Source organism: Coptis chinensis, chromosome 9 (assembly GCF_015680905.1).
Source record: "Coptis chinensis isolate HL-2020 chromosome 9, ASM1568090v1, whole genome shotgun sequence".
NCBI lineage: Eukaryota > Viridiplantae > Streptophyta > Magnoliopsida > Ranunculales > Ranunculaceae > Coptis > Coptis chinensis.
In genome coordinates, this window is record NC_141464.1 from 60419461 (window position 1) to 60491549 (window position 72089).

Consider the following 72089-nt stretch of genomic DNA (forward strand, 5'->3'; position numbering starts at 1 on the left):
ATACATTTTGTAATTTAATACCTCTATCATTCAAATTTCCAATCCATTCATTTCTATTATTATTTTATTTATTTATTTATTTATTTTTCCTTCTAAATAACATATTTAACATTGCAAGTAGTATTTGATATAAAGCCGTATATAGAGGCGCTGCTTAGTTTGTGACTTAGGTTTCACCCTACGATTTTATAGAAATACACTGTGTCACGATCTTCACTTTAGCAGGATTAGTATGTTTTCTAAGGCACCAAGGTAACTTAATTTTCTTTTAATTGCATGTATAGTCTAGAATCAAAGCTTATTGAACCAAAATTTTCTTCTTTAAGTTAATCGCCAAATAAATTTCAATTCATCTGCTATATTTCCTGATAATTTGCAAGTTTTACAGAGTTACACTTTTACTTAACTGTTATTTTTGTTATTTTCTAGATAAAATCAAGATGTGAAATTGTGGATGTGGAATATTTGGGAGAAGAAGAACCATTGCAGCATCAAGGTCTATTGAAGTTTGGAATTTCCGAGGATCTGTTGAAGAACTTCAAGTATGAAAATTATGTTGAAGAATGTAGGGTCATTAGTGAAATTGATTATTTCCTCTTCTAAAATATGGTCAGCCGAAAATGAGGAAAGGATTGGTTTTTTCAGTGATGATCTACAAAAATGTCCTTGAGCCTCTTTAGATGTCAGAATAATATTCAGTCAATGTTCCTTGTGAAGTCAGGGACTCAGGGCTTACTTTGGGGAGCTCATTTGAATCTATGTGTTAATGATTCCACCAAGTTCTTGTCAAGATCTGTATTGATTGTTTTCTAAACGTTTTATTAATTTAGACACTGGGGCTCTGGAGGATGACCGAATTTAAGAAGATTTTTTTTTTCCAGAGCCTATTTTCTAGAGACTAATTTACCTAATAATTACTTGTAGAGCAATTCAAGAAGATTCTTTAAATATCCGCTTGGTAAAATAGACTGCTCAGCATAATTCTTGCTGGTGGGTATGGCGGCGGTATTGGTTGGAAGCTAGAGAGATAGGGGAAGTTTTCAAACACCTTTGAATAGATATTATTTTGATTCATTTCTATTGCAAAGTTTGTTTCGATCATATAAATAATTCTAGCTTGATTTACAAACTATTGTTGTGAATAAATGAAGGATGTCTTGACTTGTGTAATAGTTCATGCTTTCACAAGAAAGACTTCTTGCTCTTGCAGAACCATCAATTCCATAGTACTTCAACATAGCAAAGTTCTATTGCAATTGGTAGACTACTGTTAGTTAAAAGAGTACCTGACAGTTCAAGAGAAATGGGAAATAGGAACTAGTTGAAGAGGCGTTTTTAGGGTGAGACTGAACCCAAAATGTTCTGTCATGTGTGATGTCCAAGAACACCTTTTATCAAATGTTCTAAGATCACACAACCTTATCAATAAACAGTAATGAATGAAGAATGAAGAAGATGACTCGAATCCAAATTTTATTGATTGGCAATAAAAATGTTACAATCTCTCTCTCTGTCTTTCTTTCTCTCTCCTATTTCTAATAAGTTTTTTGACAATGAACTCATGAATCCTATTCTATTGCTCTTCCAGTCTTTATATAGTATCCTGATTTGGCTTTGACCCAGTCAATCTTTGACACGTGTCCCTTGTCTTCCTCTTTTTTTCCGCTCAATACTTACAAATGTTTTAAAACCACCACAAAATATATCGAGACATTGACCCTTATGCCAATGTCTCGAGTTTTTAAAAATCAGTTAGAATATCTTAAGGCACGATATTTGCCCACTACATCGCCCCCTCTTGAAAATTTGAAATTTCACTAAAAAATTTCAATTTTTCAAAAAGCGGTTATATCAGTTTGGGCCCAAATATCAACCCGGTCCATATTGTCAAACAACAAATTTAAAACAAACAGTTTTATCTTTCCCACAACTTCAAGCTTCTCACATACGCTATATCCCCTCCAGAATGCGATTTTCCTTGCTTTGCTTCTTCTATGCTGCATTTTTGCCCTCGAATTCATAGAAATCAATCCCACTCTTGCACCCAACCAGGCATGCTTGTAACTTCTTGCATCTTGTTATTTTTGCTAGAATATACCTCATCATAATCAGTTTATAAAATACGATAGTATACCTATCTCTAGGGTTTGAAAGTCTTCTTAAATTTTGAATGTCATAAGCTTGTCTACTTTCGTGTTTATACTATTGTAAATAGCACTTCTAGTATATTTGATAATGTTTCAAAGTTTACATCTTTAGTGTCTAAAGATGATTTGTTTAGATCTTTCTTTTTGTACTGTTTTGCCCATCGGATATATCAACTTGTTAAAAACGTATATCGAAATTTCCGATATGGTAAATTTATACCGAAATTTCCGATAATAAATAAACAAAAACCATCGATAATATGCTATATATATTAAAATGACAAAACTAAGAATACCTTTGTCCTCCCATATTTGTTTATAATCCTTCCAATGGCGAGTGAAGATACCCTCTTTGATGATAGCATTAATAGTGAAGAGACCCATTCTGACGATAGACTTCGTAGCCATAATCTTGCCTCTACTTCTTCAAGGCCCTATAGACCCCAGACTTCTTGGGATTTGTCTTATGTTGTAGAAGGGATTCCTTGTCATCCTTTTGAAACCACTGCCTCAGAATCTGAGCACGAAACTGTTGAAGATACCAGTTAGTGGAAACATGGAATCAACCCTTTCTTCATCAAAAGACCCAATCTAGCGTTAGTTTAGACTGCTTATCAAATTCCCACATCTCTTTATTTGCAACACTATGCTGGTACTCGAACCTTTACCAAATATCAAAGTGGCACAAGACGAGTGATCATTGTCATTGTTGGCTAACTCGCCGTTGGATTGAGATTTCCTCTGACCAATCTCGATCGCGAAATGCTAAACTATCTGAACATTTCCCCTAGTCAAGGTATGGGGAATTTTTGGATGTTAATGTTTATCTGCAACTATTACAATAGCCACCTCCTCCCAGAAAAGTATGAAACCGATAAAATCAGATTATCCGATATCCTTAAGCACTATAAATTCGGTGAAAAACTTCCTGAATATTTTTACTCTAGAAAACACAACAAATCAACCATCAAGCGTATTATCCGCAAAAATTTAAAAGCGACAAGGAATGGACCAAGTATCCTATCATTGTTTTGGGTGATTGGGAAAGTGCCGATCCTCCAGCGAAACCTCCTCTAAAACATCAAGTCTTCAATTCTTCAGGTATACCCTCCTTTTTATTTAACTTCGATATTTATATATATTGGAATCCCACTCTGATCCAAGCCTTTCTGTATATTTTCAATACTTCTCCCTCATTTTGAAAAAGCTCGTGGGAACTCAAATAGAGTGCTCAAACTCTTAGAAGGAACTGATGAAGAAATCGATGTCAAAACTAGGCTAATAAAGAAGGGAACCCTCGCCTTACTGTTGCTCTTCCTGACATCAAAAATTACCGAGCTCATCTTTATGTTCTTCAGATTCCGGCTCTTCACAAAATGGGCCAGTCGCCAATTCCCACTCAATCTCTTTCAACAAATCCTTTAAACAATCCTTCTTTTCTTGTGTCCTCCTTTATATTGCATGAACTACCTCCTAGTATTCCCAACAGTTTCTTCGATTATTTAGATAACAATCTTACCATGACTCCAAATCTTTTTCCCCAAATTAAAAAAGAAATTCCTGATTTTTATGAATATCCAATTTTACAAAATATATTTGACCAGCATCTTTTATTGTATATAGATATGGCACCTCGATTGTCAGTGAACCCAAATGTTAGTCGCCAATTTCCTGATAAAGGAAAACAGAAAGCTGCTGACACTACATCGGGCAAAGCTCCATAGAAACAACATCCTGCCCCACCCTCAAACATTCGGCCTTCTTCTTCTAAAGACAAGCATTCTGCTCCTCCTACAAACAAATCTCGTACTTCGTCTCAAGATACTCATAGTCACTCTAGCTCCAAAAAATGAAAAACTTGGGGGGAGAGTGGGCTTGCTGAAGGACAAACACTTGAATCTATTCCTTCTTCCGATACCAATGAACTCTTCAAGCCTGTATTTCATCTATGTGATGGAACCTATATTCCCTTAACCGCCTTACTATTCGCCGATGATCCTCCTGAAGACCTAGGTGTGATCTTGTCTTCCAACTGCATTCTTCCAAAGGATAAGATTGTTATGCGTGCTATAACTCCTGCAGAGCACTTAACAACCTTTTGTGATTTCATAGAAAAGGTATTTACATTTTTCTTCCTTGATCAGGTATACGGTGTTTCATATCCCATTTCTATCGGCTTATCGATTTTCGTTATCTTTCTAGGCTAAAGTAGCTAGTCTTGCCCAGTTTGATTCTCACTATCAGCAAGACCATGATATTGGTCACCTTAAGAAAACAAATATGCTCAACAAATTGGAGAATGATAAACCGACTAAGAATTGACTTCGCTTAAAAGCGAGAACACGATAACCGACAAACGATTTGAAACGGAATGCCGAAACTGCTGAACATACTTTACAACAGAAGATTGCATCACATACGGAGATTCTGAAGAAAGAACATGCAAAACACCTGAAGAAAATAACCGAAGACTTTGCTATCACGGAAGCAAAGTATAAAGAAGCTTCAGAAGCTGCCGATAATGAATTTAATGATGTTGTTACATCTTTAAACATTCTTGGTGATTGGTTGGAAGCCTTCAGACCATATGTTCCTCGTTCTGTTCTTGAAGAACATGGACTTCTTGCCAATGATGCCCCTGTAGAGGAACTTCCAACTGCAACTCTATCTATTCCTGATGTCGCAACTACAACAAACTCTTGCATTGTTGCTGATACTTCTCCTCGTATTACTACTGAGTTTGGTGACATAGATGATCTTCTTAATACCCCTTCAGTGTGATCTCTGTATCATTTGTTGAGCATTTTGTAATATCGCTACTATTTTCCTCTATTTTTGCCAAAATTGTCATTGTTCAACAACTTCTGTAACCTTTTTGCTTATAAAATCTTTTATTACCTGTTGGCATAGTACAAAATATCAGGATATGGCAAAATATCGACTTCTGATTTATGGATATGTATCGTGGATATATCCCCCTGTGTGGGGATATATTACATTGGGGCATCTGCAAATATCGTGGATATATCGACAAATATCCACAGACTATGTGTGGGTATTTCTGACTGCAAATATTGTGGATATATCGACAAATATCGACAAATATCTACAAATATCGACAAATATCTATATTTTTTTTTTTGAATGTGGTCATTGTAATGAATTTGATCAGTCCTTACAAGTGTGACTAATGGGGAAGATTGTGATGGGTCGAGTTTTGACTAAGCTCGCTTTGGGACGAGCTGCCTACGTATCAAGTTTTTGTGATGAACTTGAATCAAGTCAGACGTAGTTCCTCTCCTCTGTTTTATAGGTAAGTGCCCAATGCTTCCCTCCTTTCCTTCGTCAGCTCAGGTCCCTGTCTTGATGAGAATAAATGAGCTTTTAGATAGTATATTCATGAGCGCGACTGATGCTACGACTTTAACTAACACAGCTACGTTGAGTGTTACTACCCGTTGCGTGCATGTGCCAAGTTGTCACCTCGTTCTGGACGAGGTGTTATGTTGTAACGATATTCCATGAGTTTTCCTGATTTGTGTTGGACACATGCATAATATATATAAATATATTATTCCCTCATAGTCGTACTTTTAATATAAATTACTCTCTAATGCTAAAAAATACACCTCAGAATTCCTACATATTACATTGACTTTTCATTCTTTAACAATGAATCTTGAATTTTTTTTCTACATATTACAATACTTGTTGCACTTTCACTGAGCGTTCAATCATATAGCGCATATATTAGATCTTCTGTTGTGATTGAATCCATGATGAGAGCAAGAAGGCTTGCAACCCTGATGTCCATAGATGCCTCGCCTATAGAGTCTATCCAACACTCTAACGTCTTCAGGAGACGACCAACACAACTCCAATCCACTTCATCAGTTGTCAATAGAACGTGTTCAATTACATCACTTGCCAAAACCATGCTCCCACTAGTATCCTCACCATCACTGCCATAAACCGCATCCATCATCTTGATCAGGCAATCTACAACATATTGCAGCCCTTTGGTTGAAGCTAGGATTTTACATCCTTCAATGGAGGTTGTTATTTGGGACAATAGGGGAAGCATAAATAAAACATAATAGAATGGTCTTGGTTCACCCTCACCCTTGATGGAAAGAAGGTACTCGAGAAGATCCAAAGCCTTTAGCATACAGGCAAAGGGTGATTCCGCCAAGTACTTCCCAACAAACAACACTGAATCAAGAAGATCCTCTCCTTTTCTATGATCATGATTCTTTGCCTCTTACAAGAACTCTATAACCTTACCCATCGTCTCATTCGGACCATTGACCATCATTATTCCCATGCTTTTATCAATATAACTCTCATTGATTTCAGAGACGTTTTCTGCTGAGACCGATTTCATCATCTTTTCTGCTGAGACTGATTTCATCATCTTTTCTTATGATGATTCCTTCACGTATGAATCTTCAGAACAGATGCGCGCACACAAAAACAACTAGCCCTAGCATTTCCAGAGAGATAAGAGATAAGAGAACGAAGATAACAATCAAAACAATCAAACAATAAAATAGTCACTGAATACCAAAGACACGTGGCATCTACAATTATTACAAAACTCAGGACGTGATACAGACCAACTAAGCAAAACCCAAACTACACAGAGACATAAAAATCCTACAAAAATTTCAGCAGAGTTTCTTCTGTATTTTCGACATTTCATAAACTTAAATCCTGTCATAACTTGGAAATCCAATAAAACTACACCCAACTACTAAAAGACATACTGATTCGTAGAACCGGCTACTTAACCATCTCGACTAGTGCCAGTTAAGTCAAGTAACCAACCCTCAAATCAAATATCAACAAATTCAAGCAAACTAGAGGAAGGAATAGCTTGGTTCAGCTCACCTCAGGGCTCAAAGTAGAGGAATAAAATTTCAAAATTGTTACGACTTTCTACTTATGCTAATTTCCACAATTCCAAACGCATATGAAATGATAAACTAGCTAGATTAAGAATTGAAGAAAGCAAATCAAATAAGTGAATAACATATGTGAGCTGTAAAGGTAATTCTTTCAAGACAAGCTATAGATTTTAAGAAACAAACCTATAGATTTCAAGACAGCTACTCTTAGAAGTTAAAATAAGGTTGATAAGCTAATAGAATCCTTAAGGGATAAGCAAGTAACAGAGGCATCAATCAAGAGCAACAGTACTTGTGCAATACTAAAATTAGGATAACTACAAATTATAAGACCTTTGGTTACAGATTATGAACAGAGTCATAATTACACAACGAGTAAGCATCTTCACACACCTCTTAGCTCGAGAAACATAAGCTAGTATGAACTTGCAGCAGTTTACTTCTCTGTGGCGGAAAAGTTGGTTCATAGTATCAAAAAGTGGAGAGATGCTATGCTGTTGAAAGCGTACAGTGCATCAAGAAATTAAAAAAGATGCAATTGTAACTAAGAAATAAGCAAGCCCAACACTACATTAAGAAGAAAACATATGAAATTGAAGGATATAAATATCAGCTCCAAGAACCAGATCAAATCCCCCTGGATACTGATCTGAAATTTGTCTTATATGATTGCCATCTCCCCATTCTAGCTTCTCTGCTACCAATCCTAAGTACAAGTGCCCATCAAAGAAAAAGCTTTTCAATATAGCTTCTTTTTGTTACTAGACACTCGGCTTAATAAAAACAAATAAAACCCCATAGGAAGATTATTGTTTTCTCCTTACTAGAACAATTACTACGACATTCCGAAGCTGCATGGAGCTATACATTTTTCTTCAAGATCTGAGTGGCTCACCAAAAACATAACAATTACAACTAATCCATAAACATAAAGAACTTACAAAACAGAAAAAATATTTATTGATTGACCTGCCTTCAGTACTTCTTCATTATGGTAAGTTAACAAAACCTCGTGACAAAATTTACTGCAAAGAATCCAAGATTGATGACTGCTGTAATTTGATCGTGATCTCCAGCAACTGCGAGTTGCTTACCAACACCTTTTTCTAGTCATTTCAATTCGTCGTCTGCAATTATTTTGGCAAGCGCGTGGGAGAGGGTAGGAAAATACTGTTCTCGCGTCAGTTTGCAATCAACTCAACCCTTTCTTTCAAATCACAATATACCCACAATATACCCATTGTATCGTCAAAATATCATGATATATCCACAAATATCGTCGATATTTGCACTTGTATTTATCCAATTACATATCTCGATATTTCAATGCCCATCTCTAATTTCTCGATATATATCGCGATATATTGCGATATTTTGTACTATGACTCAAACTTTATTCAAAACCAACAGAGAGGCTGACACTCCAAACCATTAAACATGATAAAAAATCGACATCCAATACAAAAACACTTTAACTTTATTCCAAACCAACAGAGGCTGACACTCCAAACCATTACAAAGAATACTACTGCCAGAATGATTTGCGACCTTCTTGTATGCCTTTGACACCATGTAATGCAGATTCAAAAAGAAAATAATTACAATACTGGTTCCAAGTGAGGGTTTGGCCAAACCAATTCTTAAAGTTTTCCACATACAAGTCATACGCTGACTGATCCAAGTTCTTGCCACACGATTGAAGGTAACCAATAATTGGATACGCAGTTTCCTCAACAATGGGTCGACTCGGAGGTTCCCATATAGTTCCCCATGCAGGTGGAGGCCTATCCACACTATGGTCCGAGAATGGCTGAACATCTTCGATACTTTGGTCCCTTTCATTCCATCCTCCATAAGAATGACGAGGAGGAGCATATTGTTCTGAAGGTAGCACAAATGTAGATTCAGTAGAATACTCACGAGATGGAGCATTCCAATCTCCATAAGACTGAGGGGACGCATATTATTCTGAAGGAGTAGCATAGGTGGAAGCAGTAGAGTATGCTTGAGGATCATTCCAATTCCCATAATATTGAGAACGTGAATATTCTTCTGGAGGATTCGCATATGAAGAGTCTGTAGAATATTCAACCATATTTGAACCAGTAGAAGAATATCCATAAGGCTGATCGTAAGAAAACAATCCTCGAAATTGGCCTGCTAATGAGTCCACAGACATCTCGACCCCAGTAGACGACCTTTGCCCATAAAAACAATTGCTGGAGTCCGTGTTCTGTGTAGGATCTACTCTCCTTTGTTGACCTTTTCTTTGACGAGATCCTCATTGGGCTGAAGCACCATGGTCAGAGTCTTGAGTTGCATGGTCAAACCCATCCTCTTTAGTAAAGTATACTCCTCTATTATCACGGCACTGTGAGGAACCACCAGTTGCTTGTTGATACCCAACAGCAGTGCATCCACCCCTACCACTTGGTGGGCGCTATGAGGACCCACCCCTTGATTGTTGTGAGGATCCACCCCTTGACTGCTGCATTGAGGACCCACCCCTTGACTACTGCATTGAGGACCTACCCCTTGACTGCTGCATTGAGGACCCACCCCTTGACTGCTGTGACCTTGGTGCTGCCACTCGTTGTGACCCAACACCACCACCAATGGAAACTCTAGGTTGTTGTGACTGAACCCCATCATTACCATCAAAACCTGGAAGACCACTACCACCTACTCGACTCGGACCACTGTCATCTCCACGACCACCACCACCTCCTCGACTTTGACCACTAGCATGAACCTGAGCATGATCATTATCAAAACCAGGAGGACCACCACCACCTACTTGACTCGGACCACTACCATCTCCACGACCACCACCACCTCCTCGACTTGGACCACTGACACGAACCTGAGCATGATCATCATCAAAACCAGGAGGACCACCACCACCTACTCGACTCAGACCACTACCATCTTCACGACCACCACCACCTCCTCGACTAGGACCGCTGGCATGAACTTGAGCATGATCATCATCATCGCTATCGTTATCATCATCAACAACATTGTAAGCATTATCGTGCTCCCCATCACTAGGCATTCTCCATGCATCAGGATCATAATATGTTCACCATCAAGTTGAGTTTCATTAAGAGATTGAGCTGCTTCAAAGTTATCCTCAGGATTGGGATTCGGAACAGGTTCCCAATTTCCATCTATTAGCACACCAAATTGCTCTGCAATGTATGAATTAGGACGACCACTTTCATCTAATAATGCCTCAGGGGTTCTCTCTCTGTCATCGATCCAATCAAATATAGGACAGTCTGAGTCATTATCAACTGGGTACAATGATGTGAGATCCAAGATCTTCTTCTCTTTTTCGAATTGGTTCTTTAGTTGGACATGCTTGCTTTTCAGTCGAAGGTTATAGTGGACAAAGACTCGATCCTCCAGTGACTCAATTCTCGAGTTACAACGTTTCGCCGAGTGTATGAATCCAAACGTGCTCTAATTCCTCTCACATCCAGATGATGAGGTAGTTTGTAAGAGGATCCGTATAGCTAACGTTTTCAAGTGGTCGACATAACCGTCTTCAACATTCATCCACCAATCAGCTGCGTCAATGACAAACAATGTAGACCATATTATATAATTGTGTATGGACTAAAACTAAAATAGGTTAGTTACAAGTTCATAGTGGGTTAACAATGAAAATAACTTGGCATGACTTTGGTTCTTCCATATATAAGAATTGGCGCAGAGAATACCCCAGAAGCCTCTCGATAAGCTTTACATTCATTTAAGCAAGCCAATTGATCTGATAGGTTTTGGATAAATTGGTTAATGACTGTCTGCATTGCTGAGAGGAACTCCCCATTGTATGCAACATTTTCACTATCAGGGCCGTAAATTACGGCAGGATTAACGTAGTGTGCTACAAGCAAATTTGTTGCATATTAGCTTACAACAGTTATGGTACAATTAAATAAACCTCGAGTTAACAAAAATATTACCAGCTTTGTGTAATGGGTGTCCCAATTAGTTGTTCCACCTCCTCTTAATGATTCCAACAATCCATTCAGGCGAGCGAATCTTCCTCCGAACTTGCTCAATTGTTATTGCTACCCATCTGTGTAAAAATGACATGGTCGGTTTATCATCCCTATCCACCTTCCGCAATAAAACCACAATGGGTTCTAATACAGCTATAATCCCCTTCACTTTCTTCCAAAATTCTCGGTCATTTATAATATTTTCGACCATCATCATTTGGACCGTAGGATTATCATTCTTGATTTCAAGATATCCTTCGGAAGTAAACATTGACCGGAGCTTGTTCTTTTTCTTCAGTAAACTTTTCAATGCCATGTAATTACTGGCAAATCTAGTTGGACCAGCTCGGACTAAGTCTCCACCACACACTTCCCTCATAAGGGAAACAACTCGGGAGTGGTTATAAATGAAAGACGTGATATCCTTCGCCTGATCAAGGATTGCTTTCGTCAACGGGGTTTGAGAAAATTCTTTCAAGATAAGGTCTATAGAATGAGCCGCGCATGGGGTCCAGAAAAGGTTATACCCTATTGTACATGAAATAGTTTAGTAGATAGGTCATACAAAAAACCTATTTGCAAAAGGAATCTAAAATGGGAGAATAAAACTTATTTGTAAGTATACCATTTTCTCTTGCAAGCATCTCTCCAGCTTTCTTAAATATCGCCCCGTTGTCCGTTACAATCTAAACAACATTCTCCTTGCCAACCTTGTTAACAACACGTCTCATGTGTTTCAGTAAGTGGCGGTGATCTTTCTTGTGTTTCAATAGATCAACAGACGAATCAAAAGTCATGAGCCCATCACAATACACCATGAAGTTGATCAAGCACTATCGCGTTGGACTAGTCCAGGAATCACACATAACAGTGACACCATATGTAGACCATTTTATTTTCATACGGTTAATATACAATTTGCACTTTGCCTTAAGCTTTTGCAACTTTGAATTTAGTAGTTGATAGGCTGAAGGAGGGGTCACTCCAAGACCGGCACGACATGCCTCATCGAACATCAGCTTGTAATACGGGTTGTTGGCCACTGCATTTGGAGACAAGTTTCCCCAAAGTACAAATCTAGCCACAGCTGTTCTAAACACCCCAGCTTTTGACTTACCAGCTAGCGCCATCTGGTGGACAGATGGTTGATTAACATCAGCCTTCTCGGCCAATCAACATCAATAAGCTTGGGATGCCTAGTGCTATTCGAACGGGAGAAGAAAGACATAACACCTTTGCCTTTGCGAGAGCTTGTGCTTGGAACATTGGTGTTCTTTCTGGTTAGACCCCTCCTATCCCACGAGCCCGTCTCGCAGAACCTCTGGTACTCATCTCTAGATTGTTGCCGAGCCATCTCGAACTCGTTGTCATCCTCGTCTGAGTCTTCTCCAGGAGGGTGTGCATGCATGGCAGCTCTATAATGTTCTTGAGCTATGTTTTTTCCATTTCTCTTCTCAATTCCGGACTCAATTATTTGTCGGAACATGTCTCGAATTTCCTTTCCACACTTCAAACATTTCTCAACATTTTTGTTCCCTCCGCCAAGATGTACTTTCAGCCTTGTAATGCCACCTCCAGCTAAAATCTTATCACAGTATTTGCACTGTGCCCCGTTTTTATTTCCAGGGATACGGATAGCGTGGTCCCACCCGATATCAAATCCCTTTGGCATTTCTATCCTCATTTCTCACAAACGAGAATAATTTAATATATACATCAAACCAAAACATAATTAAATTTGATGATTCCTATTTAAAAATACATGGATCAAGTACGTGGTACGGTCCTATAACTCAAATTCCAATGTTGCCTTAACTGTCTGGCGCTTTTTCTACATTTAATTCTAATAGTCAAACATCAAAATATTAACAATATCAAACAATTACAGTCAACTTTGAAACCGACATCCGGGCTTGTGATTGGAATTAACCAATCTTTAAACAAGTAGGAACTCTCAGATCACCCGTAGGTGCACCGTGTTCTGGAACCAAACTGTACTTTGAGTGATATCAATAATATTCCAATGCTAACTATGTACTTTTATTGATATTCTAATGTTGCCTTAACTGTGTCGGGCGTTTTTCCTATATCTAATTCTAATATTCATGCCTCTACCAATGCTAATCATATCTTCCCTGTACTTAAAAATAATGGTATAAATCATTTAGACAATTTTACCATTGCATTATATTTTTAACACTAACTTGCTTGTTTATAAAACAAAAGAGCTAAAAATATTTTGACAGAGTTTCCTTTGTTTATTCAACTTTTTAACCACCTGTATTATGCCTAAAATACTCATATAGTAAAAAAAACAAAAAAACAAAAAAAAAAAAAAAAAAAAAAAAAAAAAAAAAAACAAAACAAAACAAAACAAAAAGACAAACATAAATTCTATAACTATCAGTTCAACCATAGAATCTGAATACCAAGTTAAATTATATTAGCCATTCAAATTAATTTAAAGTCATGCACAAATAAAATATAAAAAACATATAACCTGCACACTTGATAACTAAACCAAGAATAAATCCTAACACTACCTAATATACAAACCAAATGACTTTACCATGGCACACAACCAAAACATATCCCTTATATGCATACAAACACCCACAATTTCAGTTGTTGCAAAAAACAACAAGCAACAAATAAAACTAGTATACGAAATGGGTAGAAGTTTTACCTCAAGAGAATCAGAAGCCAACTCCACTACTACAAATCAAACTCTACTACTACACCAACAATGAACAGGTTATTTGAATTATTCTTACTAATAAATGCTCGACTTTCTTACTCAAAATACTAGAAAATTTGATATTTGCTAGGGGAAAAAAACACGACATACCTAGTGTGCAACAACCAAAAGTGGGAGAAGAACAAACCACTGAGACAACACGACGTACCTAGAGCGCAACAACTAAGTTTTCAGCTGTGCTTATGCTGCAAAATAGAAAAACAAACAACCACTGAGAACATACTTGTACAAAAGACAAGGAAGAGTTCATGGAAGAGATTGCTCTACCCTTAAAGACAAGGACCAAAGAGGGGTACAATCCTCTTCTAGAGATGACTTCAAGAATACAAAATATCTTATGATATACATAACTCAAATATAAAACCACCACTTAACATCACATTCTAAAAAACAATTCGGCAGAGTTTCCTTTGTATTTTCAACATTTCATAAATTTAAAACCTGTCATAACTTGAAAATCAAATAATATACTTCCATAACATATATTAAAACCTCATACCTCATAAACCCAAGTACCCAAGTACCCAACTACTCAAATATATATTGATTAGTAGAAAAAAAACAAACAAAAAGTAGATGATCCTGCTGCTGCATTTCGACATAAAAACATTATATATGGTGGAGTTTGATATCCAGGGTCGTCATGGTGCAAGCTGGCTATGATTGTCCTAGTACGTAGCTTGACTTGACACACTTGAGAAGATTTTTAGTAGAGGATTGCAAGTATTTAAATAAAAAGACAACTTGCAATTTAAAAGAATGAAGGAGACCCAAATCGTAATGTCTTCAAATGCAAATTATCCCTTTCAGTTTAACTCTATACAACTTGCATTTTTTTATGTTACAGTATTGACCAAACACAAAAAATGGAGAAATATTATATAAAGACAAAATTTCTTCCACCACTACGTCTATTTCTAATATTCCATCACTGTCTTTGACAAAACATATTAGGAATGATGAAATCTTCAAATGCACTAAACTGGTACGTACTAGGTATTGGTCCTTAAAAGAAGTTCACTAGACAGACCCGAAACCAGAACTCAATTTAATTCCCACTTGGAATTGAATAGAGAATATTTTAACCTTATTTCTTACCCTTGTCAAATTACTAGATTACACTTGCCGGCAACATATTTTGAAATAGTCTAGTTCCAGTACATTCCCTTGCTACCATCAAAACCCCTTACAAACATCATCAGTGTCATACCTATATTCCATCATAAATGCCCCTACAAAAACTACAGTGAATTGCCGACGGATCCGCTAGTCTATATATATTATAAGAGCAAACTTTTATGCCCAACTGCTTAGGTGCAAAGTGTACTCCTAAGCATCTCAGCATACATGAATTGCCGACGGATCTGCTAGTCTATATATATTATCGTCGCAAGTCACAGAGATTACTACCATGTCTTGCAAAACCAGAAATTGGACTACTATGGTGGCTAGTGGCATAGGAGAAGGTTTGGTATTAAGCACTTAGGGATAAAATCTGAGGAATATTCAAGGAATCGACGAAATGGTAGAAGATATATAAAACATGTTGAAAGTTGAAATAGATGTAAAATAGATAATGTTGAAGCGCATACATACTCCATATCCAGTAACATCACCAATATGCATATATTGTTAGAGTGAATGTATGCATTTTTGTTAACTGTTTTTAGCAAATAGACGCTCTATCCACTGATCTACAAGCACATGTTCTTAAGAGTTCAAAAACTATTTTTCTCAAGGATTTATCACATCAAATGGTGTCTACCAAAAAAGACATACATAACATCTCACTTCAATGAAATGCTATATGGTTTAACAACAATAACACGGTTTAAAACAATACGAAAACATAAATCCAGTCATATTGAAGTAGACTCACTTCCAGGAACCTGTATTTTTGCTTGGATCTGGCCAACAAGAGCTTCTTCAGCGAGGCAGTTCTTTCTCCAGCTTCATATATAAATGAGAAAGACAAAAAATCAAAAAAGATCATGCATCTCTATTTATAGGGACCCCCTACACAAATATACAACAACAATTAAGGCAGATACAAACATGCTGCCTAATACCATTTGACAAACTAGCATACTACTTGGCCATTGATAAGAGCCCAAAACTGTAGTTTTAACCCCTTTAACAATATCGCTTTTGACCAATTATGTGATTAATAAGTAAGAGTTAGTACTGCTATCGTGTTCTTATGTATTTCAGGCATTGGAGTCGAATATGTGCAGAAATGCGCTCCTTTTGCGAGATAAAGGAGCAAGGGTTGGTTGCTAAGAAGTTTTGTGATTAAAGGCCAAGATTCAAGGAGAAAAAGCCTTTTTAAAGCCCGGTCAAAGCTGAAAAGTCAAAGTCAACGCGGGCAGAAATAACGCACAAAAGTCAGTTGAACTTCCGAAGGCCGTATCTTTGGACTCAGACCTCAGAATTGGGCCTACCTTATGTCAAAATGACCGGCTCGGAAAGAGCTTTCCAATGGTCCAAGACATGACCCAATCAGATGAGCAGAAGTGGGCGAAAAGTCCATGGAAGTCAAATCCAGCTGAAAAGGCCTCTGTGGACTAAAGAAATTGGGTTTGGGCTCGATTTTCCAGCCCAAAACATGACTCCTCAGTCCATGCACGAAAACGTGGATCTGGTCTCCTCCATTTGTGTGGAGAAGACTTAACTCTTAAGAATTCCTAGATCTAGATTAGAAAATTAGGTTAGACTCCATTAATTACTTAGAATAGCTTGTTTTAAATCTAGTTTTTACCTTTAATTAATTAGTGTTAGAACAAAGTAGATTATTATTTAGAATCACTATTAGTTTTATAATAAAGTATTAGTTTTAATTTCAATTTAGTTATTGATTAAATTCTTATTTAGTTTTAGTTATTTTAAATTCATAAATTAGGTTGTCTTCATTTTGACTCTTAGACTATTGTTAAAATTAGATTTATAAAGTTTAAATTAGTTATTAAATTATAACTTGTTATTATTGTTCTTGTGTTGGGAATGATAGTATAATGATATTAGGCTGAAACCTCCATTAGAGGAGGTTAAGGAAGCCATGTGAGGATGATTGCTTGTTAGAATAGTTGTTATTTAGAATAGAAACTTCACATCTCATTACTCTCACCATTGTTCCTTATGTTTGATTAGTTGAATTCCATTTCTGTCTTGATAGTTTAAGAGTGGAACGATTCCGTACTCTATATATTGCATGAATATATATGTTTAAGAGTAGGAAATAAATAATTGATACCGTAAGAATGAAGTTAGAGTAATCTAGTTGTGTTTTTACGGGTTATCAGCCATTAAAGGAGTACTACAACAACCGAACCAGTATGCAACATTTTGGTCATTGGCACTACGAAATTTCACCATTTACTAACTCATCCATTCAGTACAAGTGAATCAGTTTTGTACCTAAAAGACCTTCATATATAGTTCTAAGTCATTGAAAACCATTATAGGGTACAAATATGAGAAATAGTATAGGCTACAAACGAAATGATGATTTCATCTAACACACCAAAGCGTATCCCATAACATATATGCTACGTCTAGCTGCTTCTTGCTCTTTCATCACTTTAACAATGCTAGGAACCATGCATAAGCTTTCAAGCAAGCAATTAACATATATATGTCCTAATATATGCCATAATCACGAGTTTCTGAATTGTTGTCTGTCCTAGCTATTAATACATCGACTTTCAAGAAATCAATTTTTCTAAGTCAATAATCAATGACTTATATCAGTCAAATAATAGCATGGATACGCTTCACGTAACAGAATACAAGTGATACTGATCAAATATTCCTGCCTTAACAGTAGAAGAATGCTAATGCATTTGCGGACAGAAAACATTCAATACTGAGATAATCATGCATTAACAATAGGTGAAGCTAATGCATTTGGTGAAAACTCCCAGAAGTCCTGAATCTTTAGAATCCTTGCAAACAAGTTGTATTACAATTAACAAATATGTCCAAGAAGTCAACAAGATGCTAAATTCATGTAGGACTTTCTGGAGACCTCTCTGATTTCAATCAGAAAAGGGTATGGCCAGTGAAAGTTCAAAGGAATAGACACAAATACGCATTTTAATCGACTGACCACTTAGCATGAAAAGGACCTACATCACTATTTATATAAGATTAAAAGGGATTTTATTATAATACAATGTAGAAGATCATGGTTCACACACATTCTCATGGTCTAAACAAAACATATATCTGTCATCAATTTAACTGATTATAGACTGATAGCTTCAATATCAAACTTTATGAAATTGTGTATCCAAAGAATAGAGGAACCACCTTGGTAAAGCCAGAACCTAATTGCTTAACTTACGAAGCAGCATGAGAATATTTGAAATCAAGCACACTGCACACCTACAAGGTAAACAACAGGGCAGCTTGTTTTATGGATAAGACTTATTAATTAAGCAATACCCACTTCAAATAATTCAATAATTTCATCTAAACCATGAAGAGTACTACAACTGTGGAAGCAACAAGATACATATCTACATGTTGGTCATGGTTCAAAAGTTGGAATGATCAATTTACTAATCTATTAATAAAATAAACTTTTAAATGAGTGCTAAAACAGATAACAATATTTAGAGTTGGAAAGTTAGACACGAAACAAATAATCATGGATAGGAGGGACAAGAAAGCTTACCTTATTGAGCTCTGCAATTGAATTTTCAAAAGTGCTAAAATATCTTTGAGTTTGAGAGGTGTGCGAGAGACCGAGAGTGGAGAAGAATGAGCTTTTATAGCCATCAAAATTTCGCGTGGGGTGTCAATGATATTCTTACAACATATTGTGAGCAAAACACATGTAAGGACATATTAAGATACTTACAATATTGAGGGTTGGGATTAAGCACACCTAATTATCAATAAGAAAAGGTTGAAAAATATTAGAAAAGCACTTACTGAGATATTTGCTCAATTTGGCAGAAGACCGGATTGTAAGCCAACCATCAATTGCAAATTGTACTACACGTTCACGATAATGGATAATCCATTTGGTGGTTTGCCAATACTCTGGGATCTTTCCTGGAGCAATCACATTCAAATAGTATAAAAAAAATATTACAATGCTTTATGGCCTGTAGCCAGGGCTTTGTAAGATCCACGGCTAGCCAAAGATGTTAAGTTTTATATGGGATTTTCCTACCAATTTATCAGTTGGGATTTTGTAGGGTTTCATTAGGAAAATCATATAGTAAGATGTATAACTTTTGGAGTGGGTGGTTTGTTTAGAGAACCTAGGATAGCTAGAAATTAAAATCTGACACTTTGTGCGTTCCTCTTTCTATTACCTAGTAGAATCTCTTGCCCCCTAGCCAAACAAGATTCAATAGAAAGTTTTGGTCTGCCATTAGAACAACACCATGACTAAATAAAGTCAATTATCTATATGTTGATCTCAAAATTACACGCCAACTATTTATAGTACCGCCTACTCGGATCTTAACTCTCATCTCCTACATACTTGCAACTAAATGTGGATTTATAAGGATGAGCAACTACATTAATTCTAAATGAAAAATATCCACTGAATCATACTTCATGGTGCTCAAATGGGTTAGAGAAGGGAAAAATGAGTTGAGTAGTACGAATATCCTGAGTCATACAGAGATTGGTAAAGTAAGCGAAGATTCCAATCCAAAAATAAAGGTAGGAAAACCTTATCCATTTCATCTAAAAACATACAAAGAAATTCCCCATATAAACTCAAACAAAATCAAGAAGTAGATGACCAACCTGCCTCTCATTGTTTCAAATATAAGATCCAGTCAAATCTCGAAGCACATCCAACATCTCATTGAAGGTAACTTTCCCATTGCAATTTAGACCATAAACCTTGAAAATAACTATAACAAACAATTGTTAGAAAACAATAAAATCTTTTCAGCTTAAACCAAACACGAGCACTTAAATATAAAGCAATAATACAGTGAAAAAAAAAATGGTAAATGTACTACAGGGAAAAAAGAAATCGAAGAAGAAATTGCAAAAGCTACATAAAATAACTTAGACCATGGCTAACCTCAATTATTGAATTAAAGGCAACTCTGATCGGAAATAGTGACAAACAAAGAGATAGGCAATATGAGAAACATAAGAGATGGGAGAGAAGGGGAAAGAATTGCTTGGTATTCTCTCGTTAGACTTTTCCTTTGCTTTAACATCTTATTAAATAACCCAATAATTGCTAGCTGAATGCCATTTATAGGAATGCGTACAATTAAAATTGGCGTGGAATTGGTTTTTTAATATACTGCCACATGAAAAGGCTGATTGCTCCTATTCAAAGGTGTTAATCAAAAATTTTATTTAAGGACAATATCGGTACTGAAAATTTATTAAGGCATAAAAAAACAAAGTAGTCCTCATTAATAAATATCTAGGCATCTGGTTTTATTATTCATCTAGGGGTATTATGCGTAAGAAAAAGAGACGGATGAAGTTAAGAGGCCACGATCATTATAGGCTATACTACTAGTAGAGATATACACATGTAATACATAAAACATGTACACTCATATTAGTTAACATATACAGCATATTAGCTAATTCATAGTATATGTGTGGACATTGACATTATTATTAACATTTATAATACACATGTTTAATGTAATATTATAAAACATACATTTAATAACACACATTAACTATTATATGTATATGCTATATATATTTGAGTAGACTTTTATATCTAACAAACAAAAACTATATATTACAATGTTTTGATTTGCCTTTTTTTAGTGTAATATAACACTAAACTTTATATATCAAAATCATAATAATCGGTTCTGATTTCGGTTTGGGTACCCATTGGTTTTTTACTATTCGGTTCTAACGGTTCCAGTTCTTTATCGGTTCGGTTCTTGAAGACCCACTTTTAATGAGTGTAACATTTTAAGACCCAGAACCGCTATAAACAATTTCGGTTCCAGTTCGGTTTCGATTAATTGGGTACCCATGCACACCTCTCAAAAGATTGAATATTTATTGTGTAGCATTGCGTAACTAGGGCAGGGAATTGGGTCGGGTAGACCCGAATCCGACCCGATTCGATTACCGAATATATGGGGTTTGGGTCAATTTTCATATCCGTTTATGTATTCGGGTCGGATTCGGGTATGTCGGGTTCGAGTTCGGATTCGAATATAATTTTTAGGCTTTTTTTTTTAATTTTTAGTATTATCCGATCGGGTTAGTTGGGTTCGGATATTAAATTTCAGATATAATTGGGTTCGGATTCAGGTTCGGATACTGTGAAATTATTCATATTCGGATTCAGATATAGCCATAACCGACCCGAACCCGACCCGATTCCCACCCCATGCGTAACATGATAAATAATCCGTGAGCGGAGCGAACATTTTGGGAGAGGGGGGGTTATGCAGACAAAAACCAACTTGGTTGGTTTCGCCCCGTCTTCTCCTCATCTCTTCCCTTCTACGCTTTTTCTCTTTCTCTCTCTCACTCTCCCTTTTCCTCTCCCTCTCCGGGACACTCTAAATCTCCACTCCTCCTTCTCCATCTCCACTCCTCCATCTTTCTCTCCCACCGCTCATCCCCACCGCTTAGCAAGATACTAGTCCGTGAGCCGGAGCGAACATTTTTTGAGAAGGGGGTGTTATCTTGGACAAAACCAACTTGGTTGGTTTCTGTCTGTCTGTCTTCATCTATTCCCTTCTGTTTTTTCTCTTCGTCTCTTTCACTCTTCATTTTCCTCTCCCTCTCCAGACACTTTAAATCTCCACTCCTCCTTCTCCATTTCCACTCCTCCATCTTCCTCTCCCACTCCGCTCACCCCCACTGCTTAGCAGTATACTAGTAGATTTTTAATATAAAAATTAGTTATTGGTGAATGATTTTTACATAGGTGGATTAGAACCTTCTCTACATTCTCCTTATATGATTTCAATTCGATTTTCTATTGATTGATTATTAGTTTAATTTAAATTCATCACTTTTCATTAGTATGTTTAAAAAAAAAATCCAAAATAAAGTTAGAAATTTCGAATGAGAGTGTTTTCGATGAAATCGGATTGGATTGCATTTTCAGTATCGGAATTTCTGATACCGGAACAAAATATCAGTCTACTTTCCCTCAATGAAAAAAACAATGCAAAGCCCAACAGGCCAAAATCATCTTGTAAACGATTGATTTTACCTAAAAAGAAAGGTAATTTTGTTACTTGCTGGGAAATTTTACTTCTGCAGTCAAAGTATAAACTGTCCCCATGTCAGGTATTAATTGACTACCTGGTATTTTACTATTTTTCGTTTACTTGTTAGACATGGAAGCAAGCGAGGAGGATAGATTAAGCTATTTAGATAGTAGCATACTTCATCGCATTTTCTCTTTAGTTGATATGAAGCATGCAGTGCAATGCAGTGCTTTATCTAGTAGATGGAGATATTTTTGGACTACTCTACCCATACTCAATATAAGTTATAGAATATTTTCCGATCTTATAAAGAAGAAAATGGATTGGAAAGAAGGTCCGTTTGTGGAATTTGTAGACCAAGTATTTCTTCTTCATTGCAAGTCTAGTATACAACGATTCCGTCTTTGTTATGATATGGGATTTGTTGAAGCAGAGAATCACTTTTATTCATGGATACGTGCTTTAATACGACGTAATGTGCAAGAGCTTGAGCTTGATATCAAAACTCCGTTTTACTCAACAAAATCAAATCACTTGCCATTCTGCCTATTTACTAGTGAATCTTTGGTGGTGTTGAAGGCGAAGCTTGGTCACTTGAGATATACATTGGCATTACCCAATAAGATTTATTTACCTGCTCTCAAAACTTTATGTCTTCAAGAAGTTTGTTTTAAGGATGACAACTTAACGAGTAATTTCCTCTCAAGTTGTCCTGTTCTGGAATCGTTGATAATAGTGGATAGTGAACTTGCGGAGCTGAATAATCTTGTTATATCTGGTTCTGAACTTAAGCACTTGGTAATCGAGACTTACTCGTATGATGGTGAACGTCGTGAGCCAGTTTATTGTAAGATCAAGATATATGCTCCGAAACTTTTGTCATTCAGGTGTAAAGATTACATGGGAAAAGATTATTCATTTGAAAGCCTTCCTGGCCTTGTCAATGTAGACATTGATATGGAAGTAGAAAGCTTATACAGGTATCACCGTGTAGAGTTTCCTGCAGAAGAGTATGTTAAGCGTATGATAAGATATCTGAGAGAGCTTTGCCATGTGAAATCTCTTACACTTGCTGCTTGGTTCCTTCAGGTATGCTCCCTTTAGTCTAGTACAAATAACACATGAATATGAAGTGATGATTGATACAAACCTGTAACTTTGTTTTTGTTGTAATTTACCACTACACGTCTTATACTGTAAATCTGCAGTCACGCGCCTGCTACCGTAGCACTTTGTTTGACCCATTATTTCTGTCACTGCCTCTTATTTCTGTACTTAAGACACTTATGATATGCAGAAGAAAGATTCAAAAGCAAATTATGATGAATTACTTCATATATTGGCCATTGAGTGGTTTGAGTTGTGGCCAAATCTTTCCAGAAGTGCACTCTATGGCCATCGAATGGAGGCCAAACTCAGTCAAGTAGCTGCAATTCCTGTAGTGGCAGCATAATTTGAATTTTGATTGGATCTGAGACATCTTTAATGGCCAAAGGTCCTGCACCATCATCAAACACATAAATGCTTAATAACGTTTTCACAGATTCCACTTTACCCAACAAAGTTTTCTTAGACTTTCATATATACCGAGCACAAAACCAGATGCAAGTTGGTTCGAATTGAATCTTGATTTTGATTTTCTGTGGGGCAGAGACAAAAGCTTCTGTTATCCCCTGTTGTCAAAGACCCTCCAGTGTACGGTCTGTCCTTCTTTATTATAAATCTAGATTACTAAGAGTTGTGTTATTAGCTGTTTTCAAGGTTTCTTTGGGTTTATCCACGACGTATTGGTCCAATTGATGCATCATCGGAGATGTGCAAGCAAGCTGCATAATTTTGACATAATTTAATCGGAGTTATAATATTTTCTTTTGTTGTGCCAGATTGTGTCTACACCCCCTGCTGCATTGGAAAGCCTATCGATGCAGTTTCTTAACTTGAGGTACATTAAATTGGACACATGGCTCTCCAGAGATTGCATCCATGCAATAATATGCCTGCTCAACATGTCTCCTAATGTGGAAACTCTTGCTGTAGAAGTAAATAAGGTAAAGCCCAAACACTTGTATTAGTATATTATACAATTTTTGGACCTATAGTTTGCAGCTCAGTTGTCTGACCAACATATCTTAACCCGTGCTCATTTTACCTAGAAATGTACCTTTGCGTGGCGTCATATTTACTCACATTACGGAGAGGTAATCATCTAACACTGCAAGTTTTTATGCAATTTGATTTTTTAAATTTATTAAGGCTGCGTTTAAAACAAATTCTGAATAGTTGCATCTCCTTGGTAGTTTTATTTTGTTTATATTCACTTTGCTCTGTCCTAAGGTCCTATCAAAATGTCCTCCAAACTCCATGTTCGTGAAGGTTGAAACTCTCCTTCATTCCATTGAGAAATCTCAACTCTTAAAAACACGTAGTCAAGGGGCGGACTATAGTACGTAGAGGATGCAGACTGGGTGATATTAAATATGTACTAAGATTCTCAAAGTAATATTAACTCTAAGTCATTGGTTGCAAATGTAGCTTAAGAGACTTGGAAGGCATTAGAATTGCGAAGTTATAACTGTTTATTCTTTTTTCCCTTGTTTTTTTGGCTAATATTATCTAGGAAATGCCAATGCTCAATTCGGACAAGATAGAAGAGTACCAGGATACAGGGTTAGCGTTACAGACCATGCATCACCTGAAGGTGATTGAGATTCAAGGTGTCCTTGAAAGCATAAATGGACTAAAACTCTTGGAAATTTTGCTCAAGAATGCTGTAGTCTTGAGGAAAATTCGTGTTTTAACACCCAAGGAAAATTTACCCGGTAGAGAGAGGAGACTGATGAAGCATAGTGACAAAATACTGGAACTTCCCCGAGCGTCATCAAGTATTGCATTCTTGTTTTTCTAGACCAAAGATAGTAGAATCTGCTGACATATTGAATTTATGTGATAATACATGAACCTGAGTTTTATTTTCCTCGTGCTCCCCAGTTATTAATACCACCTTAGTGCGTGTAATTAAATTCATACCGATGTACTGTACTTAAAAAATGCCTTTATATATTTCAATGTTGCACTTCAAATTTTGGGCATAACTACTGTACTCGCATGAATCTGGTTAAAATTGGTTTGATTGTGAGTAAGCAACTAGACACCTACATAAATCTTTTTCTACTGTAATTTAATTTATTGTTGATCAGGTTGTATCGTATGGTAATATGAAACTGCATTGTTTGATCTGGCTGTCCTTCGAAAAAATTCTCTAATGCAGCGATATTCAACACTCCAGCTCTAGTCACCCCTGTGTTCTCCTACATTTCTTCGTTCTCCCGGACATGCTTTTGGTTATGATCATCATATTATTCATTTCGAGAAAATGATGCATCAAACAAAACCTTAACGTAAGTCAAAAACCAGAAATTGAGTTCTGAAACACATTGCTGACGAGCACTTCACTTATTTTTTCTACTCCCTACTTTTGCATATAGATCCGCGCGTGTCTCGATACTAATCAACAATCATCAATAAATGGGTGGCATGGGCAGTTGTGCTCAGAGATGAAAGGGGGAGAGTTACGGCAGTAGCAAAAGGAAAGTCAGAATATAACACTATTGCTTTGGTGGAACTTCAAAGTGTGGAACAAGGTATGAAGTTAGCAATTGCAACATTAAGAAACTCCAGACACAAACAGATTCTCAAAATGTAATAGTTTTTATACATAAATCTGTTTTTCCATGGGAAGCGAACAAGATGATGAGAAGTATTAGAAGAATGGAGACAGAGATGGAGGAGTTTAGTATAGTCTACATTTACAGAAAAGCGTGACCAAACTAGCAAATTCTTTAGCTAGTACTATTCCTAATGAGGCATATGTAGATATTAGTATATACTCTTTTTCTAATGATGTAATGAAAATTATAGATGATGATGTAATAGGAAGAGCGAACAAACTAGCGTATTCTTTTGCTAGTACTATTCCTTATGAGGCATATGTAGATATTAGTATATACTCTTTTTCTAATGATGTAATGAAAATTATAGATGATGATGTAATAGGAAGAGAGTATGAGAGATTGTAGTCCAGTTCAAAAGCTTTTTATTATGAATAAAGGGGTAGGGCTCCGTTAACAACCTCGTTTGCTGATAAAAAATATATATAATAAAAAAAAATAATAATAATCCAATTTTGGCCGAGGGAAATGCAGCAACAATCCTAGTAGATAGGGGTATGTCAAACCCATCTCTCCCACCTTCTAGTCCTCTCCACCTCCTACATCTAATTAAAGAAAAGGTAATGTTTAATTAGACTTCAAAACCCTTGTAGTCTATCTAGTAACAAATAAAAAATAAAAATGGGTGCCATGGGCTTTTGGCCGAGGGAAATGTAGACAACCTAGCCCAGTAGCCCTATTGGAAACATAAATTGTTCCCGTCAGTTTGCTGTTGTTCCCGCTCCATTCATTTTACTTCCCGCCCTCGGCCGAAACCTCTGCACCTTCTAGTCCTCTATAGTTCTATGCAAAACCATCGGTTCCTACATCTAATTAAAGAAAAGGTAATGTTTAATTAGACTTCAAAATCTTAGAGGGTGTTTGGATCCTATTTATTTATTGCCAAAAAGTGTTTATTAGTGAAAAAATATTTTTTGAAAAAATAAATGTGTTTATTGAAAAACATCGAAAAACATAGTGCAAAATCTGTTTTGATAAAATAGCTTTTAAAAAAAATCACAACCAAACATGTTTATTGAAAAACTGTTTTTAGAATAAATACTTTTTCATAAAAATGTTTTTTAAGAAAAAATGAGAACCAAACACCCACTTAGGCTATCATCTAATTAAACCTAGGACGACAAGGGCGTGTTTGGTTTCTCACTGAAAAACTTTTGTTTGACGTTCAACCATAGTGCAAATTAATAAATTAATAAGTGTGTTATTACATTTCTTTTAATGATAAATGTATGGGTTGTTGTGATTGTGCTTTTCTAGTATGTCACTGATAAGTGGTACACTTTAGCATCTTCAGACAAGGAAGCAAGCGATTCTTCTTCAGACGAGGAAACAAGCGGTGAGATGATAATAATTTCAAGAAGGTTTATAGATCCTTACCCAGATTTGAGAGATAAAATAAGCTATATACATAATAGTATTCTTCATCGCATTTTCTCTTTACTTGATTTGAAGCATGCAGTGCAAAATGCAGTGTTTTATCTCATAGATGGAGATATTTTTGGACCACTCTTCCTATTCTCAACATTAATGCTCAAATATTTTGTGATCTTTTAAAGAAGAAAGTGAATTGGAGATGGAAGGAATGTCTATTTGTGGAATACGTGGACCAAGTACTTCTTCTCCATCGCATGTCTAGTATAGAGAGATTCCATCTTTGTTACAATGGGTGTTGTTGTGATGTAGCTACTCTTCGTTTTTATTCATGGATACGTGCTTTAGTACGACGTAATGTTCAAGAGCTTGATATTGACATTTCTACTTCGCGTTTACCTCCCTTGCCACTGTGCCTCTTCACTTGTGAATCTTTGACAGTATTGAAGTTGAATTTTGGATGTTGGCAATATCCATTGGTACTACCAGATTTGATATCTTTACCTGCTCTCAAGACTCTACATCTAAAGTCAATTCGTTTTAAGAATGATAACTTAACAAGTAATTTTCTCTCAAGCTGTCCTGTTCTTGAATTGTTGATTATAATGCATAGTGAACTTGCGGGGATGAATAATCTTACTATATATTGTTCTGAACTTAAGCACTTGGTAATTGAGACTTACTCGTATGATGGTGAACATGATGAGCCAGTTCATTGTAAGATCAAGATATATGCTCCGAAACTTGTGTCATTCAGGTGTAAAGATTACATGGGCAAAGATTATTCATTCGAGAGCCTTCCTTCTCTTGTCAATGTAGACATCGACATGGAAGTAGAAAGCTTATATAAGTATAAGAGAGATGATGGTATAGAGTTTCCTGCAGAAGAGTATGTTGAGCGAATTATAAGATATCTGAGAGAGATTCGCCACTTGAAATCTCTTACACTTGGCGCTTGGTTCCTTCAGGTATGCTCCCTTTAGTCTAAGTACAAAGAACACAAATGATTCTGAATTTCTAATTGATCAAACCTGTACTTTTGATTTTGTTATAATTTACCACAAAACCTCTTATACTCAATTTATAGCTGCGGTAAGGTCCCTACTCCCTAGTACCATGGCACTTCTTTTGGGCCCTCTTTTTTGTGACTACCTCTTATTGCTGTACTGAAGGGTGCACATGATGTAAAGAGAAAAGATTGAAGAGAAAATTGATTAATTGCTTTATACATGGGACAACCTGTCTTGCCAGAAGTCTCATTCTATTGTGGCATGGAGGCCAAACTCAGTACAAATAGCTACAGTTCTGGTCGTGGAAGCAGAGATTAAATGTGAAACGTCTTTTAATGGTGAGACGTCTTGCACCACCATCAAATACAAAGACGTGTAAAACCATTGTCATAGGTCCCACCTTACACGACAGAGCTTTCTTAAATGAAACTTAATTTGTCACTACCTTGGTTCACTTTCTGAGGGGTAGAGACAAAAGCTTCAGTTATCCCCTAATGTCAAAGACCCTCCCACATATGGCTTATCCTTACCCATTTTCTTTTATATCTAGATTACCAAGAGTTGTGTCATCAGATGTTTTCAAAGTTTTTGTTGGCTGTACATATGGACAATTGATCGAATTGATACATCCTTGGAGATGTGCAAGCATGCTTTGTGAGTTCGACATTATTTAATCAGATTTGTAATATTTTCCTTTTAATGTGCTAGATTATCTCTAAACCCCCTGCTGCATTGGAGAGTCTATCTATGCAGTTTCTTAGTTTGAGGTATATAAAGCTGAAAACGTGGCTCTCTGGAGATTGCATCCGTGCAATGAAAAGCCTGCTCAACATGTCTCCTAATGTTGAAACGCTTACTGTAGAAGTGAATAAGGTAAAGATCAACATACCCTGTTATATTTTCTAAAAATTTTGAGCCTACAATATGCAGCTCAATTGTCTCACCAACATACTTTAACCTTATGCTCATTTTAACTAGAAATGTACCATGAGGTGGCATCATATGAACAGACACTTCAGAGAGGTAATCATCTAACACTGCATGTTTACATTCAATTTGCATTTTAAGTGCATTAAGCCTGTGTTTAAGATGAGTTCTTGCATCTTCCCTGGCAGTTTTCTTTCATTTATGTCCTCTTTGCGTTGTTGTTAGGACCTATCAAAATGTTCTCCCCCTCCATGTTTGTGTAGGATGACAATCTCCTTCATTTCAGTGAGAATTCTCAAATCCTAAAAACAGTTAGTTGAGAGGCAGATTCCAGTAGGTAGAGGATGCAGACTCAGTGATATTAAAAATGAGCCAAGATTGTCGAAGTACTATTAACTCCTAATTGTTGGTTCCAAATGTAGCTTAAGAGATTTGGGAGACTTTAGAATTCTGAAGTTTTAACTTTTTTTTTTTTTAATTTTTTATGGGTTATATGATCTAGGAAATGCCAATTATCAATTCGTCAAAGATAGAAGAGTACCAGGATACAGGGTCACCACTGCAGACCATGCATCACCTCAAGGTGATTAAGATTCAAGGCATCTTAGGAAGCATAAATGGACTAAAACTTTTGGAAATTTTGCTCAAGAATGCTGTGGTCTTGAAGAAAATTCTTGTTCTTACACCCAAGGAACAATCACCCAATAGTCTGAGGAGACTGATCAAGCTTAGTGACGAAGTAGTGGAACTTCCCCGAGCATCATCAAGTATTGCAGTCTTGTTTTTATAGAACATTGGTAGAAGAATCTGCTGGCATATTGAACTTGTGATAATATATGACCATGAGTTTTCTTTTTCTCATCCTCCCCAGTTATTGCTTGTAACTAAGTTCATACCCATGTACCTTACGTAAAATATGCTTTCATTTCTTATCACGGTGAAAATTTTGAGCATGAATTACTTACATGCATCTTGGTAATTTGGCTTGTTTTTGTGAACAAGAAAACTAGACATCTACATAAATCTCTTTCTACTGCAATTTTGTTTGATCTTGATCGGTTGTTTTTTGAAACATTATTGTTTGATTTATTTGTTCTATGGAGAAAAAGAAAAAGGTCATTGTCCCCTGGCACCGTTCATGTATATACTTTGTCAGGTGACGTTTTAGTTTGTGTGAAGGCAACTGTGGAAGTAGGAAGTACTTTTTGGATGCCTTAAAATGGAACTTATTTTGGACCATTTCTTCAAGAATGACTGTTTGGACGATAAATACAACCTTATACTATAAGCCTAGCTAATCCATGAATCATTCTTCGCCACTGGACTTTGGCCTCAGAGTGAGGCCTCCCTAGGGGTTTTGCCACAGTACCAGGTGCCAGGATGCCCAAGATGCCATCAACTACCTTCCTCCCCACCACTAAGTGAGCTAACTTTTGTTCTGAATAAGAAAAGGAAATTACAGTTTACACATGTGAGAACCTTGGATGCCCAAGATGCCATCAACTACTCTTTTTTTTTCTCCCAAGTGAGCTAACTTTTGTATTTACACATGTGAAAACCTTGTGTAGGCACTCCAACAGTTATTGAAGAAGATACAGTGTCAAATAAAGTTGCATTGTAAATCTGTAAAAAGGGAGAATGTTGCTGCTACCCTATGCACGAACTACGCATAAAAGGGGACACGCATTTGTAACGGATGTGGTCACCCTTCATACATCAAACGTTTCTAGCTAGTATCTAGACCATCTTCTCATGTAGTCCCACGGTAGTAACCTAGTTAGGTTGTAACTTAGATCTAGTGTCCTGCCATCAACTACTAGTTGGAACATTTCAAACAAAAGTAGCTCTCTATCGCAAAGCACTTTTCAGATATTGAATTCAGTTCTTGCTTTTGATGCATGAATGACAAAAGATAACAAGACTCCAACTCGTCAAAATTAATAATCATCCTGAAAGTTTTATGGAAAGTCATATTTTGTAAGAGCAGTCCAGAACTTAAAGCTTCCAATTCATTTTTAACCCCGTCAAATATTTACTTATTAATACCAACAACGATGGGAACGGTGGAACTTTTCAAAAAAAAATCCCCTTCACCATGTCTCAATGTCAACCTTCAAAACTTGACCATCTTCCTGACAATAAACCTACAGTGGTAAACTAGAAATACGTCCATTTATGTTTGCAGGAAACTTACTAACTAGCATTTGTTATACACTGCTGCAACTCTTTCATATATAATGTAAATGATATAATCAGTTCCTGTCTAATCAGACGTAGTATCAAGGGGTAGTAAATCGTGCTGACCATAACAAGGAAGGAGCTATTGATCATATCCCATTCAATAAAAACCAAATGGGTATAAAATATATAAACATCTAACGTAATCAATTGGTCAACATCACAAGATGAAAAAGTAGAGATTAATTGCAAAGGTGCAGTTCTTCGTTGAAGAAGATGTGGTTTTAAGTTCAGTTACTCAGACAAGGATCTGTTCCTTACACAGCATAATTTCGAGTCTGTACTTCTGATTCTAAGCCATAAAATTCAATGAGATACAAAAACTCTTTCCAAAATAATGGGCATCGAACATTCAGTGCATGGTGGACCACTTAGCTGGGGAACTGGAAAATAGTCAAAATATTTCTGCTACTAAGGATTCAAATGAAAGTGATCACAGTATTTGACGACGCACGGGGATATTGTCGTAGCTTTTCGCTAAAGTCCATCAATCTTTGCTCTCTATCTGGTAATTGTTCCATAGAAGTGAAAACAACCACTTTTTCCAAGATCTCAGCATTCTTCAGCAAAATCTCCAAAATTTTCAGTTCATTTTTGCGGCCTTGGGATCCTTGAATCTCAACAAACTTAAGGTGATCCATACATTGCAGTGGAAACTCTGTATCCTGGTTCTCCCTTCTGTATGTAGAATTGACCATTTTCTAGATTTTAACATGAAGCTGACAGTTAGTATAAGGTATTGTGTTGAAGACAAACTAAGCTTCCAAGTAAAGATTACCTTAGTCACTTCTAAGATAAGAGTCTCTACATTTGGAGAGATGTGAAGCAAGCACAGTATTGCAGGGATGTGGTCTCTAGAAAGCCATGTTTTTAACTTCATATACCTCAAATTTTGAAATTGCACAGAGACAGAGAGACTTTTCTCTATACCAGGGTTGTTCGAGAAAACCTTCACATAAAAAACACAAATATGAGAAAATAAGTTTTAAACTAAACTCACGAGGAAAATTTATAATTAGGAATTTAGTAGACTCTAAACAATTCTAGCAGGTACTCTTGATAACTCAACAATGAAATACAAATAGGCAAATATGGGGAGTTCTGAAAACCTTAAAGTTGGTATTAGGACTGCTACTGGCATCTTAAAATAGATCTAAATTTCGCTGGTATAAAAGCTAAGCTCAAAAGACCTCCAATAAATAAGAGAGGGAACTTACCTCTATCAACCATGGTGACAATGTTAGAGATCTCACACTGCAAACAGATTTCAAGTATGTCAGCATATTTAGAGCATACTGTTTCTTCCTTTCTGTTTGAAGCCGTCCACCTCTTAACCAGCCACGTAAATCTTCTATACCCATGTCCATGCTAACATCAACAAGAGAGCAAGGCATCTCCAAGGTATAATGTCTATCCATATGATCTTTACACCTCAAAGCAACTAGTTTTGAAGCATGAATAATGATCTCACAATACGAAGAATCAACATCAAGTTCATCAGAACAATTTTCTATCACAATGTGCTTTAGATTAGGACCAATGATGAGGAAACTTTTCAACTTCACAAATTGACTGTTGATAATGACCAATGATTCAAGAACCGGACAATTGCTAAAGAGCTTATTAGCAAGTTCTTCACCAACAAAACAAACAGATTCAAGATGCAAAGTTTTGAGATTAGGTAAAGCGATATCACCAGGATAAAAGAACCAAGGACGTAATTTCAAAGGAACCTGAATTGATCCAAATTTCAACTTCAGTACTTTCAAAGGTTTACACTCAAAGAGACAAGATGGCAAGTGAAGGGAATAGAAAGTGGAGATGTTGATATTGAGTTCTTGAACATTACATTGAATGGAACCAAGAATCCATGAACAGAAACGGTGTGGCACCCGAAAATGCTCCTCATTATAGAATAGATGGAATGTACGTATATTACAAGAGCGATCGCGGTGGATAAATACCTGATCCACAAATTTTGTGAATATTTCATCCTTATTGTTCAAATGTTTATTCGTCGCTTCATAGTCTATAGTAGAGTTGAAGTTGAGATTAGAAAGACATGTCCAGAGATCTCTCCATCTTTTTGACAAAATGCTTGACCGAACGGCATACAATGTATCGAGTAAATCAAGGATTTTGTGAAGAATATTATCAGGTAAGCTGCTAAGTCTGTCTTCATTATTCTGTCCGGTATCATTCTTCTTCAACTTCTTCTTATGAGACATCTGACGATTGCTTTTTCCCATGGCTGAAAATAAAGAAATATAAAGATAATTATTGAAACAGTCAACATAACTAATCAAGTATAAACAATAGCAACTGCAATATAATGAGCGTGAGCAACACAGAGCTGTTGTTCTTTTAGGCGAGAAGCGTAAGATTAGAGATGACACCAACTTCATCTAGAGGCTGTTTGTTGTGGTGTTGAGCTTGATCAATAAGAATATGTTGTTAACAAAATTGTACTATATGCATGAAGGAAACATGCTCTCCTTAAATCTCATTAAACAAGGAACTGTTGACGTATTGACATATTGACATATGGACACAATTATCAACAAGGAAAATGTTAGCTGTCAGGAAGGTCTCTCCAAAAAAAATTAACGGTGCTGCCATTAGTATGATGTATCGTGTCCTGACCCTGAGGTGGTGCTGGAATAACAAGATATTACCAAAGAAACGGAGGATAAACACTTGGTGAACAATCAAGATAATAGTGGCAATCCACAACCATTTCAACAAAGACTAGTCGTCCACCTGTTCCGCTAAATCTTTAGATGTTGTTGTATTTGCACCACCTTTTTTAAACTTAATCAAGTAGCCCTAACCTTGACTTAACGAGAAAAAAATAAATTTCCAACAATTTTAGTTTTTAATCCACCAAAAATTATCAAACAGCAGTTGCAAATTCAGGCATTCATCACAAAATGAACCAACAATATCATACTCAACTGAAACCATGACTATTAAAAAAATAACAATCTCTCAAATATACAGACAATAACTCATATATAATATTTTTGCTAAGAATTCGGAATACCAAAGGAGTTAATATGAACGTTTTGAGAGCTTTACCAGAAAGTACGTGACTAATCAAACTATCGAAAGTCGAAACTGAAGAAGATGGATGGTTTTTTAGTCCACAACTAAATTTTGGAGGGAGTTTGTTGAGTGCCAAAGGAAGCCCGCCGCCAAAAACAACTTCACGAAATTTCGACATTTCGCAATATACGCTGAAAATTTAGGAATTGCCACGATATTTTATAGTAAACAAACACGTGTTTAATCATGCAGACAATTAACTTTTTTTTTTTTTTCCAATTCACTGTTAAAACTGACTAGCAATGGATGACACAAATTTGGCTTCAATGTTTGTTGTAAATGGTGGTTAATGCATTATTAGATTGTAATGGCTACTACTGGACTGGATACAACGTGGTTATGTTGATCAACCCACTTGAGGTAGCCATATATTGAACTCTGATCTTTTTGGTTTATCTCTACACTCACGACGAACCCTTGCTTTTGGCCTTTGCTGGTGAAGTTGAGAGTGTTGGGCTCAATGTTGATTCTCATTCCACTAGGGGACTCTGAAATTGCTCGATAGATGGAATTGTCATCTCCAACATTCGTGACAACCCTGGTGAAGTTCCTTACCATTGGGAAAGTAGTGACGTTTGAGGCAGTGACAACAAAAGAAGGGTAGTTTAGATCAGATGAGTTGTCTCGACAAGTCCAAAGGTTTTTCCTGATGACAGCACTCATCTGCTGATCTGTGTAACCAAGGTTGCATAGGAACTCAACATAATCTTTGAATCCAATATCATAGATGAGCCCAGGGTTCATAGCTTTATTGGGGTTTATATGGCCAGCCCCGAAGTCTAGAGGTGTAGCAGGCAATCCAGTCCATGAATCTCTTATTGTTGAGTGCGTGTTATCAGTAGCATCTGCGGTAGTCATGATTGCTGAACGAATTGCTGCAGGGCTCCAATCCCTGTAAACGGATTTTAGAAGTGCAGCTACTCCAGCCACATGAGGGGCCGCCATAGATGTACCTGAGTATAGTGCATAATCAGTCACCAAAGAATAGATTCCAACTTCCATGAACGGCTTATTTGGGGCTACAGCAGCCAGCACATCCTGTCCTGGAGCTAGGATATCCGGTTTCAGAACACCTGGGCTAATTGGGTCTGGCCCTCGTGAAGAGAAATACGCAGCCTGAGGTGCAGGTTTGATACCTAATTTTGTTGTCACAAATTTCATTTCCTTCACCATTGAACTATTTGTGGCCATCGCATAGTTCCTCACTAGAGAACCGCCGCTCTTTTCCAAAACCAGGCTAGGCATAGAATAGTCCTCCGGGTCCAGAATCAATTTATCAGTTAAAAATATACCAGCCAGTGCTCCGGCTCTCTTAACCTCAGATATTTTTGAATAAACGTCACCTTCAGGATTGTTGTCACACAAAACCACCTTGCCTGTGACTTCAATTGGATCCAAAGAAGAGCGCTCACAGTTTGCTTTGTTTGTGTTGTTTTTTCCATAGTACAAAGGTGTGTTGGTGATGTAAACGCTTTCAGGGAAGTAGGATATTCCTTCAAGAGTAAGACCGTTGGCCAGGGTCAATGTTCCCAAGAAACTTCGGTCAACAGTGCCTGCCCCAACTGTTATTATCCATGGAGCTCCGTTGTGTGTTGAGTTGTGGCTGGGGCCATCATTACCAGCTGCACATACTACGACAATACCTTTCTCAATCGCTGAAAGTGAAGCGATAGCAATGACATCATTAAAATATGGGGTCTGATCGAAGCCCAAAGATAAAGACATGATATCAACACCATCTGCAATTGCTTGGTCCATTCCAGCAAGTACATCAGTTGCTGCACTCTTTGCAGTGTCTTGGCCCCAAAGGACTTTGTACATGGCAAGGCGTGCGCCTGGGGCGACTCCTCTTGATGTTCCCTTGGCATATCCGAAATGTCCTGCAGTGATTACAGAGTTACCGGCAGCTGTTGAGGATGTGTGTGTTCCATGTCCTTCAAAGTCTCTTGGCGAGTCATAATCAAAGTCCTTGGATATGTTTATACCCCCAGCCTGGAGTCCTTTGCTGAAGGACCGTGCCCCTATGAGCTTGAAGTTGCAATTGGAAGGGCTGAATGCTGTTCCATTTTCACAGACACCTTTCCATCTCTCTGGCACTGGTGTCATTCCTCTGTCATTGAAACTACTGCTCTCTGGCCAAATGCCAGTGTCAAGTAATCCGATAATCACATCTTTACCATATGAAGCTGCAGGCCATAAACCAGAACTGTGTTTTAAGCCAAGGAACTTGGGGGTGTGAGTGGTGAATAGTTTTCCATATGACTCACGGTATGTGGCACGATGACCTGGTAGTTTCTCCAACTCGGATAGCTGAGATGGTGTTAGCCTCGCACTAAAGCCATGCATAACATGGTTGTAGGAGTAGAGTAATGTCTCTTCCTTGTAGGTATCTTGCATTGATGAGAGTGATGCCAATATGTATCGATGCCATGATTCATGTGTTGAGAAGGATGCTGGCTTGTTTGAGTGGTCCATGTGGACGATGTAAGTTTGGGCCTCTTCGGAGGTTGACATAGCTGTATTGCTTGCCACTAGTGCTAGAAATAGCCATAGATAGTTTGAGAAGAGGTTGGAGATCCCCTTCATCAAATTCTTCATGAGTTCGAAGATTGATTATGAGCAGAGAGAGAACTAACTTCTTTAAGTAGTATAACTAGACCGTATGTACGACAAAAAATTCTGACATTAATTCACGTCGCCCATTGTTTAAATCGTTCTATTTCAAATATTACAATTGGCGATTTTTTCCATAATGAAGTTTGATGCAAGGACAAGTATGTGTACATTAGTAACAAGTATTTGCCTTGACCCACCCCATCGGTCGAAATAATATAGACAAAATATATATGGACGACAAGATTAAGACAGGATATACAGCAAGCACATTCAATAGTTTAGTGTGTTCTGGCCTGCTACTGATTAAATGATTAAGGGTTAACTAGTACTCCCCTCCTACTAAATTACTAAATGAGCCAATTAGGATTTTCCCCACTAGATGGCCAATTAGGATTTCCCCCCTAAACACACGGTAAATTTGGATTGACCGTTAAATTTCAAGTCAAGCAACTGAAAATGACACAAATGCTCTTATTGTTTTCAAAAAAAAAATATTCAATTTTAATTAGGTGGGGGCAATTGTGTCATTTTCAGCCATTTGACTTAAAAGTTAACAGTCAAACCAAGTTGACCGTGTGTTTGGGGAGACCCTAATTGGCCATCTAGTGGGGGGAAATCCTAATTGGCTCATCTAGTAAGGGGGTAATACTAGTTAACCCAATGATTAATTATCTTGTTTCTGTTTCAGTCCATCCTATTGTCTATGCCAGTGCCGGCCCTGATGTAAAGCGAGCCAAGTCGCCGCTTTCGGCCCCCAAGTCAGTATCAAATTTAAGGGCCACATTATACTCGACCACAAAAGCCCACAAAAGAGAAGTTTATTAAAAAAAAAAAAAAAAAAAAAAAAAAAACCTATTTGCTTAGAGGTGCGGTCAGCACTGATCCATCCTTTGTCAGGGGCCTTGCTTGCAAGCGTGTTGAAAAGGTTGTGACTTTGATAGACCGTTTAACTATATTAGATGATCCACAGTATGAGTTAGCTCTCTTACGTGCTTGTGCTGGGATCTCTAAGTTGGTATTTGCGATTCGTACTTGTCCACCATCCCTTTTTAGAGAGGCAGCTAAGACTTTTGATCGGCATCTCCGCAGTGTTCTCCGGTATTGTGGTTTCGATGGTCCTAACCCGGTGATTTGCGATGGCGTTTATCGACACTCCCATTACGCCCCAGGTGGGTTAGGTATTTATTGTGCCACTGATGTCTCTACTTTTGCTTTTGTGGCCTCCCGTTGTCAGACTTCTGAGCTTCATAACCTCATTCTTAGGAGTTGTGGGTCAGTGCCTTTGGATGAGATTCTTGATGTTGTTAGCAGTGCATTGAGTCTTTGTCTACCCGATTTTGACCTCGCCTTATGGTCGGGAATGCTACCCCCTCAAAACCACAAAAAAATTTGGCGGAAGCGTTCTATAGTAAGATTGCTGCTGGTCTTGAGAGGGAGTTTGTGTTATCTACTCGTCAGAAAGCAGTCATTGGATGCTTGCAGTCAAAACACGCAAATGATTTTCTACTTACTATTCCGATGGAGGGACTCTCGACAAATAAGATGTCGCCGGTGGAGTATCGTTCTATTCTCCCGTGCCGCCTCATGATTCCTTTGTACTCGATGGTGGTCTATGCCCCGTTTTGCAAAAATAGTAGACTAGATGCTTTTCGGGGGACCATGCAACACACTTGTAGATATTTTTCAGGTTTCAAAATAATCGGCACGATCATGTCAGAGATATTTTATGTGATGCATTTTGGAGGGCTAGGGTACAAGTGAAGAAGGAGGCTCCTGTAAATTTTCTCACTGATCTGAATGAGGGACGATCTACACTCCGGATTGCGGATGTATTGATATACAGTTGGTCTGAGGGGAGACATGCATGCGTTGATGTAACTGGAGCCTCTCTGTTGGTAGGGCTTGGGAATGGAGTCTTTGAGGTGGGGAAAGCAGCTAAAAGAGCAGCGATAGGGAAGATGGAAAAGTATGAGGAAGCTTGCACGGCTAACCAACATTGTTTCATTCCGTTTAGTTTCGACACTTTCGGTTTCTTGGAATAACAGTCTGTTGAGCTTCTCAAGAGACTTCAGAAAGTTATGGACAGTAATGTTATAACAGTTGGTTCTAACGAGTTTGTTTTTAGAAGAATAAGATTTGCTATTCAGAAAGGACTTGCGGCGCAGCTTGTTGCACGCTTGTCCTAATTATTTGTAAAATTCTTTATCAGTATCAATAAAATTTTCACTTAAAAAAAAAAAAAAAAAAAAAAAAAAAAAAACTCAGTCGCTGTTCGCCTGTTCAAAAAGTAAAGACGTAAAGGTATAAAACTCCACTCACTCTACCTGGGTTTTGGTATTAAATACTTATATTTAGATAATTAGATTGGAGTGTTTGTTGTTTACAATCATGCCTCCTAGAATTAGAATGCATGCATCTAGTAGTAGAAAAAGAAAAAAGAAGCAAAAAACAGAACAACTTATTCAATCTCAAACAGGAACTATTCATAAGTATTTTTCTAGCGGCAAAGAAAAAGAGAGTTCTGATGAAGATTTAGTGAATGAAGAACATGAAAATTTGGTGGATGCACCACATGAAGATTTGGTAGATGAGGAACATACAATTGTCAATGATAATGAGGATCATATGATGAATGACACACATGAAGACTTGGTAGCTGAAGATAATGAAAATTTGGTGGCTGCAAACAATGAAGATTTGATGGATGAAGATGATGAGGATTTGGTTGATGAAGAACTTAATCAACAAACAAATGTGGCTGACTTATTTGGGCCGGTAAACATTGATGACCTGAGAAATTGGGATAAGATGGATCAAAATTACAGAGATTTATTAGTGGAAAGAGGCCCTAAAAGAGATAACACTGTCGATTTTCCTAAAAATGATCTTGGTAGGCATTTTTCTTCTACTCATTATGTTCGACACTTATCAAATGGAGAGAAGCAAGATAGAAGATGGCTTGTATATTCCAATGCTTTGGATAGAGTATTTTGCTTTTGTTGCAAGTTGTTTAAGCACGACGAAAATAATATTCAGATGGCGAATAATGGATTTAAAAATTGGAGAAATCTTTTACAGAGGCTTAAAAGTCATGAAAAAAGTAGTAGGCACATCAGTTGCATGAGAAGTTGGATTGAATTAGAGATAAGATTGAAAAAGAATGAAACGATTGATAAACGTGTGCAAGAACATATCAATAAAGAGAAAGAACGTTGGGGTCACATATTACTGAGGATATTCTCTGTTGTGAAGTGTTTCTAAAACACAAAGATGTTTTATGATATTGATGGAGAAGATTTATTTTCAAAATTAAGAATCTTAAGAGAAATTTTGCCAAAGCAAACAAAAAAGGCGATTGATATGGTGAATTATTTGAGATTAAGAGATCATTGTTTTCCTGAATGCTTGGGTTGCTTATAGGGTACTATTGACTATACCTGTTACAGTTGCTTCCGGTGAAGGAAGTTTTTCCAAGTTAAAGTTGATCAAGTCTTATCTTCGCTTGACCATGTCACAAGAAAGATTGAATGGATTAGCGATGTTATCTATTGAAAAAGTTGTTGTTGAAAAGGCTGACTATTCAAGTGTAATTAGTGAATTCGCATCTAAAAATGCGAGAAGAATGATTTTTAAGTTATAGGGTTTTTTTTGCCCCCCTTCCGGATTATATTGGCAGATGAAAGTTGAATAATATAAGTATTTTGTTTTGTCTTGTTTTTTTTTTTACTGCATATAGGGCCACATTTTAGTGCATCGCTTTGGGCCACGAAAATGTCAGGGCCGGCACTGGTCTATACACGGGCTACGCTCAATTACTTAAAGTTAGAAAATAGCTTAATTGACTAGCTCACAGTATGGTGCACCACTGCACCCAATTGCTTTAATTTAACCGAAACCTCTTCAGAATAACTAAAGGTATATGTCGTAATTATTCGTATATCATAGAAATAGTTAGGGGGTGTTTTGCTATTTATACGTGTTTACTACTTAGAGCAAGTTCAATGGGGTATGGGCTGCTAAAGGCAAATATAGCACCCCAACCACAAAAATATATATCATTCCAATGGGGCTGCTAAAAGAGTCTTAAATTTGGAATGAGCCAAAAATTCAGCCAAAGTTATGACCTTGGCTAGCAGCTGCCATAATAAGTTTCGGGATACGAACGATATAGTTTCTGCCATCTGTTGGTTATTTATGTACAGACGGCAGAAACTATGTTGTCCATATCCCATTTTAATTAAATGGACGGACGGCAGAAACTTTGCCGTTTGTACCAAGCAGACCTGAGAAACCAAGAAATTTATTTTTCCACTAAAATTTATGTATAGAAAACCATTAAGTTTCATCGTTTTCTTGCTCGGCATTAAGTTTTCTCGTTTTCTTGCTAATCACCATTAAATTTTATCGCTTTATTGCTAATCACCATTAAGTTTCATCGTTTTCTTGATTAATCACCATTAAATTTCTTCTTTTTCTTACTAATCACCATTAAATTTTCTCGTTTTCTTGCTAATCATCATTAAGTTTCATCGTTTGTATAACTTTTTTGCTTATATAAACCATCCTCAAACTATATGAGATTAACTAAAAAAAAACAATGTCTCCTCTCACATATTTCTTCATTTCTTTAGTTGCTTTTATGGTTCTCCCCGAATGGCTTCACTAGTCGGATTGCCCTACCAGTGAGTATTCAAATGAAGATGAAGACAAAGAAAAGAAGAAGAAGAATGATGATGATGATGATGATGATGATGATGAATGGCTTCGAGACCCGTACTGTTATGAAAAGGGTAATGACGAAGCAGATAAAGATGAAGATGATGAGGAAGAAGATGATGAAGATGAAGATGAAGATAAAGATGATGAGGATGAAGATTGATCCTTTGTTTTAATGTTCTATTTTAATGTTAATGTTCTGTTTACTTTTAAAAATTTTGAATAATAAAACAATGTTAATGTCCTATTTAATGTTCTGTTAATGTTACTAATGTTCTGTTTAATGTTTTGTTAATGTTCTATTCTATTATATTTTCCTAATAATATGGTGAGGAATTGAGAAATTTAAGGAGTCCTAATAATATGGTGAGGGATTGAATGAGGAATTGAAGGAGTAATGAATTAAGAAGAGATTCGTATGTTATAGCGTCTGGAGTGTACAGACGGCAGAGTGTATGCCGTCTGTTGCAATTTAACGTACAAACGGCAGAAACTCCGCCATCTGTCTCCCGAACTTAACAACTGCTAAAAAATGTGATTGGAATGGTTTTTTTGTTTTGGGCTGCTAAATATGGCTGAGCCTGCTAAAAAGCCTATGTGGCACCTTTTAGCAGCCCTCCATTGGACTTGCTCTTATAAGTTTTTGTAATCCAAGTTTTCATACTTACACAAAAATATACTATAAGAAATAAAAAGGATATACTATTTATGAGTAGCTGAAAAACAATCACCCAAAAAAAAATGGTCCACACGACCACACCGAGCACTTACAATGAGAATAAGTAGTAAGCACTTACAAAAACCTAAAAACAAACACCCACCCCTTAGTCTCTAAGGCACTCTGAAGCTGTGGACTTGCGGAGTGTCAAATACGAGACCAAACATATGGATCTATCGGAACTGCAAAGCCGCAAAGGGTCTAGTTCAATGAGTCTTCTGCTGTGCTTTGAAGAACGAAAATCGTCCCATTTATGTCGATGATGCTTGGGGGATTTGGTGCAGCTTCTCACTAAATTTAATAAATGTATTCGATCTCTATACTAATTGAACAACCATTTCTCCAATTCAAAGGCTTTCTGCAACAAACTAGTGATAATGCATACATTGCGCGCAATCGCGACCACTACGTAGTACGTATCCTTGTATTTAATATTTACATGTGCATGTTGAATATTCCCATATCTAGAGAAGTAGTGATTTTTTTTCCTATACCAAGATCATAAATTACCCTTGACTCTTTGAAACACTAGATAAAACTGTAAAAGGATGTTAATATTCCTTACTATTGATGAAAACAAGAGAAGGCATTGCCAATCAAGGCCTAATTTTTCGAAATCGGTCGATATTTCGGATCCTTCAAAAAACGAAATATATCGAAAATATCGATATCTCGGTGGATATATTTTGTTTTGTTGACTGGTCAAAAAAAATTTTGTGTCAATATATCGGGAAATATCAGAAATATTGTCGATATATAGCGAGATATATTGAAAATATTGGAACAAAAAATAAAAAATCAGTCAAAGTCAACAAAGTCAAAGATCAAAATCGGATTTATCGAATATATCGATTGATATATATCGATATATCAGAAAATCCGGTATATATCGGATCCGAATTGTGTTAATATATCTTTCCGATTTATCTCAATATATCCATTTCGGACCCTTCAAAAAACGAAATATATCGCCGATTTATCTAATATATCGGAAGATATTTTCGCCCATGTTGCCAATAACGTACAAAGACCAAAATGCATGTTTTAAATTTTAGTTTCGTACGTCATGTCTGCAGCCAATAATGTTATAGTCCTTGACGGTAGGACTGTAGGAGCAGGGCAATGCTAGAGAGATCGCATGCTGGCACGCGTTCTAGTAGGGATGTTCAAACTAGGGGTGATAATTTGGCTCTCAGGCCCTCCACCCGCCCCTCAAAATTGCATGTTCAAGCTCTCAAAAGTTGGCCCTCACAGATTTGAGGAGCAGGCCGGCCCAACCCTCATGCTTATAAGGGGCGGGCTAGGGTCTAGGTTCTGAAGCATGAGCCCGACCCTCATTAAGCCCTCACCAGCCCTCACTTGGCCCTCATACGTTTTCTTGTTATTTTATATTATATTTATGTATTATACTCTAATTATCTAAGTTGTATAAAAAAAAAAAATCACTAAATGAGTTTTCAATAGTGGATAAATTATAATATAACATAGCATATACGTTTTTTGTAATTGATTTAATGATATGTATATAAGTCATACATAAAAACAAATCTTTTTTTTTTTTTTTTTTTTTTTTCTAAAGGCATAACAATTAGTTTTGTATACTTAGTTAAAATTGATATACATAATAATCAAAGTAAGATAAAAATAAATAAAAAAAAAAAAAAAAAAAAAAACTAGTCAAGTATAATTAGATCGGGCCCAACCCGGCCCTCATTTGACCCTCAAAAATGAGGGTCGAGGGGCAGGTTAAGGGCTCGAGTTTTCATGCTTGACCCTACTCGACCCGGCCCTCAATACAAAATAGGGGAAGGTTGACCCGGCCCTCAATCACGAGGGCTTTTATGGTTTAAGAGGCGGGCTAGCCCGGCCCGGCCCTTTTATCACCCCTAGTCCAAATGGGTACCCGATCCAGCCTGAACCCGACTTTTCGGGTTTTGAACAGGTATAGGATTACCCGAACCCAGATCGGTTTTCAGCAGGTCGGGTTCAGAGTCAGGTATTTTGTTGAGAAGTGTGACCAAACCCTACCCTAACCCTATATTTCGGATACCCATTGGACTCGAGTTCGGATTTCAGGTAGGATAAAGCTCGGTATAAATGAAGAAAGAAGACAATAAGAAACTTTATTTGAAATATATATTTACATTTTATTCCTTTTTCGGCTATCTACCAATCCTTCAAACAAAATAAAACTTCTAATGAACTTGGAAGTAATTATCACCTATATATACTCGAACATAATTATTTGATATGATTTAAAAATAGATGGACTCGGAATGAACTATAGACACATGATCACGTGCAATTACTGAAAAAATTGGAAATCCCGACATAATTTTTTCATAATCCAATATATTAAATAACTCATCATTATAAACATGAATGAGATCATAATCCAAATATTTATCTAACTCATTCTTTTATATGAGATTAGTAGTATGCTATTGAAACCGGATTTGGGGTTTGATTTCGGTCCGAGTTCAGTTTCGGGTTTAGGGCTAAATTATCGGGTCAGGCTCAGGTCAGTCTGGGCTTAGAGAGTGTGACCAAACCCTACCTTATGTATTTTGGTTTGGGTTCGGATTCAGGTTTTGTTTGGTTCGGACAGGGTTCGGGGCGGGTATTTTGTTCGGGTTTTGGGCGGGTTTTAGGTTTCAGGCAAGATGGACCTCCCTAGTTCTAGTGTAGAACTTAGAATTCTACTTTATAATTTATATGCACTCAAAATAGCAAATGTTGCATTATTTACGGAGAGCATAGAAAAATAAGGAAAAAATAACTAAGAAATACAAATGTAAGGAATTTACTTTCTTCTTTGATGAACAAAAATGGATATTAAGGTGGTAAATATAGTAACGTGAAGCAACTTTAGACTTCAATAATTTGTAACATATGCTTACTTACTAATGGAGAAATTGAATGTTTGTTGATTGATTTATTTATTTCTTTTCAATTTGATTGAGTGTGGATTTTATTGCTCATTCATTTGCAACTACTCAATGTGAACCACATCTAAAGTTCTACTACTTCTACGCACTGAAGGCAGCAATGCGCCTAATAGGTTCAAGTTGGTATAGTTGACTTATTTTACAAACATTTGACTTTGTCTTACATTTAAATGCTCCTGCCGATTCTCCAACTGTTTCCTACGTGTTCAAGGATATGAACCTTATTAATGTGCGGAGTCAACCATGGTGCACTAGTTCAAGTGAGGGCTATGCTTATAAAATCAGAAGATCATGGACAAGAAGAAAGGCAAGAGAGAAAGAATATTAAGGTATCACTAACTAGTAACTTGTATTTCTCAGTGAGTTGAGTCATGGGTGTCTCTAAGATATGTTTATCTTTGTTGCTTCTTTTGAGCATTGCCTTCCAATTGAGTGTATTTACACTTGGAAATGATAGAGTTGATGATAATTGTCATCTTGGAGGCAGACGATGTGGTGGGGGATTTGGAGGTGGTCCTGGTGGAGGCGTTGGAGGTGGAGGAGGCTTTGGGGGTGGAGGGGGTACGGTGGTGGTGTCGGTGGTGGCTCAGGAAGAGGTGGAAGATTTGGAGCTGGAGGTGGGTCCGGACGTGGTGGAGGTTTTGGAGCTGGTAGTGGTGTAGGTAGTGGTGATAGAGGAGGTTTAGGAGGTGGTGGTGGGGCCATAGGTGGCTCTGGACAAGGTGGAGGTTTCGGAGCTGGTGGTGGTGTGGGAGGTGGAGGCCTAGGAGGGGGAGGTGGTGGTGGAGGAGCCGGTGGTGGTGTTGGAGGAGGGGTCTGGTCAAGGTGGAGGATTCGGTGCAGGTGGTGGTGTAAGTGCTGGAGGAGGTGGAGGAGGAGGTGGGGGTGGGGGTGGAGGCAGAGGTGGTGGCGTTGGAGGAGGGTCCGGTCATGGTGGTGGAGGTGGAGGTTGAGGTGGAGGTATTGGAATTGGAGTTGGAGGTGGTTATGGTAAAGGTATTGGTGTTGGAGCTAGTGAAGGGATCGGAAGAGGCGGACAGTAATTCCGTTATGTACTGCCACTGCGACATGAAAAATTGCTTCCGTTTAGAAATTTGTTCATAGAGAAACTGTAAAACTACGAGTGAGAAAAGTGTAATGTTTACAAATACTGCCAGCACAATCTTAAGAGTTAACCTACGAGTGACTCGGTGAGATCAAGTGTAATTTATGCTTAGCGCAATCTGTATGGTTGTATTCTGTATTTCTGTGACCTTTTATTTTTTGCGTGGTAAGATTTGAAATATATTTGTATTATGTGACAGTAATTTGTAAACAATTAAGCTGTCAAGCAATTCAACTGTTATATACCATTTTACAATGTCACGCAAACCAACTGATGAAACAATGGTACTAGAGAATCTACACTTCTCATTGTTCTCAAGTACCAACTAGCTAGTGACTACTGATGAACATCCATTGAAGGTGTTGGGGCCTTCTGCACAAATTCACCACTATAGAATATTTTGTTAGGTGTTGTCGTTTGGGCATAATAAACAAAAGTTACACAAGTAGATAGAATCAATGATCGAATTACTTGGTTGTGTACTCTTCTTCTTATGGGAGAGCTAGGTTGCAAGTTCGAAGTGTTGGTTGTGATTTCTTTCTTGTGTAATTATGTGTTGGGCTTTTGGGCCAAGTGAGTCTACGGGCTAGTGACAAGGGTGCTACTATGATAGATGGACCAAGGAACGAAAACAAGTTTTCATAGACAAAGTGGAGGCGCGGTTAGGTCTACTCAAAATGGTGCATTGTTGAGAGCATTCGAGCTAGGTTCCTTTCGGGCAATGTAAGCCTTCAGGCTAGTGTCCCTTCGGGGTTGATGAGCCTTCGGGCTAGGGTCCTTCGATGTAACCGGTGTGGGTCTGCCTTAACTCTCTAAATATTTCAACAAAAAAAAAATTACTTGGTAACTATGATGCATAATAAAACCAAATCACCAAGAGTGACCCCGAAGAACTTGAGATGCAAAAAATAATGAAACTAAAGAAGATAATGGTCTTTCTGTTACTCCATGCACTTGAATCAAGTAGTCCTGATGTTTTATAATTTAAAGTCCTCGATCTAGATTGAGGATGGCCACTATTAATGGCGGAGAAGTGTTAGTAGCTAGAAGCCGAAGTCTAGAACTCTCAATAAGTAAGTTCATACCAAATTGGGATGCAACTCATTTTTAAGGAATCCCTACTGATAAAACTTGAAATGAGACAAGCTCATAAAATGTAATTTCTTGATTGAATGACTTAATGATCTATGAGTACATTCTGCATTTATATATACTATTACAAGATCGGTTACTAAACCATAACAAACTCTAACATCTTATGTTAACTGTACAATTGAGTCTCCACCTATCATACTGTCTTTGTCTTTGAGTAATTGCTCATTACCCTCCTTCAAGCTGAAGGGAGAAGATCGTACTGTAAGCTTGAAAATGAGATGTTGAAATGTTTGGGTATGTAGCCAATCCTTTGGTGAAGACATCAGCAATTTGATTTTCAGTCACACATAATTAATTGTGAGAAGCTTGTTGGTAACCAGTTCTCTGACATAATGATAGTCTACCTCAACATGCTTGAATTGGTTCGAGCATGAAATATGGGATTACTAGAAAGAGAGATTGCACTCATGTTATCACACCAGAGAAGTGGTTGTTGGAGCAGAGATACTTTAAGATCATCAAGTAGAATTGTTAACCAATAGATTTCAGCAGCAGTATAGGCAAGACTTCGATACTCATATATATTATGTACTGGATCTAGAAACAGTTTATTCTTTCTTTGCACACCAAGAGATTAGATTATAACTAAAGTATATACAGTTTCCTGTAGTGAACCTTCTATCATGTGTTGAACCTGCCTAGTCAGCATCAGAAAAAGCTGTCAGAACAAAAGGACTTTTGGTGAAGTAAATGTCTTTGTCCAAAGTGCCTTTGAGATAACGCACTTCAGTAAAGTGCCTTTGAGATAACAAGGAGTATCACAACTCTTAGCATCAAGCATATTAGCTTTCTTCAATAAATCATAAGTGTACTTTGTCTGTGACAAAAACATGCCTTTGCTATCCCTTTTGACTTCCTTGCCCAAAAAACAATAGAACCAAGATCCTTTATGGCAAAGTAGGTTCCAAGATTCTGAATAAGACTTTGACAGTATGTAGTTGAACTACTAGTGATGAGGATATCATCAACATACACAAGAATATAGGTGATAATGTTCTTATGAGTTCTTTTGAATGAAGAGGGATCAACTTTAGATAGAACAAAGCCTAATTGAAGAAGAGCATGGACAAGTTTTTCATACCAAGCACGAGGTGCATATTTCAGACCATATAAAGATTTATGAAGTTTACAAACATAGGAAGGTTTGTCATGATCAATGAAGCCTTGTGGTTGTTTCATATACACCTCTTCTTTGAGTGTTCCATGCAAAAATGCATTGGATACATCTAGTTGTCTAACATCCCATTCCTTTTGTACTACAAGAGCTAAGATCATTCTTATTATAGCAGGCTTGGCAAATGGACTGAAAGTTTATGTGTAGTTGATTCCTTGTTGTTGATCATAGCCCTTAACAACATATCTAGCTTTGTATTTATCTATACTCCCATTAGCCTTTTGTTTAAGTTTAAAGACCCATTTCTGCCCAACAAGTTTTTGACTTTCATGTGGTGGAACCAATGTCCAAGTATTGTTTTTCAGTAGGGCATCAATTTTAGAGGCCATGGCTGCTCTCCAGTTAGGGTCTTTGACAGCTTGAGTATAGGTAGTGGGAGTTGGTAGTATAGATTGTTATGATGTGGATAAAGCAAGAGGTAAGGGATGTTTTGTAGAAAGGAAGGATTTAGGTTTTAAAATACCACATTTAGCTCTTGTTTGCATTTCATGAGTATTTGAAGTAGGTGGAGAGACAGAGTTCAATGAAGAAGACTTTAAAGTATGAGATGAGTTATCAGAGATATTAGGAACATATGTGGCAAAAGAAGAAGATGATACTAGATGAGTGGAAGATAAATGAGTATGAAGAGTTTTATCAAAAAACTGAAATGTGAAAGGATCACAAATGACAGAAGAGGAATCATTAGAGGTGTCACGAAAAAGTTTTGTTTTGTATGGGAAATCATATTCAGGGTACGTTTGGCAACCTTGGGAATTCTCACCTTAACTGATATTTGTGGGTATTACCATTTTCATGGGCTGTTTGGTAAAAATAACGGTGTGAATTAGAATTACTGTGAGAATAGGACTACCACATTCGGCGGTACTCGATGTCGCACCCATTTGAGTGAGAAACGGGAATAAGATTTTGGGGGAATTCTCGCATAGTTAGTTGCCGAGATAGTTGGGTTTGTTACTGCCTCAAATCTATTTAACAACAACTCTACTCCAAGCTTCATTGTCATTCTCAAACATACTCTCTTCTTTGTAACAAGTGAAACAAGGTACAGTAAAATCTTCTTCTTATAAAATTTATATTTTTCATTGTCTTCTTCGTTCATACATAAAGTTTTCTTCTTTAGTCATCAATTCTCTTTGTTGATACACAAAGTCTTCTTATTGTAAATTCAAGGCGCGCAGGTTCAAAGAAATTGTTTTGCGATAACAGAGCGTGATACTCTCGCAGGTACTTGCTATTTTATCATTTTTTTTTCTTTTGTTTTCATGTTGGCGTGCTCTAGTGTGGACCTTGTATTATTATTGTTGCCTGTCTTTTTGGGATTTATAGCTTAGATGTTGAGGCTTCTCTATTTGTTTTAAATCTTCTTTTTTCAACCTACCTTTTGTATATGAGTTTCTTCCATTTTTTTTTCCTACTGAACTTGATATATTGAATATTGATTATTTTCGTATGTATGTAGTATATGTTCTTTGATCTATTTTTTATTTTCTATAAATGTTGAACTATTTTTCTATCAAGTTGGAAGTACTAGCACTGAACGTTAACTTATTTGTTTGCGTCTCTCTGTGTGCTGATCAAGTTCTTATAACTGGGACTGTCACGTACATACTCTACTTTACTCTGTAGGGAGAGCTTATTAATTAATCAAACAATTTTTAACTACAACAAAACAAATGAACCAACTCACGACTCACAAGCAGGAGGGAATATATATAGGCTGAGGTGGTAAAATTTTCCTTGTATAGGCATTTTGATATCTTAAGTTATTAATATCATATAGGGTTTAATGCTACTGAATGCCGATATTAAAGTTGATCTCTCTTTTGGATTACCAAATGCAACAAGTGGATAGGATTTTTCGCATACTGTGTGCTATGAAGTAGATCTATATACTGTTTTCATGTGTTCTATATCATGCAAGTATTAATATTAAGCTGAGTCATTTTATGAAAAATCCAAAGAACCCAATTGGGTTTTGGGGTTTATATCTTGCTGGACGAGTGAGGTTGTCACATAGGCATTTTTCTCTCATTTTGTCATGTTCTCCACCTTTGTACTGCTTTCTATTTTCCTCATAAAGCAGGCCTATGTCTTTTGTGTCCTTGGGTTTATAACAGTTTCAAGTATATTGAAAAGAGATGTGTTTCTTTCCTTAGGCTCCTACTATATCTACTAAATGACATTTTAGATACCTCTATAAATAAATGTTTGAGTGCAGCCTTGTGTGGTGTTGATATCATGAACATTTTTTTTCCTGAAGGTATTTGATGTTTGTTCGAAAATCAAAGAACCCAACTGGGTTTTGGGGTTTATATCTAGCTAGACAAGATGAGGTTGCATTGTCACATAGATTTATATTGTTAGATTTTAAACAGTTGATTAGTGTCTTGGTTCATGCCTTGCATTATTCTTGTTGCCTATCCTTTTTGGGATTTATCCTTTCAAGTAAAATATTTCGCATGGTTGAGTAGACTTAGGATTTGCTAAGAGTAGACTAGTGTGGACCTTGTATGATATGTTTCAGTGCTTAGCGGGTTTTAGCTCTATAAAGCTTATTGAGATACATTTGAAACAAATAATGTATTGTTCCATAACAACTTAGTTCGCATAATTTAGACCCTTGCTTATAGAGAATGTGCTGCCAGCAAATTCTAACTTTAAATGGCATGTTAATTAGCTAGCAGATAAGTTACCTTAGTTAGATAACTTAGTTCGTTACAATGAGAGGAGTCTTTTTGTTAGGCTATCTTTCACGTAGTATGGAGTCTTTTGTGGGTATTATTGTCATCACTTTAGTGTATCTAATACTCAAGTCCACAGCGTTTGAAGAGTTTAGGAACTACTTTTTTTGGACTTTCTTTCTAGATGGGGAATAATATATCAAGACTGTATGGTGTTTGTGTTAGTAAGAGATTTTCATATTACTGTTTACATATTTTTTTTTTTTTGTTCTTCTCATAACTTGTTACTTACTTTTGCATATATACTCTGGAAATGTAGGAAAATGACAAACGATTACCGAGCTATTACATGGATTTGTTGTATTGTTGCATGGATTTATTATCATATTGGATTGTCTATTGTATACATTGATCGAGAACCATCTAGGAATAGGGATTTAGAGAGACATCAAATTCTTAAGAGGCTTTACATGGAAAGTGATAACAATTGTCATGACATGCTCAGAATGAATAGGTTTGCATTTCATAAGTTGTGTGCACGATTAAAGGGGAAGGGTTTACAACCTAGTAGGTGGGTTGATGTAGAGGAGTAAGTGACTCTATTCCTTCTAATTGTTGGCCACGACACACGTATTAGGCACAGTGCATTTGGTATCATAAGATCTTTTGAAACAGTGCATCGATCGACATTTTCACAATGTCTTGCGAGTTATCCTAAACTTGGAAAAGAGGTTGTGAAGCCTGCACGTGGAAGTTTTTCTCCACAAATGGGTCGTAGTGTACACCCAAGACCTTGGGCCATGAGATATTTCAAGGTAAATGTTAGTTATGTACATCATAAAGTTTAAGGGCACTCAAATTCTTAGAGACCATTCACATTTAAATTTCTTATAGGATTGTGTTGGTGCACTAGATGGTTCTTTCATGTCAGCAATAGTACCCTTAGATGACCAACCATGTTACCGCAACCAAAAGGGTGATATTAGACATAACGTTTTGGTTGCTTGCTCTTTTGATATGAAGATAACATACGTTTTAGCTGGGTAGGAAGGATCAGTTCATGATAGTAGGATGTTGAGATCCTCTCTAACAAGAGTTAGAGACAAGTTAATTGTTCCAAACAGTATACCTCTCAACTTTTTTTTTTTTTTTTTTTTTTTTTTGTAACTTATTATATATAATCGATTTCATGTTCACATATATTTTCCTAAATTCGATTCGTAGGCAAGTATTACCTTGGTGATGCGGGTTTTTCACATGCTCCTGGTTTTATGACGCCTTATCGTAGGACTAGATATCATCTGGCTGAACGTCTAGGACGAGAACCAGAAACAACCAAGGAGTTATACATCTATCACCACTCATCTTTGCACAATGTGATTGAGTGTGTATTTAGGTTGTTAAAAACATTTCGCTTACTTGAGGACAACCCCATTTTATCCTGTTGATATGCAGATAAATAAGTTAATACTTGCTTGTTGTATTTTGCATAACATAATAGTAGATGATGATCCAAATGATAATGGCAATGAATGGGTAGACGAGCCTGAGGAGCAACACAATGATTTAGTAAATGACCAGGAAGAAATTGTAGCACTTGAAACAAATAATGATTTGACAAATTTTAGGAATCAGCTTACAACGACAATGTGGAATGAGCGCCCCCCTCGTAGAAATAATTAGTTTGTCTGTAATTAAGGAAATTGGTCGCATTGCAGGTGCTATGGAGTCGACAAATGAAATGAATGATTCTCTCTGGGCTCCTATGAGGGAAGCTCTAAAAGTCTTTGCTGATGTGGATGAAGACATTAAAATTGAAGCTATGGAGTGGTTTGCCCAAGATGTTGAGAAGCGAAGAATGTTTCTCAATATGGACGAACATCAACGTCAACGATGGCTCGTTAGGAAGTTTAATTACCACCCGATGCCATATCCATCTCAATTTTAGTTGGCATTTGGTAGAAACTAAGGAACTACATTTTAGTAGAATAAAGTAGTGTGGAAAACACTTGTTTAACATTTAGGATTTATGGTATTTAGGTTTGTTAAACTTTTTATTCCTAGCTGGCGTTAGGAGACCGATGGTTACATTGCTTAGGCTAATAAGTAGTTCTTTAATTTATTAAGTCTTTGAAATAATTGATGTACTAATGATGGTTGTTTATTAGTGTTTGTATTTTGCTTTGTTAAACATTATTTAGTTATATGAAATATTTATATATATAAATATTTGATATTAATACTTATTTAGACAGGTATGCCAACTTTCAACCATGCATGTCGTCATGTTATGTGGACAACTGAAATGGACTCTGTTTTGGTGGACACATTGAGAGAGCTGGAAGACGATATAAATAGAAGGGGCTTTAGAATGATTTCTTTTCGTATTGCCAATAAAGTGAGTTGCATATGCGGTGTTGACGTCTCAGGTCCCAGTATTACAGGTCGGGTTTGTCAATGGGAAAAGATCAAAGAGGATGTACAAAAATTGATGTCAATTACAGGGTTTGCATGGGATGATGAAGCAAATCAGGTATAAGCCGATGAAGCTATTTGGAGCTCTCTATCAACAATGCCAGTACTACCAAATTATATATACAAATATTCTATCTACATGCCATTTTAGTTAATACACATATGATTTACACATTTTGTAAATTTGACAGGAGAGAAGGCACTTGCTACGATATATTGGAAGATCACTTCCCTTGTACCAACGCTTTGCTGAATTTTTTAACGATCAAAATAATGAATGAGAATGAACCCCCTATTGAAAACTAATTATCTGAGGAGATTGGAGATCAAGTGCAACCTGACGATTGAAGATATACCCTTCTATTTTTAAGTATTTTTAGTTGATTTTGGAATTTCAGTAAGTTTTTTTTTTTTTTTTCAATAAGTTTTTATTTACTTCTATCTTAAGTACGTAAAAATTCTATGACAGGACATTTGTTTCTTATTTTTATGCTACAACTATTTTTAAATAAATTGATGTTTTATAATTTTGACAATGCCCAATTTATATGTTAGCTTAGATAAATTAAGATTGACGATGTATAATATGTTGTAATGTATGAAATTTGATCTTCACATTTATATATTTATATATTGTGTTTGGAATGACTATTATTTTGGTTTTGTGAAATACTTGAGTAAAAAAAAAATAACAAAAATGGTATGGGAAATTGATGTGAGAATTCTTAGCAGCCAAACAACATGTGGGAAATTGATAGTGAGAATTACCGAGAATTCTCACAGTTTTCCAAACAACCATAATTCTCACATAATCATGAGAATCGGATTCCATTAGAATTCTAACTCTCATGAGAATTCCATTTCTCGTTTCCAAACGTACCCTCATTGAAAATAACATGTCTTGATATAAACACTTTTCCATAAACAGGGTCTAAACATCTATACCCTTTTTGTGTAAGACTGTATGTATCCAATGAAAACACAATGTTTACTTCTCATGTCAAATTTGTTTTGAGAATATGGTCTTAACCAGGGAAAGCAACTACAACCATATGCTTTAAAAAAGGTATAGTCAAGATTGAGTTGAAAGAGTTTTTGAAAAGGAGACATGTTTTGAAGTGATGGTGAAGGTAGTCTATTTATCAAGTATGCTGAAGTCTGTATGATTTCAAGCCGATACTGGATAGGAATATTAGATTGAGCAATAAGGGTTCTACTCATTTCTAATAGATGTATGTGTTTTCTTTCTACAATACCATTTTGTTCAGGAGTATGTGCACATGTGAATTAATGTTGAACACCACAACTAGAAAGGAAAGACTGAAACTTGTTACTTATGAAATCTCCTCCACAAATGCATTTGATGTGATTATTAAATTGTTTTTCCACAAGAAGTTTGAAAGAAACAAATGCTTGACAGAAATCAGATTTAGCAAACAATGGCAAAATCCAACAAAATCGAGTGAAGTCATCTACAATGGTAGCAAAATATCCATAATTACTTATTGAATGTACATGAGAAGGCCCGCACAAATCAGCATGTATCATGTGAAGAGGTACCTTTGAATTACACATAACAGAATGAAAAGGAAGTTTGTGACTTTTACCAAGATGACAATAATTGCAAAAAGAAGTACAGTTATCAGACCTTTGTAAAATCAACTTGTTGCTTGAGAGAACTTGATGAAGAACTTGTGGTGAAGGATGGTCAAGTCTTTGATGCCAAATTGAGTAAGAAGTTTTATTAGTGACAAAAGCTGATGCAGAAGATGAAGATGCAGACATTGATGTGAAAGGAAAAAGGTAGAGTCCTTTTTCAGTATGGCCGTTGAAAAGATCCTCTTTGTTGCACTGTCCTTTACATAGAAACCAATGGAGTGGAAAATTAGTGAGCAGTTGTTATCTGTAACAAACTTGTAGACAAATAATAAGTTGTGTGTCATATGTGGAACATGGAGGATATTTTTCATAGTAAAGCAGGCATTAGAATTTTTAGGAACAACTAAAGAAGAGCCAGTGTTTAGGATGTTCAGACCTTGTCCATTTCCCACCATAACCTTATCCTTGCCTCTGTAGTTTGAGCTAGTGAGTAGAGAGATTTGTGATGTCAGGAGTAATATGGTGAGATGCCCCAGTATCAGCATACCAGTTGGGTCCAGATGAAGAAGCTCCATAATCTTGTGAAGCATAATTTGCGCTGCAGTAGGAAACACTGGAGAATCATAACTTGTAGAGCCAAGTTCAAAATTTGGAGATGCCTGAAAGCTAGAGTTATCAAAATTTGGAGATACTTGAAAGCCAGAGTTATCAAATGAAGAAGGACTAGGACCATAGCTTGAAGAAGCACCATGGCTTGATAAAGAAATGCTAGCCATCATAGCCAATCTTACAGGTGGAATTCTACCAGAAAATTCATTACTCATCCTGTGATAACAATCAACTGCTACATGACCTTTCTTCCCACATATTTGATAAGTTGGTTTGAAGGTATTATTTCCTTGATGATTGTTATACTGCTGAAAGCCATTGTGTCCTTGATATCCATTGTTATGTTGAAAGTTTCCTTGAAAGTTGTGTCAACCTCTTCCTCTGTTATTTCCTCTGAAGTAACCTCTAGAACCTCTGTAGCCACCTCTGTTGTACTGATTTAAGCTTTGCTGACCAGAGTTAGTCATAGTTGTAAAAGCATGTGAAGTAGGCTCAATTGTCTGAATTACTCTGTTTGATTCCTCAATTGACAATTCCTCACTCAACAACAGACCATGTAACTCTTCAAAGTGAATCTGTTCATGTCTCACTCTAATAGAAGTGACAAATGGTTTATACTCACATGGTAAGCCATGAAGTATGTGATACACAATATCCACATCCTCAACATGTATTCCAGCAGCAGTAAGTGAATCCACAATTTGTTTAATGCTATGTAGATACTGAGCAATGGTAGATGAACCTTTGGTGATAGCAGTAGGCATACCCACAACATAAGGAAGAAGTTCAACAGATCGATAGAGTTGTATTTAGCCAGATTAACAAAGTTTGATCACGTTTCATCCAATCAGTGAAAGCATGATTGATCTAAATTGTAATAACTCCTCTATTATCAATGAGAAACTATAATGGACATCTTTCAACACTAGTAACAAGATCAAAGAGGTTAAAACTATGCAATATCGGAAGAAAAATAGATCGCCAAAGTAGATAGTTCTCACGAGTTAATTTGATAGGAACTAGATTTGAGATGTTTTGAAAGATGAAAGAATTTGAGTTAGATCTTGTGTTATTGTCACTAGGTGGAATTGAGTTTAAAGAGTTGAACTTATTTTGATTTGAAGTGTTGTTGTCATTAAGTGAATAAGTAGTAGGTGGAATTGTGTTTAACGGATTGAACTGGTTTTGATTTGATTGATTCTGGGTTTGATTGGTTCTTGCCATTGTTGAACGAAATGAATTGAATAACAACGAAAATGAAATTGAAATGAATAAAAAAAAAACACGTAATTGAAGTAATAAGATGAGAAAAATTGATGAAACTTAGCTGAATCTGAAAAGGTTGATTAATAACAGAAGCTTTAAAGCTTTTCAATCTCCATTAATGGTGGATCTTTGTGCCGTTTGGCGAAAAATTGCTCCGATACTATGATAAAACTTGAAATGAGACAAGCTTTCAAAATCATAAATGAGACAAGCTTTCAAATTGCTCCACTACCATATAAGTACATAACTAATTGCCTAGAAAAATCTTCAAACTATAAGGACTCACCCCCAAAAAAAATTAGCAAACTTCCACTACCCCACTCTCCAAAATTTTCAAGAATATTATCAACAAAACAAATAGTATGAAAAAAAAAACTAATAAAAAACTTTCTAATAAACCAACTTTTTTTTACTTCTCTTTTTTGCCCTTCGTAAAAGTTTTTCTAATTTCGAGCGGACTCCTAATTTCCAATTCATTTTTAAGTACAAGTCCAAATTTACCGAGTTACCTGGGGAGAAGGATTAAGGAGGAGGAAAACACATTGGTAACGGAATGTCTCGGTAGAAACTGAAGTTACTGTAACATTGTAGGATTTAACCGCTTCACATGTTGACTTGAATTTTTTTACCGCGTTTTACTTGGTGAGTTCAATCGCTCCAGCTATTGTAATATGTGGTTCGAACTCGGGGTTAGGGAACTCAGAATGGAGGTATAACATTATTTTCTTGAGATGTTCTGTTATGTGATCTGGTGGAATCGCCCATATGGAGTATGTCATGCCTCGATTTTTCAGACAATTGAATATTCAGGTAAAAGAGCTCAATCTGAATATTCAACAATCTAATAAACCAAGACGTGAGCGGGTTTGACTCACACGAGTCCAAACTATAACTAAAAATAAAACCCTCTCTGAACATTGTGTTCTAAAAAAAATAAAATAAAAAAATTCGTCAGAGTCTCCTCTGTATTTCTAACATTTCATAAATCTACAACCTGTCCTAACCTGAAAATCAAATAATACACTTCCATTTATTATATTAAAACCTCAGCCATAAACCCAACTACTAAAGATATTGATTCGTGGCACCGGCTACTTAACCATCTCGACAAATGCCAGTTAAATCAAGTAGCTGCAGCGCCCCGAAACAAATCTCATACCCCAGATCGGTCTTTCCCAATTGACGCTAATCCATGTCATAGTTACTAACTAATAGATGCATCCTAATATGGACTCATTATTAAAGACAATAAAGAAATACTAAATTATTACAAAACAACTTAAATGAATAAATTTATAAACAAGAAAGAACTAAAAGAACCGCCTTAGCCAATCCGAGTGTGCTTCACATTAAATTGTTCTTAATTTACCCGTACGCCTTTTCTTGTCTTATGGGAGCACCTGTGAAGATACTCTGATAAGCACCCAAAAGTGTATTATGAAACCCCATTGAGACATATAAATTTGGTTAATTATGTGTTTAATAATCATGAAATAAATATGTTTTCATACTTTTGCAGGTATTTGTAGTAAACATGGAAATATTGGTTAAACTGCGATAAAAGCCGCGAGGAACCAGTATATATGAATTCTTCCAAATCCGCACGAAGCATCAAACTTCCAAAGCTCCTACCTCTTGAACCGGGACTCGAATGCGACAAGAGAGCTTTCCGGACAATCGGGACGATGAACTCTACGATAAAGCGGGAAGTTGTAAAATTGCCAAAAATACCGGACCGCCATCGATCGCACATGGACCCACTATATGGGGCCACAAGATTGGATGAGTCATCAATCATGGAGCATGTCAAGACAAAAATAACAAATTATTGGTGCAAAGTTGACACCTTGCATGTAATAAATTAGATTAGGTGTTAATAGTGAAAAAAAAGGCAAGGTGTCACTTTGTTTTAATGTGGTGGATAAAAATGAATTAATGTGGTTTGATGATTCACGTGGGAGGAAATGAGATTTCTCTCAAATGGAGAAGAAATTAGACAAGGGTGGGGGACACTCCATTTACTCCCTTGACTTATTTTCCTTACATGACATTATTTTAGTTCCTTAGAAAAAAAAATCATAAGTTAGTTTTTAGTTTTGGTAAGAAGTTTGTAATAGTTTTAATGGAGGAAACACTTGTTTTCTTCTAGAAAATAAATAGAAGTGAGTTTGATTGTTTATCTTCTTCCTTTTTCTCTCTTTATTTGTTTCTCTAGTTTAAATTCCTTGTCTCAAGGATCATGAGCTAACTTCCCATTTGGGGAGTTAATCCAACTCATGTGAGAGAAAAACAATTGTTGTTGGTTTGGTAAGTTTTTAGGAAGAACAACTAACTCTACATCATATCCCAAAATGATAGTTGGTGTAATGTCTAGTTAGGAATCAAGCAATGAGCTTAGAGATAAGTCATTGCTTGGTTTCACTTGCTAGCATGTATGAGCTCTTTAGTGAGCCATACATGCTAGGGATCAAATCTTTTTTTCCATTAGAGACTTGTCTATGAGTCTAGGAATAATCAATAAACCTTTTCAAATCAACAATTAAAGGTTAGTTTCACATGAGGAGGATTAAATCTCCACCTTTTTCTTAGTAATTTGTATTTTGTTTAAGTGCATGATTTCAAACTTTAATGTTTTTCTAAATGTTGTGTAGGAAAGAAAACCTAGCATTAGTATTATAACCTTACTCCTTAGTTCCCTTTATTGTAACAACCAATTTGTAGTTGTCCTAGACTTTAGGTTGGTTTGAATCCTTATTCCAACTCTACAAAATCGAAGATCGTGAGTAAGGACCTTTAGTTGCTTTTGCATCAATTTAGAGAGTTCAAACCTCTAAGTAGTAGTAAAGAAGCATATATCATACTCCAACGCTCAACGTTGGATACGTAGTCAATATATAATAATCCACTTGAAATGAAATTGAAACAAAAGACGAGGTTAACACATACCTTTAGCTGCTTAATACCACTTACCGTTTCATTATTAAATCATCGTAAGTGCATTGATTAACATACTCTCAAGAAAAGCATTAGCATTCAATATAATTCATACTCACAAGATTTCTACCATGCTTAACACGTAGGCAAATGAATTGTACTAGAATTAACTAGAAATAAAATAACTTGAACTTCCGATTTTCTTACTACAAGGGGTGGGGGGTTTTCCTATGGAAGTGGCTGAGCCAGGTGGCTGCCTACGTACCCATTTAGGGATCAAGCTAATCGTAGTTCCCCTATTCGGGTAAGGATCTATGGGATGGATTAAGCCATTTCCGATGAGGAAGGCGGTATAGGTTCCTCACTCTTGTTCTAACCATATAACGTCCCCTCACCGATTCTCAGCCTTGAATCGGTATTCTACCTAGTATGTCCCTTCACTTCTAGTTATTCGAGGTTTTTCCCGAATTCTCGAGTAAACGCACCATATATATATTATTCAACCTAGACAAAAGAAGTATTTAGCACAAGAGAACCTATGATAATCGCATGTCATTAATATACTTATCTCAATACTATTCTAACAACCAAGTAATTATGCGGGAAATAAAACAATAAGTTAATAAAATAGACACGGATATATTAAAGCTCATTGCGGCTTGTGTCAGTCTGACAATGGCCCGCCGTGACTTAACATGGTCTGTAGCGGCCTGGCCGGTGGTATGGCGATATGGCATATTAGTGACTTGGATGCCGCCTAAAACAGCTTAACACGGCTTGGTGATGGCCTAGTGCGGTCCGTTGATGTGGCTCGACCTTTGCCTTCTGCTGCCTTATTAGCGGTCTGACAACGGCCTGACAGTTGTCGGTCTTAATAACTTATATATATATAAGCTAATAATTAATACCCAACTTAAGGTGAAATACACATATTGTACACTAAGAAGCCACAGAAGAAATTAGAAGATATGGGTAGTATCCAATATAAGTATATTTGTTCAATATATACAAATGATGCGTGTCTACTATACGACAAGTCAAACAAATGAAGTATGCACAGATTAAATTACCTGCTAGCTAATGATTTCCGGGTTCACAATTCATTCAAGATAAACATGAAAACTAGGTACCGAAATTCTCCAGCCCGCCTCTCTTCCAATAGCTCCTGATCTGTAGAACAGTGAGTGCTCAAACGACATAATCAAAGTCGTTGCCCCTTTCAATTCTCTGAACACCAGCTCTTTTTCCCCTTAGTTCCCGAAGGTTTTCCCTTATTAGTACCGAAATTAATTTAAGTTGTGGATTAACAACGGATGGTGGTGGCGGAAGAAGTTTTGATTAAGCTGAGGGAGACGGATTTCGGGGAAATCAAAACCGAGAGATATTTCTTCGAAAACCCCCAGAGAGAGAAGAGTGCGATCCCCCTTTTCTCCTCTTTTTTTGTTTTCGTCCTTATCCCTCCATAAGCTCTATCTCCCTCTAATAAAACGGGCCCAAACATATATAGCCCACTCCCTAATCTCCTAGGTCCACTATAATAGCAAGTCTAATACCTAACAGGCCCACTAACATAAAAGGTGGCCCAATAATATAGAGCAAGCCCAATAATTATCTAACAGCCCAACAGAATAACAAGCCCAATACAATAACCAGGCCCAATATAAAAATAATCATCAATGAAAAACCCCATATCAATTAATCCAGCCCGCCAAATGATAAATGTTCAACCTCGCCATATACGTAAGTACCTAGAGTGGCACTGAACTAACACGTAAAATGACCGGTTTACCCGTAGGTAAAATTCGGGTCATTACAGAGTAGGATTTTTTGATTTCTTGTGGTTCTGACATGTGGCTTTGGGATTGATAGAGAATGATGAGAATGGAGAGGAGTAGGGAGATTACAATTTTTGTGAATTGAGATTGGAGGAAATTAAATTGGGGTGAGTTTGGTTTGTGGGAGAGAAGATAGAAGGCAGTTTTGTGAAAAAGGATCTGCTAGTTTTGAAGAAGTTGACTTGTTTTGTTGTCCTAATTTTGTACATGGCAAGTGTTACTCAAGATTCAAGTCAGCTGATCTGATGGGTTATTTTTTATTACTTTTTTTCAAGATAGAATTTGTTGATTAAAGAAATGTAGAGTTTTTAAATTAAATTAAGAGTCTGATATCCATTTTTTGTACATTAAATATTGAATAGTAACAAATCAATTAAAACATTTCTATGAAGAATACAATTTTCTCCTCTTTTCTCACTCAGTAATATATGTTATTGATATCAAAATAAAATCATACTAATACTAAGCTAGCAAAATCCAATCTTCTTATAAATTTCAGTGGCTGTTTGTCAAATATGGTAATATGTATTGTATTGTAAAGGTATAAAGGAAAATACAATAGTACAATTGGTGTTACTTTTGACACTGTCGAGACATTTGTTACTATTGTGCACCACGTGATATTCTCACATGCACTGAAACACACGTCCATCATACTAGTATATATATATATTCAGTGGAACATCATCTTATTATTGTCCAATATTTTATTTCTACAACAATCTCCTTAGCAACTCAACAATTTTTTAAAAATAAAAATAAAATAATAAATATGTATCAAACGCAAATGTGGCAGTAATGAAATGATATTAACCGGGTCATTAGCCACATTTTTCTGTCTAGTTATCTCCAGAACCATAACTACTCATGCTAGCTCCAAGCCAACACCACTATCGTTACCATCACAAGGGCCAGAACTACTCCTGTTAGCACCATTAGCGAAAGCACCCCCATCACCTTCAGAGCTGCCACGAGAACTCGTGCTAGCCTCATTGGTAAAGGCAACACCACCATTACCTCCACAACTATTGCCAGTCTGGCGAACCCCCTTCTCCTCAGCACTAGCATGTTTCTCTCATAAACGAATATTAATTGCAAAACAAAGATTCTCATTACGATTTCTAAATGACCAAATCTCTATCATTTTATCACTGTTCACCAATTCGAGTTTGTTTTCTTTAACAAAATCATGCCATTTTTTGTTCAGGACATACCTGTGAATTTCCTTCCAATATCTAAAATTCTTCCATACTTTATCCCTAGGATCCAAAACATGCACTTCAAATGGTTCATCTTTTTCCTTTCAAATGGTTCATCTTTTTCCTTTTCCTCTTCTCTCAAAATTTCAACAACTTCATTTGGCATGTATAGACGGTTTTGTTGCTTTAGTGTATCACTCAGAGTTATATCTTTTGTGTTTACCCACTCATCAATATCTTTTCCTTGCATCTGAGCAATAAAGTACCTCATACCTTCTGGCTTCTCTGGCTCCGGTGCTCTTTCCTTCTTACTTACCCTCTTCTTTTTTTCTCTCTTCTTCACTTTATTCGTCGTTGTCTTTCTTCCTTTGCCTAGCTTATTCTGTTTCTTCTTGTTGAAGTAATTGGGTTCCACATTTTCTTCATAGTCATCGTATTCTTCAATTTCTTCCAGCTTTCGTTTACCATTATCAATCTTCTTCTCCACTTCATGATTAGGTGGCAGTATTTCACCACCTTTCTCTAGTTGTGAGTCTATATTATCTTGTAGTGCAGGTGGCATTAATTCATTATTATCTTCTTTCTCTTTACGCTCCAAATAACTTTCCATTTCCTTTTTCGCAAGATGTCTCAACGAATTAACAAGTACTTCACGTCTCATCTACTATCTATATACTAAAGCAAAGACCTCTAATGGAGGATTTTCTCTCTCCTATGTGGCACTCTAATATGAGAGTTAGTTTTTTGCTCTCTCCTATGTGGCACTATAATATGAAAGATAATCTTTTCTAATAGTGTACAATCCCACATACATAGAACCTCTTTGGAGTTTGGAGAGTTTGAATATATTTCTAATTCTTATATTTGGAGAGTTTGAGTGTATTTTCAATTTTTATATAATTGATAAAATAAAAAAAATTGGTAAAAAATAGGTGATTTGTAAAAGGTAATTTCCTATTACGAATCAAACACTTTTAGTGCTCCAATTCTTATATATTTAATCAAATAAAAAAATTGCTAAAAAATATGTGATTTGTATAAACTAATTCCCTATTACAAATCATACAATTTTAGTGTCTATGATAAAGCAACGACTTATTTCGAATATATCCTTAACACAGCCTCAAAACATAGTTAAAAACAATTATAAAAAAAATAACATCACAAAATATATAATAGAAAATGAAAAAAAAAACAACGACAAAGCAATAATGACAAATATTTTAAAAAATATATAATACTGAATGAAACTAACGTCAAAAAATAATTAATGGGGAACCGAAAACTGGATGTAAATGCATCGAACTAACCTCAAATAATATTTAACGGAAAATTGAAAATTGGATGCAAATGCAAGTATTAAACTAATATTCAAAAGTAATTAATAGAAAATTGGAATATGGATACAACTGCATTAAACTAACCTCAAATAATAATTAAAGAAAAATCAAAACTTGGATGCAAATATATCAAACTAACATAAAAAAATAATTGTCGAAAAATCGAAAACTTGGATGCAAATACATTGAGCTAACCCTCAAAGATTAAATTAACGGAAAAATCAGAAACTGGATGCAACTACATTGAACTAACCTCAAAGAAAAATTAATTATAAATTGGAAACATGATACAAATGCGTGGAACTAATGTTAAAAAATAATTAATGGGAAATCGGAAACCGGATGCAACTGCACTGAACTAATCTCAAAAAATAAAGTGGATGCAAATGCATTGAACTAACCTCAAAACATAGTTGGGTTATATGTTGTGGGAATGTTTCAATAAGTATAGTTTTGCATTTAAAATGGTGTTTATCTTATCTCTTTCCGTATGATTGAGAACTCCTTGCTATTCAAGTAGCTTCAATATATATGAATTTCACCTTATTAGGCAATCTCACAAAACTTCAATCAAACTTATTTTATTAATTATAAACAACAAAATGAAGTTAAAAGGTTTATCAAAAGTGTGTTCTTTTTTTTTTTATTGGAGAGTGAGATTTTCACGTTATAAGAAATTTGATTGAGTGATCAATATAATATTAATATATAATAGTTATGCATATTTGCAAATATTTTTTCAGAATAATTAATATAACAACACCCGTTCATAGATAATCTTTGAAGATTCCACATAGTGAGTCATGCATAATTTAAAGAATAATTAATAGGAAATCGGGAACTGGATAATCTTCGATGATCTCACATAGTAAATCAAGTATAATTTACTTTTTATGTCATGTTTGTAAGGACACTACAGATAGATCAGTAGAAGTTGGTATTACACACCACATTGGATAATTAAAAGGAAATCAGAATCTAGATTCAAATACATAACTGAGCTTAAAGAGTAATAACGGAAAATCAGAAACTTTATGCAAATGCAATAAACTAAACTCTAAAAGTAATTAACTAAAAATCGGAAACTGGATGCAATTGTATTAAACTAACGGATGCAATTGTATTAAACTGGATGCAATTGTATTAAACTTTAAAGAGTAATTAACGTCAGATAACTAACGGGAAATCGGAAACGGTATGCAAATACATCAAACAAACCTCAAATAATAATTAATGGGAAATCGGAAACTGGATGCAAATGCATTGAACTAAACTCAAAAAATAATTAACATAAAATTAAAAACCAAATGCAATTGCATTGAACTAACCTAATAGAATAATTGGTGGGAAATCGGAAACTAAATGCAAATGCATTGAAATAATCTCAAAGAATAATTAGCGGGAAATCAGAAACCAAATATAATTGCATCAAACTAACCTTAAAGCATAAATAATCAGAAACTAGATGCAGATGTATTAAACTAACCTTAAAGAGTTATTAATGGGAAATCGAAAAATGGACCCAAATGCAATGAACTAATTAATCTCAAAGACTAATTAACGAAACATTGAAAAATGGATGAAACTGCATTGAACTAACCTAAATGAATAATTAACGGGAAATTATAAATTTGATGTAACTGCATTGAACTAACCTCAAAAAATAATTAACGGGAAATCGAAAACTTGATGCAAATGCATTGAACTAACCTCAAAGAACAATTAACATAAAATCGGAAATTGGATGAAATTGCATTGAACTAACTTCAAAAAATAATTAACGGAAAACCAAAAACTGGGTGCAACTGCATTAAACTAAAATCAGAGATTAACTAATGGGAAATCAGAAATTGGATGCAAATGCATTGAAATAACCTCAAAAAATAGTTAACTGGAAATCGGAAGTCGGATGTAACTGCATCGCACTGACCTCAAAGCATAAATACGAGTAATTAGGAACCCAAAATGAAAGTGAGTTTATAAAAATAGACTCTTACATGTATGCAAACTGTATAGAAATTGTAAACTATCGAACTAACCTAGAAAAATAATTGACGGGAAATCAGAAACTGGATACAGATGTATTGAACTAACCTTAAAGAGTAATTAACGAGAGATTAGAACCTGGATGTAAATGCAATAAACTAATCTCAAATACTAATTAACGAAACATTGAAAACTGGATGCAACTGTACTGAATTAACTTTAATGAATAACTAACGGAAAATCATAAAGTGGATGCAATTGTAATGAACTAACCTCAAATAATAATTAACGGGAAATCGGAAACTTGATGCAACTGCATTGAATTAACCTCAAAAAATAATTAATGAGAAATTGAAAAATGGATGCAACGTATTACATTAAACTAACCTCAAATAATAATTAATGGAAAATAAAAAATTAGATGCAAATGCATTGAACTAATAACTCTAAAACATATTTATATTATATGTAGGAGAAATAAATGTCTCGACAAATATAGTTTTGCATTTTAAGTAGTGTTTATCTTAATTCTTTTATTGTGATTGGAAATGTCTTGCTATTCAAGTAGCTTCAATATTATCTTCGCCACAATGGATATTCTCGCAAAGCTTCAATCAAATTTCTATTGTTAAACCTAACAATAAAAAGAAGTCGATGAATTTTATCAAGGTTTGATGCTTCATTTTTATAGAAAGTGGTGCAAGAAATTTAAATGAGTAATTAATATAATTTTCATATCTTATAGCTATGCATAGTTGCTAATATTTTTTAGAATAATTTAATATAACGACACCCGTTCGTAGGACACGTTCATGTGATAAAATTTTTCAAGTGGGAGTAGTGTATTCTTTGAGGATATGGAAACAATCAATCTGTTTTAGAGATTTGTACACATTAGTGCGTAAGCCGAGCGGTGATGATTTACCGCTAAATCACTATAAATCTAATAAAACTATTATACAAACTAGATCGAGTTTAAGATAATTTCATATGAAAATTACGGATTAATATCCTAAACCACAAAGTGAAGAGACTATCTCAATTTGATCCCTTAGTTTCCAAGTACTTATACACCATAATCGCTGCTCATTTACGTATTTCGGCTTATTTTCAATAAAAATATATCCTGATTCGAAAATTTGCCGCTAACTCACCATAAATCCAAGAAAATTATTATACAAGTTAGATCGTGTTTAAGATAATTCTATTTGAAAATTACGGATTAATATCCTAAACCACAAAGTGAAAATGCTATCTCAATTCAATCCCTTAATTTCCAAGTACTTATACACCATAATCGCTGCTCATTAACGTATTTTGGTTTATTTTTAATAAAAATCTATTCTGATTCGAAAATTTGCCACTAAATTACCATAAATCTAAGAAAAATATTATACAAACTAGATCAAGTTTCAAGTTTGAGATAATTATATTTGAAAATTATGGATTAATATCCTAAACCACAAAGTGAAGAGACTATCTCAATTTGATCCCTTAATTCCCAAATACTTATGCACCATAATCGCTGCTCACACAAAATATTTAATAGATCCCGAGCGTATGCCCGAGTCCAAAATCTAGTACTTAATACTGAAATTAAAGCACGAAAGTAATTAATGAAAACATGGTATTGATCGAGGTTCTCTATTTATATTTATAAACATGAAGTCTAGTTTACATTTCGGAATTCTAATTTGAGTGTATTACTATTTCCTAATCTGTTTTGGACCGCAGTTCTACTTCAATTACAATTAAGAAAACAGTGAAACATGTAACAGTCTCAGAGCAGATCTAATAAACGCATAGGATATATATTTACGCCCAATAATCCAAAGTGGTTTAATTTATGTTCAAATAAATCAAACAAGTACACACAACAAGTATCAACCATCAAGTAACATAAACTATTGGCTGCACACTATTATTATTATTAGATTTCTTATAAACATGAAGATACTAGAATTAGATCCCCCAAACTGTATAAAGGCATCCATATACATACTTTGCACACCCACTAAAACTTAGAGTGGAAACATATCAACTTAATACTACGTTGCAAACTAGTGAACTGCACAAATTCGTTCATGGAAAGGGTGCCATGCGTTTCATGGTTGTTGGTTCTATGTCGATAGCAAAACCTTTTCCAGTCTGTTTCCAGCAGTCCGCACGCGGATTTATCCATTCTGGCTCCGGAATCTCCATCCATGATACCTTCAGACGACCACTGTCTATGCCATACTTATCATCGCGTTTCTTGACTAGATCAGGCTTCACCATTCCTAAATTCACCCCCTGAGGTGACACCATCAGTGCCGGAGCACCCAGAGGAAGTGGATCACCTTCATAATACCACAACAACAAATGGTGAACATTTTTAGATAAACAAGACACGTACATTCTTGCAATCTTGTATGACACATATTGTATAGCTTCAGGAAAATGGTCTCTTACCTCTATCTGTTTGCCATGTGCACCAAAACTTGCCGTAGGTTCTGGTCAGGTTGTTAAGTTCAGTCTTTTGCACCATCTCTGGAACCCCAGGGTTAACCCAAAGACCCGCTTTGATCTGGACCATTCAGATGCCAGAATAATAGTCATCGCACATTAATCATTGTGATATAACTAATTAAGAAATTTGGAACGAAGGAAAAAAGAAAAAGAAAAGGCCGACCTCATATGCGTGAGAGTGCCACAGCTTCTGTTCCTCAACTGGTAGATCCTCAAAGATTCTATCCGATACAATATACTCCACCCCTGGAACATACACATACAGCTCAAATTACCGTAACACATGATGCAAAGTTATCCTAGATCACCAAGTGACATGCATGATATGAAGCACCTGGTTGAAAATGTCGAATTGGCTAAAATTTTGAACGGCAGGAAATTTTAAAATCTGTTTAAATACTAATACATTCTTATTTTCTTTTGAAAATCTCTGGACACACCAAATTACTAGTGTACACATTTCTGGGATGTGGGATCTATAAAGCGTCAAAATACTTGAAGAGGCCAATATTAAGATACTAAATTACTAATGAGATGAGCATTGGGACCATCAGAATCATAAACAGCACACTGAAGGAAGTCTTGATTAATCCGAGTCACATAATTGTGAGTCTCAATCTGCCGACTCATATCATGGCTGTACAAGGCAAAGGTGCACACATGTTGCTGCATCTGCTTAATTGGCTTTAAAGATTGAAGCATCTGGCCCCCCTTATCAATCACGTGTTGACTCATACTCATGGCCTGGCCTGGTGGTTGTTCACTAGTTGGAGCAACTCCACCGGGAGCGGGACGTTTATCACTTGAAGCCATCATACACAGAAATGAAAGAAAATTGGAGCTGCGATTGTTGCTAATTACTATGTGTGAGAAGTGGAATATATAGTGGTTGGAAAGAATATTAGAGATTAGAGAACAAAGGAAGGTGTCACACGTGTGTGAAATTTGTAACGTGGCAGAATCTGCAATTAATTGCTCATGCATTGTTGTGAGGTGGATGAAGCTTGCTGCCACTTGTAACTCAAAATGGTTGGGGAATTGATCGGAACATATACTGACCAGTGTCTTAAGTCTTAACAAAAACCCAAGAAAAAGTAACTGACTAGTGACATGGCTATATACTTGGTGCATCTCAAATAGTGAGAGTGTGTATGTATATTTGAATTGTTCGGCGCACCTACTCACGGTGTCTTTGATCGCCTTCAACATAAGTTGCCTCGCTTACAAAGAAATACCGATCGAACGCCCGAGTGTCACTACTAAAAAAAAAAAAAAAAAAAAGGCTTGTAACAAATATGATGTGTCGGGTTTTTCAGATTTACAAAACGATATAAGGAGTGGTGACACAATATGTTTTTGTCAAACCGACACAATAGATATAGTACTTGTGTCAGTTTTTAAGTACTTATAAACTGACATGACACAACAGGTATACTACTTGTGTCGGTTTTAGCATTTAACAACTGTAAATTTGCTATGGGGAGAACACAAACCAACACAAGAAATAGAACTGTTGTGTTTTTCTTCTTTAAACCACACAAAATTAGATCTCTTCTTGTGTCTGTTTTAGTAGATCACCTATTTCAGGAAAAAAAAAAGAGAGTGAACTACCCCCCCCCCAACCTAGATGAGCCAATTAGGATTTTCCCCCCACTAGACTAGATGGGAAATTAGGGTCTCCCCTAAATACACACAAAAAAATCTCGGTCAACCCACTTTGATTTTTTTTTTTTTTTTTGATGTGTATTTAGGGGAGACCCTAATTTCCCATCTAGGGGAATCCTAATTGGCTCATCTAGTGGGGTAATACTAGTTAACCCAAAAAAAAATAAGAAAAAAAAATACATACGTGCAATATGCATCTCCCCGCAACGCAAATGTTCTTCGGAGTTCGGACACGATGCCATTTGCTTATTTATTTGCTAGCAATCTAGCATCACCAACTCCTTACCATTTCACATTGAGTGTAGTATTGGAGCAAGGCTCGTCGACTATATAACAAGTAATTGTTTTGATTAGGTCGCCCGACTGACATACTTAAACACTAAATCATTCAACTTATCAAGTGAGCGGAGCAAAAATTCTGAACTGAGGGGGGTATGTGGCAAAAATGTCATTCATCTCTTCTCTTCGTCTCCCTCTCCCTCTCCACTCTCCACGCTCTTTCAATCTCTCCACTCCTCCCTCTCCACGTCCTTCCAATTCTCCACTCACGCCCCCACTGCTATGCAGTATACTAATTAAAACCAATTAGTAGGTAGTAGCATAAACTACCTCGTCAGCAGCCGAAGTAGTAGATTCATATCTAATAATGGACTGGACTTAAGTAAGCCCAACCCATTTACCACCCAATAGTCAAAATCAAACAAAGGCCGTTGACTCTCCTTTTTCTTCTCAAAACTGAAACACTTTTTTTTTTTTTTGAAAAAATGGAAATAATACTTCGTCGCTACTAGGATGATCCAAAATTCCAAAGCAAAACTATTGCTGATATATTGGTACGCCAACACAAGTTACGGATTATCTTGCCACAGAAATCTAACAGGAGGAAATTATTCATGATTCAGTTAATCAATCACTCGTAGAACATGAATCCTGAGACTGAAAACTGGCAATCACCGCCTTCTTACGAGATTGATATCTGGCAGTATCAAACTCTTAGTCAAGAGATTTCTCCTGTCCTGCAATGGGCAGGTAAAGTTGGCTCGAGCAGATCTTTTACCCAGAGGTATTTTCCTCACATGAAATCCTCTTCCAGTTCCTGCAACGACTTGTTTGTAGAAGCAACCTGTTTGTTCGATGTCATCTTCTCTGCAACCATCAAGCCCTTGT

General features: G+C 36.3%; 4 protein-coding genes, 2 long non-coding RNA genes and 2 pseudogenes across 11 annotated transcripts; 3 read left to right on the forward strand and 5 right to left on the reverse strand.

Moving 5' to 3' along the window:
- Positions 1-84: 84 nt before the first annotated feature.
- LOC147477086 (uncharacterized) lies at positions 85-1170 on the forward strand. The gene is made up of 2 exons (XR_015208460.1): positions 85-252; positions 430-1170. It is a non-coding gene; the product is annotated as an uncharacterized LOC147477086 (long non-coding RNA).
- A 4565-nt stretch (positions 1171-5735) lies between these two features.
- LOC147477087 (uncharacterized) lies at positions 5736-7769 on the reverse strand. Its single transcript, XR_015208975.1, has 2 exons — positions 7448-7769; positions 5736-6630 (listed from the first exon to the last, which is right to left on the reverse strand). It is a non-coding gene; the product is annotated as an uncharacterized LOC147477087 (long non-coding RNA).
- A 13874-nt stretch (positions 7770-21643) lies between these two features.
- Positions 21644-26139, forward strand: LOC147477088 (putative F-box/FBD/LRR-repeat protein At1g78760). Of its 3 annotated transcripts, XR_015209106.1 has the most exons (5): positions 21647-23100; positions 23895-24059; positions 24165-24209; positions 25280-25409; positions 25497-26139. XR_015209106.1 is itself a non-coding variant. In XM_086584498.1 (4 exons), the coding sequence occupies exons 1-4, from the start codon at positions 22141-22143 to the stop codon at positions 25272-25274; spliced, it is 1236 nt and encodes a 411-aa protein (XP_086440624.1). In that variant the 5' UTR covers positions 21644-22140; the 3' UTR covers positions 25275-25359. The 3 variants fall into 3 exon arrangements, 2 of the variants coding, with proteins under 2 accessions (XP_086440624.1, XP_086440623.1); XM_086584498.1 differs by lacking the exon at positions 25497-26139 and having other exon boundaries at positions 21644-23100; positions 25209-25359; XM_086584497.1 differs by lacking the exons at positions 25280-25409; positions 25497-26139 and adding an exon at positions 24629-25103 and having other exon boundaries at positions 21652-23100.
- A 554-nt stretch (positions 26140-26693) lies between these two features.
- Positions 26694-30086, forward strand: LOC147477089 (F-box/FBD/LRR-repeat protein At1g51370-like). Its single transcript, XM_086582473.1, has 5 exons — positions 26694-26913; positions 27012-28078; positions 28829-28993; positions 29099-29143; positions 29550-30086. The coding sequence occupies exons 2-5, from the start codon at positions 27368-27370 to the stop codon at positions 29835-29837; spliced, it is 1209 nt and encodes a 402-aa protein (XP_086438599.1). The 5' UTR covers positions 26694-26913; positions 27012-27367; the 3' UTR covers positions 29838-30086.
- Positions 30087-31370: 1284 nt separating this feature from the next.
- On the reverse strand, positions 31371-34515 carry LOC147477090 (F-box/FBD/LRR-repeat protein At1g51370-like). Of its 2 annotated transcripts, none has more exons than XM_086582471.1 (4): positions 34364-34515; positions 32503-33536; positions 32064-32234; positions 31371-31986 (listed from the first exon to the last, which is right to left on the reverse strand). In XM_086582471.1, the coding sequence occupies exons 1-4, from the start codon at positions 34506-34508 to the stop codon at positions 31705-31707; spliced, it is 1632 nt and encodes a 543-aa protein (XP_086438597.1). In that variant the 5' UTR covers positions 34509-34515; the 3' UTR covers positions 31371-31704. The 2 variants fall into 2 exon arrangements, with proteins under 2 accessions (XP_086438597.1, XP_086438598.1); XM_086582472.1 differs by having other exon boundaries at positions 34329-34501.
- A 54-nt stretch (positions 34516-34569) lies between these two features.
- LOC147477091 (subtilisin-like protease SBT3 pseudogene) lies at positions 34570-37004 on the reverse strand (annotated as a pseudogene). Its single transcript, XR_015207631.1, has one exon. The product of XR_015207631.1 is annotated as a subtilisin-like protease SBT3 pseudogene (transcript).
- A 31640-nt stretch (positions 37005-68644) lies between these two features.
- LOC147477092 (oil body-associated protein 2B-like) lies at positions 68645-70142 on the reverse strand. 2 transcript variants are annotated; one of them, XM_086584730.1, is made up of 4 exons: positions 69806-70142; positions 69421-69503; positions 69201-69315; positions 68645-69088 (listed from the first exon to the last, which is right to left on the reverse strand). In XM_086584730.1, the coding sequence occupies exons 1-4, from the start codon at positions 70071-70073 to the stop codon at positions 68832-68834; spliced, it is 723 nt and encodes a 240-aa protein (XP_086440856.1). In that variant the 5' UTR covers positions 70074-70142; the 3' UTR covers positions 68645-68831. The 2 variants fall into 2 exon arrangements, with proteins under 2 accessions (XP_086440856.1, XP_086440855.1); XM_086584729.1 differs by having other exon boundaries at positions 69785-70142.
- Positions 70143-71730: 1588 nt separating this feature from the next.
- LOC147477093 (uncharacterized) overlaps positions 71731-72089 on the reverse strand; it is a 919-nt pseudogene continuing 560 nt past the window's right edge.

Coding starts and splice junctions, on each gene's coding strand:
- LOC147477088 (XM_086584497.1), top strand. CDS start 22,141: ATGGAAGCAAGCGAGGAGGATAGATTAAGCTATTTAGATAGTAGCATA. Junction 23,101..23,894: donor TTGCTGCTTGGTTCCTTCAG/GTATGCTCCCTT, acceptor TTGTTGTGCCAG/ATTGTGTCTACACCCCCTGC. Junction 24,210..24,628: donor TTTACTCACATTACGGAGAG/GTAATCATCTAA, acceptor AATATTATCTAG/GAAATGCCAATGCTCAATTC.
- LOC147477089 (XM_086582473.1), top strand. CDS start 27,368: ATGTCTAGTATAGAGAGATTCCATCTTTGTTACAATGGGTGTTGTTGT. Junction 28,079..28,828: donor TTGGCGCTTGGTTCCTTCAG/GTATGCTCCCTT, acceptor TTAATGTGCTAG/ATTATCTCTAAACCCCCTGC. Junction 29,144..29,549: donor TGAACAGACACTTCAGAGAG/GTAATCATCTAA, acceptor TATATGATCTAG/GAAATGCCAATTATCAATTC.
- LOC147477090 (XM_086582471.1), bottom strand. CDS start 34,508: ATGTCGAAATTTCGTGAAGTTGTTTTTGGCGGCGGGCTTCCTTTGGCA. Junction 33,537..34,363: donor GATTAGTCACGTACTTTCTG/GTAAAGCTCTCA, acceptor CTTTATTTTCAG/CCATGGGAAAAAGCAATCGT. Junction 32,235..32,502: donor TGTCACCATGGTTGATAGAG/GTAAGTTCCCTC, acceptor TTTTATGTGAAG/GTTTTCTCGAACAACCCTGG.
- LOC147477092 (XM_086584729.1), bottom strand. CDS start 70,073: ATGATGGCTTCAAGTGATAAACGTCCCGCTCCCGGTGGAGTTGCTCCA. Junction 69,504..69,784: donor TCCCAATGCTCATCTCATTA/GTAATTTAGTAT, acceptor TGTATGTTCCAG/GGGTGGAGTATATTGTATCG. Junction 69,089..69,200: donor CACATGGCAAACAGATAGAG/GTAAGAGACCAT, acceptor GGTATTATGAAG/GTGATCCACTTCCTCTGGGT.